The sequence below is a fragment of the Myotis yumanensis genome, unplaced genomic scaffold, assembly GCF_028538775.1.
Source record: "Myotis yumanensis isolate MYYU_CA2020_CCGP unplaced genomic scaffold, mMyoYum1.0.hap1 SCAF_5, whole genome shotgun sequence".
NCBI lineage: Eukaryota > Metazoa > Chordata > Mammalia > Chiroptera > Vespertilionidae > Myotis > Myotis yumanensis.
The window spans coordinates 85557898-85629986 of record NW_027223756.1 but is presented as its reverse complement, the minus strand read 5'-3'; the positions used below and the strand labels follow the sequence as shown (position 1 = coordinate 85629986).

At 40.4% G+C, this 72089-nt stretch overlaps 3 protein-coding genes and 3 pseudogenes across 3 annotated transcripts; 2 read left to right on the top strand and 4 right to left on the bottom strand.

The window, feature by feature from the left end:
* Positions 1-1962: 1962 nt before the first annotated feature.
* LOC139011471 (olfactory receptor 1571-like) lies at positions 1963-7774 on the bottom strand (annotated as a pseudogene).
* Positions 7775-18107: 10333 nt separating this feature from the next.
* LOC139009850 (olfactory receptor 7A5-like) lies at positions 18108-19031 on the top strand. The gene has a single exon (XM_070413966.1). The coding sequence runs from the start codon at positions 18108-18110 to the stop codon at positions 19029-19031; it is 924 nt and encodes a 307-aa protein (XP_070270067.1).
* A 1537-nt stretch (positions 19032-20568) lies between these two features.
* On the top strand, positions 20569-21289 carry LOC139011470 (DCN1-like protein 1 pseudogene; annotated as a pseudogene).
* Positions 21290-29561: 8272 nt separating this feature from the next.
* LOC139009849 (olfactory receptor 7A5-like) lies at positions 29562-30485 on the bottom strand. Its single transcript, XM_070413965.1, has one exon. It carries the CDS (start codon positions 30483-30485, stop codon positions 29562-29564), a length of 924 nt encoding a protein of 307 aa, XP_070270066.1.
* Positions 30486-42684: 12199 nt separating this feature from the next.
* On the bottom strand, positions 42685-43507 carry LOC139009848 (olfactory receptor 7A10-like; annotated as a pseudogene).
* Positions 43508-58945: 15438 nt separating this feature from the next.
* On the bottom strand, positions 58946-59869 carry LOC139009847 (olfactory receptor 7A10-like). The gene has a single exon (XM_070413963.1). It carries the CDS (start codon positions 59867-59869, stop codon positions 58946-58948), a length of 924 nt encoding a protein of 307 aa, XP_070270064.1.
* Positions 59870-72089: the final 12220 nt, after the last annotated feature.

The following is a 72089-nucleotide window of genomic DNA, read 5'->3' as shown; positions in this document are numbered from 1 at the left end:
TATTTAGGGGAAAAAAAGTTTACAATGACAACTCTGTATGTAAAAACTCGGGGTATGATGAAAGTTGTACTCAGATGAAAAATACCCTTAAAATTTCAGTTAATAAAAATAAAGCACAGAGAAGCATGGATCAGACAGTCAAACCTCAAAGGGAAGGCAGGGGAGGGTGGGGGTAAGGGGGAGAGATCAACCAAAGGACTTGTGTGCTTGCATATAAGCATAACCAATGGCATAGTCACTAGGAGGGTGAGGACATGAGCGGGGAGGTGTGGGGGGGGGCAATGGGAGGGATAAGGTGACATATGTAATACCTTAATCAATAAAGAAAAATAAATAAATAAATAAATAAAATAAAGCATGAGAATAATAGAATGAAACAAGCTTCAGGGAAGCAGATTAAGTTTATAACAAAGACAAAGACAGGAATTTATGGCTAGAAAAACAGAATTTATAAATCCAAACCATATTGATTTCTAATAAAACTAATCAAGAAAAAGTTAGGAAACGCAAACAAAATTAGATATTTTAAGGTAGAATAACAATTTTTTTCCCTAAATATATTTTTTATTGATTTTAGAGTGAGAAAGGAAGGGAGAGGGAGAGATGGAAACTTCAATCGGCTGCCTCCTACATGCCCCCCATTTGAGATAGAGCCTGAAACCCAGGCATGTGCCCTGACCAGGAATTAAACCTCTCAGTGCTTGGGACAACACCCAACCAACCAGGATGCTTAACATTTTTTTAATTTATTTATTTTTAGAAGACACCATTCATTGTTACTGTGTTAGTTTATTTAAGACAACTATATATAAAAGCTCATTGGAGGTTGATTTCCCTGTAAGCAGGAGAGGTGGAAAGAACATGTATGTGTGTAGGAAAACTGGCAACCCTGTGTCATACAACTAAACAAGAATGCAATTTCTTGAGTCATTCTTTGATCATAAAGGATAAATATTATCCTGAGCACTATGGAGATGTACTGATAATGATCATTTACCACCCCTTCCATTTTTATGAAAAATTTAGAGGGAGGGAATCTATATTCTTTATGTTAATAAAAGAGTCACATTATAGAAAGCACTGAAAGTTTTCAACCCAATAAAATATAGAGAAACACCAACCAGTCTTCAATCCTATGTATAAACCCCTTTCCAAATGGGTATCATTTCTCCATACCCCAATGAATAGATGCATAGTATGAAGAATAAACATTTTACATAGTAATACAATGTGTGATTTAAAAATTTGCTCCATCATATTGAAATTCATCTATGATTTTAAGGTGGCATTAGGTCAACCTATTTATTAAAATTTGTCTTTCAATGAAGAGTCCTCTTGGAGACATAGATTTGATAATCATTTTGTAAGTGGCTAAGGTAGGTCTATGAACACTGAGCTGAAAGAGAACAGGATTCCAATGAGGAGAATAAAACCCAGTGACCAGCTATTAAACACACTGATATGTCAGAATCTACATTATCAGGAACAGCAGTTGAGACAGTGATATACAAAGAAATGTCAGTCATAAAAGTGAACAGCAGAGTTCTCAGATTTTCGAATCGTACAAAATGGTAGAAATTGCCTTGGTCATTAGGTGCAGCTTTTCCACAAGAGTAGTACAATTTAGGATGATTATTTAGTAAAAAAAAATTATTTGGTATGATATATGTCATTTGAGGAAAAATATTCTAAATATACCCATGTGGTCTCATTAGGTAAATAATATTTTCCAAATATTCTGATGCACGATCAAAATAGATTTAGGAAAGTAGAAAAACAACAAAGAGAAAAGCTGTTGAATATCTGAGAGAGCAGAGAACTTAATTGAGTTATATATATGTTGAATAGAGAAGATGAGGTTAAAGAAATAGAAATTTCAGGAAATAAATGGCAAGAGCAAGTTCTACTTCTATAGTCTGAAGATCATCATGATGTATGACTCTGAGCCTTTGACCTCTGCCATCATGGGCACATCTTCAGTCTTAGGACAACTGGCCTGTTTGTAGTTCCCTTCACAAAGAATGTCTTCAGAGCCTGTTTGACGTCTTTATTCCTGTGACTGTACATGAAGGGGTTCAGCATGGGTGTGACCACAGAGTACATGACCCAGGCTGTGGCACTTGAATGTGCATTGTGGGTAGCAGCAGAGCTAAGGTACATAGCTAAATTCATATCATAAAATAAGGAGACAATTGAGAGGTGAGACACACAATATACTATGTCTTGACAATATACTATGTCAGGGGAAGACACACAATATACTTCCCCTGAACTGTTGACATTCCATGTGTGCAGGACACTATTTTAGAATATGAGTAAAGGATCCTAGAGAAAGGACCAGCACCAAGGAGAGCTACAAAATACATCACCATGTTAGTTAAAATTGTGTCAGAACAGGCAAGTTTGATCATCTGAGTTCACAGAAAAAGGAGGGATTTCCACGTCTATGCAGAAGGACCGTAGTAATGCCATTAAGCATTGTAGGAAGGATTGCAGGACATTCATGATCCAGCATATCAGAACCAGCAGTTCACAGAGCCGAGGGTTCATGGTGACCATGCAGTGCAGGTGGTGGCAGATGGTCATAAAACGGTCATAGGCCTTCCAAGTGAGGAAGAAAACATCCAACCCAGCAAAAAGTATGACAAAATACATCTGAGTAATGCAGGCTTCACAGGTGATGACTTTGCTCTGTGTCTGGATGTTCCACAGCAGGTGTTGGAGGTGAACCAGATGTCTAGCAAGGACAGGTTGGAGAGGAAGAAGTATGTGGGTGCTGGAGGCTAGGAACAGTAGTTAGCATAGTAAATGCAGGAGGTCCATCAAAAAGTTGATGGACACCTTTAACAGGGCTGAAGATCTGCATATGATTGCCTGCTGCCAAACAGCTGAGGGAAGTTCCCTCCAACCTGATGGTGCTTTATTGTTTACCAGGCCTTACCTTTGATATGTATATCTGCTTTGCTAGAGGGCAAAATGTGTGAATAAAAAGCCCTGGGTGCTGAGATTCCAGGAGCTTAGTTACTGGAACTAAGTTTCCTTCTGGCCCTCCAAAATGCCTTTTAAATTTGTATTTCTTGTCTAGTTTCTTTAATCCATTTATGCACAGCCCCTTTGCCAGATTTCTTGAACCCTAGTAAATGCTGAGAATGACCCCTAGTAGATGCTGAGAATGAGGTGGGAGTCTGAGCTGATGGCCAGGATGATGAGTAGGTTTCCCAACACAGTGATCACGTACATGGAGAGGAAAAGCCAAAATCTGAGGGGCTGCAGTTCTGGTTTCTCTAAAAATCCCAGAAGAAGAAATTCTGAAATTTGTGTAACATTTACAGGTTCCATGTGGTGAAAGTAACTACCAGGAAAGATGAAAATACCATGACTAATTTTCACACAGAGTTGCATTCCTCACATATTTAAAATGCTATAATTCATATTTTACAACCAAGAAATTAATTTTAGTATTGTGTGTATGGCTATGGTCCCTTTTAGGGGCTATCCAGTGCTACCCCTGATATGGAATATTTGTCCCAATCACCTATGTAGCTGAGGGGTTCATGTATTCTACAGTTTTTAATGAGAATTTTGTCATGTTTCGCAGGAATGTAAATTGAGTGCTGACCATGTTTAGGCACTGTCCGGGTTGTGAAAATAGGGTGCTGAAAAACAAAAGTCTCTACAATGCAATGAGGGAGAAAGAATGCAGAAGCAAATGATAAAATAATAAATTATTTCATATGGTGGCTGGTGGTATGAAGGAAAGGACAGCACATCTAAAGGAGAAAGTAGGTAGAGAGTACCATTTTTCATGGGTGTGTAGGTAGATCTGTAAGCAAGGTGACATTAGAACAGAGACCTCAAAAGTGAGCAAAAAAAATCTGAGATGTCATAAATTAAATAACACTGAGCCAATGAGTGGGATAAAAAGATAATAGTAGTCAACCAAGTCAAAGCTGTGGGCCCATTTACAAAACACTGCTCACATTCCTGATTCAACTTCGGTAGTGACACTCAGTGCCCCTGCAGCCTTCATGTGCATGAGCTTCCAGGACTGTTGCCTATAATGAATCTAAACTAGTAAATATTTCTTTCTTGTGCTCCTATCCTAGAAGTGCCCCAGTTTGTTTTCTCCCAGGACAGTGGACATGTCTTTCTTTGCCGCCTCTCTCTGCAGCTGCTGGTTTAGACTTCATGCCCCAGGACCTGGTCCTTTCCAGGCTGGCATTTGGATCAATAAACCCTATTTTCATTTTTAAAGAAAAGCTTTGCGCCCTCAAAATTTTTTCTTTAACAAAAGAGAGGAAGGGAGACACAAGACTATGTGGGAAAGTGTGTTCTGGGCAGAGGGACTGGCCAGTGCAAAGGCCCCGAGGACAGTTCTTGTTTCTAATATTCAAGTCAGAAATAATGAAGCCAGCTTGCAAGGTGGGTGAGCATGAGGGAGAGTGAGGAGAAGTGGTGGGAGACACGTTGAGGAGTGAGGTGGCCTCTCTGCTACTGCTGACACCTCAGGCACAGGGACTTCCTCATCCACACTGCTTCTTACACTCTATTATTCTTGCTGCAAAGGTGTCCTGTGAATGGAAACAGATCCCCTCCTTAGTAACATCTCTTTTTGTTTTTAAAATATATTTTTGTTGATTTCAGAGAGGAAGGGAGAGGGAGAGAGAGATAGAAACATCAATGATGAGAAGCATTGATCCTCTGCCTCTTCCACATCCCCTACTACTGTTGAAGCCCGCAGGCTGACCTTTTAACCACTGAGCCAAACCAGCTAGGGCCTTAGTACCTTCTCTTGATTGAGTTTTGGCCCCACTGTGTTAGAGCCACCTTTGAATGTATGAATGCAGCTATCCCTGCTTTGAGCACCTCTCACATCCACAAACCTCACACACATACCACCACCACCACCGCCGCCACCACCACCAGAACCACCACAACACCATGGCCCAGTTATTCCAATGTCTCTCTCACCCCAGTCACACTGATTATGCCAGGAATGGATTCAACACAAGTTCGCCAGATCTATGATTTTCCACCTGTCAAATATAGAAATGTTTCCAGAAATTCCTCATAAAATGGACTTTTCTAAAAATTAACTTCCTATAAAATGATAAGCTAAGGTCATGTGGCATAAAAATATCTAAATGTAACTCTTATAATGAATATATATATTTTAATATGGTTTTATTGATTTTCTTATAGAGAGACAAACAAAAACTCATGAGAGAGAAACATGGATGGGCTGTCTTCTTCACAATCCCTACTGGGGATCCAGCTTTCAACCCAGCATGTGCCCTATGGGGAATCAAACCAGCAACTTGTAGGTACATGGGACGATGCTCAACCAACTGAGGCACACTGGCCAGAAAAATTAATAAATATTTTATGAGGGTATAAATAACAGCTTTTAAGTGGTGATATAAGTATAAAATCCCTCATTATTTTGACAAATGTGTCAGGAACCCGAAGAGTGTGGAGCCCTGGATTTCATCTCAAAGGAACCCAGTTCTGCCATATTGAAGAGGAGAATAGCAATTTTCCAGAGACATCGGGTCAGTGTCCCACCCCCAACCAGACTTTGAAGAAAAAATGAAGTCAGGGATGGGATAGGGTAGTAGGTCTTTCGACCTCTAGAAAGCAGGCGAGACCAAGACAAGGAGTCATAATAACTGAGTACACTTGACTTACAACCTGGTCACCTGGGATCAGAGAATCATTAGGAAAATTTTCCTTTCTGCTTATTCCAGAGGCCCAGAGGGAAATCACGTGCTTAGAAGTTGGAATAACACAAGGGAAATGTGCCTGATGAGCAGGTACAGAGAGAGCTGTAAATATCTCCCCTGTGCAGTCCTCAGCTTGTCCAATGCTGGGGGACAGCACATGGCTGTTGCTTTTGATTCCTAAACTGGCTCAGGAACTGATGCTTCACTCCTTCCTGCTGTCTCCTGTGGGGCAGAGCTTCAGTCTCATCATCAACCATCCAGGGAGCAATTCAGACTTCCACACGGAGACCTTTCTCTCAGAGACTAATCCAGGTGAGTCTGGGAGCCGAGCAGGTACATCAGGAAAAGGTCAGCAAGAATGGAACCTGACAACTTTTACCTAAGTCACCTGGGGGCCCAAACAGCCTAGACCAGAGATAAGAGCTCACTGTGTTGGCATTTTGAATTAAGGAATAAATTTGTAATTAATATAGGTAATACATTAAGAAACATGTGTTTGCTTCTATCTGTATTATAAGGACCATAGTTAACATTAAAGTGATAAGAATGGGAGTCCAGTTGCATGACACTGTAGAATGAGTGAGATGCATAAAATGATTGCAGTAAAATGAAAAGGTACCTGAAGAGATTTGTTTTTCAGGAAGAAGGTAATAGAAAATTAGTTCAGAAGAACAGTGCAGTGGGGTGAGAGTGTTTGTATAAAATTTCAAAGATAGTTTGAATTTATACATGTTTTGTATTTATTGAAAAGATCCTGACTAGTCAGAGAGTTGGTCCTTGCAACAGTAACTTGTGATACATTCATTGCAGTATCTTCTCTAATGCGGGGTATTCACATGAAAAAAAGTATTTAATAAGTCTGGAAAAGACTACTAAATAGTTTTACTTCGAATTAAATATTTATTATTGGCAGGGCTGCATATATTTTTGGATTTGTTACCCATTGACTGTCTCTGTTGGAACAATTGACAGGAATTCCTACCCCACACTCAGCCTTTCCCCCAGTGGTCTCTACATGTAATGAGAAATTCTGGCATGCATTCTGGGAATATAAATTGAAGATTATCCAACTTCTAGGCAAAGATATAGGGTGCTGAGAAAAAAAGTCACTATAGTTATATAGATGGAGAAATAAAGGTCACCCATTGTACCTTAACTCTTAATGCCACAGAGGAAGCACAGTTTGTATTTATGCAGTGAGGCCTTCACTGTACCAGCTGAGGGGGGAATGTCTCCATTCTAGTTAAAAATATTTTTCTATTTCATGTGTGTTTTTAACATAAAATTTCCTTACCCAAGGGAAGCTAATGAGTAAAGAGGCTTAAACTTGGTTCCTCAGACAAATTTTATTGAATAAATGTCTATATTGGAATCCTATAGCTGCCATGATGTATTCCCACACTAGTTGCTTGGAACAAACATATGCTCTTACAGTCTGGATGTCAGAAGCTTGAAATTTGTCTTACTAATATCCAGATGTGTGCAGGGTTGGGGTCCTTCTAGAGGCTGAGGGGAGGATCTGCTTCTCTCTGACGCTTGTTAGTGTGGCTGGCTGCCTGCATTCCTTGGCTCATGTTTCTTTTTCCATCTTCAAGCCAGCTGGGTAGCATTTTCCAAGTCTCTCTGAGTCCAACTCTTTTGTCTCTCTCTTCAACATTAACAGATTCATTGTGGTTACCTTAGTCCCAAATCAGCCTATTAACATGCCTGTTCCATCTGCTGTTCTAATCCTCCTCTTGCTATTAAATATATCATATTTGTGTGCTTAGAAGTGGGAGTAACAAGAGGGAAATGTGCCTGAGGAGCAGGTACAGGGATTTATAAATAACTCCTCATCTCCAGTCTCTCAGTGTGTGTAAACTTAGACTGGGAGGAGCACAGTTATGTTTATTTGTCATTGTTCTTTGTTTGTTTGGAGGCCAATTCTGGTTGGTGACTTATACTTCACATCTTCCTGCTATCTTGCTTGTGAACATAACTTTAGTCCTTACCATCAACCATTCAGGGAGGAATTCAGATGTCCCCATAATGACCTTCCGGTAAGAGATCATATCTTGGTGAGTCCAAAACCCAGCTGACCCTGCATGAGAGAGAGGGTCACAGAAAATGGAAGCCAAAAACAATTACCTGTTGTCACCTGAGAGCCCATTCTACTTAGTCCAGAGGCAAGAGATTGTTGGGTCTGTTTGCTTAATGAATCAATGTATTTATTTCAATGGCTACATAGAGTTCATAGTGTGACAGCTACTCACACTTATGATGGTCTTTTACACTCTTTATCCTTAAACTAGAGACTCGGTCCAAGAAATTCGTGCACTGGAGGGGGGGGGGGCCCTCAGTTCGGCCTGCACCCTCTCACAATCCTGGAGCCCTTTGGGGATGTCTGACTGATTGCTTAGGCCAGGGGGGGAGAGGGCCTATGCAGGCAGTCAGACATCCTAGCACTGCTGTGAAGGCAGGAGAAGGTCCCTCTACTGCTGCTTTGCTGGCCAGCTGTGAGCCCACATTCTGGCTGAGCGGCGCTCCCCCTATGGGAGCGCACTGACCACCGGGGGACAGCTCCTGCATTGAGCATCTGCCCCTGGTGGTTAGTGTTTGTCATAGCGACCAGTCGTTCCACCATTGGGTCGATTTGCATATCAGCCTTTTATTGTATAGGATTGCTGTCCTATCAATGCTATAAAATGTTTAAGTTATTAAATTCAAAATGTGGTTCTGATCAGGGGTGATCTTGTCCTCCATGAGACATTGAGTAATGTTCAGAGAAATTTGTGACAGTCACCCTGGAGAGGGGTGAGTGGAGGCAGGGACGCTAAACAACCTTCAATTCACAGGACAGACCACACCACAGAGAGCAGTCTGTCCCAGATGCCAACAGGGCGGAAGCTGAGAAACTCTGAGTTAATTAGCATCACTATTTGTACAGTATCATGTCATTTATGAATAATGGCAGTTTTACTCCCTACTTTCCAATCTGGTTGCCTTTTATGTTTCCTTCATGTCTGACCGCTGAGGCTAGGACTTCCAGGTCTATGTTGAATAAGAGTTGTAAAAGCGGACATCCCTGTCTTCTCCCTGTTCTTAGGGAAAATGTTTTCAGTTTTTGCCCATTGAGTATGATGTTGGCAGTAGGTTTGTCATATATAGCCTTTATTACGTTGAGGTATGATCCCTTTATTCCCACTTTGTGAGAAATTTTACCAAAAATGAGTTTTGGATTTTGTCAAATGCTTTTTCTGCATCTATTGATATGATCCTGTGAATTTTGTCTTTCGATTTGTTTGTGAATATTGTACCAGCCTTGCAACCCTGGAATAAATCCAAAGTGGTCATGATGTAGGATCTTTTCAATACATTGCTGAGTTGGATTTATTAATATTTTGTTGAGTATTTTAGCATCTATTCTCATAGGGATATTGGCCTGTAATTCTCTCTTTTTGTGTGTGTGGTGTCTTCATCTGGTATTTTTATTATGATAATGCTGGCTTCATAAAAAGAGCTTGGGAGACTTCCCTCCTCTTGAAGTTTTTGTAATAGTTGGAGGGTGATAGCTGTTACTTCTTTGAATGTTTATTAAAACCCCCAGGTGAAGCCATCTGGCCCAGGGCTTTTGCTTCCTGAGAGGTTTTCTTTATTACTCTTTCAATTTAATCCGTTGTTATTGGCCTATTCAGGTTTTGGATTCTTCCTGATTCAGTTTTGGAAAATTATATGTTTCTAGGAATTTGTCCATTTTGATCGCATTGTCCAGCCTGTTGGCATGTAGTTGTTCATAGTATTTTCTTACAACCTTTTTTCTGTGGTGTCAGTTGTTATTTCACTGCTTTTGTTTCTTATTTTATTTATTTGGGTCCTCGCTCTTTGTTTCTTGATGAGTTGGGCTCAAGGTGCATCAATCTTGTTTATCTTTTCAAAGAACCAGCTGTTGGATTCATTTATCTTATTTATTGTTTTTTTAGTCTCTATGTCATTTATTTCCACTCTGATCTTTATTATTTCCTTCCTTCTATTTACTCTGAGTTTTTCTTCTTGTTCTGTATTTTTTAAGTTGTAGGGTTAGATAGCTTATTAGAAATTTTTCTTGTTTCTTGAAGTAGGCCTGTAAAGCTACAGACTTCTCTCTTAGGATTGCAATTCTTTTGTCCCATAGATTCTGGGTTGCTGTGTGTTCTTTTCTATTTGTTTCCAGGGTTTTTTTCTTTATCTCATTGGTAGTCCATTCACTGTTTAATGCAATTGTATTAAGCCTCCAGGTGTTTGAAGGTTTTGGGGTGTTTTTATTGTAGTTGATCTCTAGTTTCATGCCATTGTGATCGGAGAAGCTTGGTATGACTTCAATCCTCTTAAACTTCTAGGGACTTATTTTGGGTCCTAACATGTGGTGTATCTTTGAGAATGACCTATGTGCACTTGAGAAGAATGTATATTTTTCAGCTTTCAGGTGGAATGTTCTGTAAATGTGAATTAAATCCACCTGTTCTATTGTGTTATTTAAAGTCGCTGTTTTCCTGTTGATTTTTTTCTAGAAAATCTATTCAGTGATGTCAGTGGAGTGTTCAAGTCTCAACTATGACTGTATTGTTGCCGATCTCTTCCTTTAAGTCCTTTGGTAGTTTTTTTCCCAATATTTGTTTTTTCCTACATTGGGTGCATATGTATTTACCAGGGTGATATCCTCTTGTTGTGTCAATCCCTTTAGTATTATATAGTGACCTCCATTGTCTCTTGTTCTGGCCTTCATTTTAAAGTCTATTTTGTAAAATATGAATTTGGTTCCCCAGGCCTTATCTTCATATCCATTTGCATGGAAAATTTGTTTTTCTTCCCTTCATTCTCATCCTGTGTGAATCATTTTTTTCTGAGCTGGGGCTCTTGTAGACAGTACATTTTGCATCATGTTTTCTTATCCATTCAGCTACTCTATGTCTTTAGATTAGAGCACTTAATCCATTTACATTTATGGTTATTATTATTTTTTAAATATATTTTTACTGGTTTCAAAGAGGAAGGGAGAGAGAGGAAGAGAGATAGAGAGAAACATCAATGATCATCAATGATGAGAGAAAATCATTGACCGGCTACCTTCTGCATGTCCCCTACTGGGGATCAAGCCCACAACCAAGAAATGTGTCCTTGACCAGAATTGAACCTGGGATCCTTCAGTTCCCAGGCCAACTTTCTATCCACTGAACCAAACCAGCTAGGGCCATTTATGGTTATTATTGATAGGTACTTATTTATTCCCATTTTAAATCTTTATACCCATGTTTCTCTATTTCCTCTCATCATTACAGTAGTCCTTTTAACATTTCTTGCAATGCTGGTTTGGTGGTGTTAAACTCCTTTAGGCTGTGTGTGTGTGTGTGTGTGTGTGTGTGTGTGTGTGTGTGTCTGAGAAGCTCTTTATTTTGCCACTATTTTGAATGATAGCCTTGCTGGATAGAGTAGTCTTGGTTTCAGAACCTTGCTTTTTATTATCTTGAAATTCATGCCATTCACTTCTTGCCAGTGTTTCTGTTGAGAAATCAGCTGACAGCCTTATGGAAACTCCTTTGTAGGAAACTAACTGTTTATCTCCTGCTGCCTTTAAGATTATTACTCTGTCCTGAACCTTTTCTATTTTAATTAATATGTGTCTTTGTGTAGGTCTCTTGAATTCATCTTGATTGGGACTCTGTGCTTCCTGAACTTGAATGATGTTTTCCTTGACCAGGTTAGGGAAATTTTCTATCATTATTTCTTCAAACTTGTTTTCTATCCTTTTTTCACTTTCTTTTCCTTCTCTACCTCTTTGATGTGTATATTGTTACATATGAAGTTATCCCAAAGTTCCCTAAAAACTATCCTCATTATTTTAAATTCTTTTTTCTTTTTGCTTCTCTGCTTCATCAAGCTTAATTTCTATTCGTTCCAGTGTATTCTTGATGTCACATATGGTGTTCTTCATTTCTATTTTTCAATCTTTATTTTTGAGAGTATTATAGATGTCCTTCTTTTTTCTCCCCATTGTTCCACTCCACTCAGTTCTCACCCAGCCCCAGACCTTCACCACCCTATTGTCTGTGTCCATAGGTAATGCATATGTGCATGTAAGTTCTTTTGTTGATATCTTCCCACTCTTCCCACCTTGCCCTTTCCTTCTGAGATTTGTCAGTCTGTTCCATTTTTTTCCATGCCTCTGATTCTATGTTGTTCATCAGTTTATTATATTCATTAGATTCCTTGTTTGTTTATTTTTATTTTTAGATTAAGTTGTTGATAGATATGTATTTATTGCCATTTTATTGTTCATATTTCTTGTTCTTGTTCTTGTTCTTCTTGTTCTTGTTCTCCTTCTCCTTCTCCTTCTCCTTCTCCTCCTTCTCCTTCTCCTTCCCCTTCTTCTTCTTCTTCTTCTTCTTCTTCTGCTTCTTCTTCTTCTTCTTCTTCTTCTTCTTCTTCTTCTTCTTCTTTCTTCTTTCTTCTTCTGCTTCTTCTTCTTCTTCTTCTTCTTCTTCTTCTTCTTCTTCTTCTTCTTCTTCTTCTTCTTCTTCTTCTTCTTCTTCTTCTTCTTCTTCTTCTTCTTCTTCTTTTTCTTAAAGAATACTCTTCAACATTTCAGGTAATACTGGTTTGGTGGTGATGAATTCCTTTAGCTTTTTCTTTTTTTGTCTGAAAAGTTCTTTATCTGACCTTCAATTCTAAATGATAGTGTTTCTGGGTAGAATAATCTTGGTTGTAGGTTCTTCTTATTCATCACTTTGAATATTTCCTGCTACTCCTTTCTGGCTTGCAAAGTTTCTGGTAAAAAAAAATCAGCTTACAGTCGTATGTGCACTCTCTTATAGGTAAGTAACTGCTTTTCTTTGGCTGCTTTTAAGATTCTCTCTTTGTCTTTAACCCTTGGCATTTTAATTATGATGTGTCTTGGTGTGGGCCTCTTTGGGTTCCTCTTATTGGGACTCTCTGTGCTTTCTGGACTTGTAAATGTATTTCTTCCACCAGGTAGTACTCTTCATTTCTGAATAGTTCTTATGTGGTTTTTTCCATGTTGATGTAGTTTCCACTAAGCTCCTTGTAGTTCTCATTATATTCCCTGTAGTTCTCTATAAGTTCCTTGAGCATCCTTATAGCTATTACTTAGAACATGATATCTGATAAATTGCTTGCCTCTATTTCATTTAGCTTTTTTTTCTGGAGTTTCCTACTTTTCTTTCATTTGGGGATTGTATCTTTTCTCCCCAAGCTGTTTCTTTGTGTTTGTTTCAATGTATAAGATAGAAATACTTGATTACCAATCTTTGTGGGGTGGTCTTTCAAAGGAAGTGTCCTGGAGGTACCAGTGGTGCAGCCTCCTTTGTCTCCTGAGCTGGATGCTCTAGAAATGTCCCTTGTGTGTTTTGCAGTTGGCTCTTCTGTTGTAACTGGATCTTGATTGTTGTTGTACCACTTGTGGGTGGGATTTACCCTCAGGCTGGCTGAATGTGAGGCTCAACCCTGATCACATTGTGTGAGCTTTTTTACAGATGCTGATCAAACAAAACAAGTGCTGGGGTCCAACCCCAGTGGGTCGAGGGGTCCCCAAAGGTGTGGAGGGAGTCAGCGAAGAAGGAATGACACAGGGTCAGCGTTCAGTTGATCAGCATAGCTAGGTTCTCCCTCCAGGATCTCCAGCCAAGTTCTGGTCAGGATCCCCAGCCAAGTTCTGGTTAGGATCTCCAAGGAAGTTCTTGCTCTAGGTTCTCTTGCCAAGTTCTGTAGTCAGGTTCTGTTCAGGTTCTCCAGCCAGTTTCTGTGTCCATGTTCTCTTGCTAGGTTCTCCAGCCAGGTTCTAGCCCGGATCTCCAGTCAGGTTCTGTCGCCAGGTTCTAGTCAGGTTCTCTAGCCATGTTTTCTTGCTAGGTTCTGTCTCTAGGTTCTGTCTCTAGGTTCTGTGTCTAGGTTCTGTCTCTAGGTTCTTCAGCCAGGTTCTCTCGCTAGGTTCTGTTTCTAGGTTCTGTGTCTGGTTCTCTCGCTAGGTTCTGTTTCTAGGTTCTGTCTTTAGGTTCTGTATAGGATCTCCAGCCAAGTCCTGTCTCTAGGTTCTGTTGCCAAGTTCTGTAGTCAGGTTCTGTCCAGGATCTTTTGCCATGTTCTCTCGCTAGGTTCTCTCTCTAGGTTCTGTGTGTTGTTGTCTTGTTACATCTGTATTTATACCAGTTGATTCCAATCCTATCCATCTCTATTCCAAATGTTAGGGCGTTTCTTATCTCCATTCCAGGGAGTAAAGATTATGTAGCTTAAGTGTGATTGTTTGTAGTTAAAGTGATTAACTACCCGCCTGGCACTTAGTTAAGGGGTTTTATCCCCTCCCTAACTTCAGGGAAAAATCCCTACCTGGGGAAACAACCTTTCTTGGAGAGGTGACCTTGGTTAAAACACATAGCACCAAGAAGGTGAGCAAACATATTAAGAACAGTATGCCACATATGCCAGGTCCCTTGAAACAGCAAGGATGGACTGGCTCCTGGCAAACAAGAAAGCAAACAAAAACATACAAAGGAATCCAACAGCAATGAAAAAAAAAAAAAACAGAAAAGAAAAAATGAAAGAGGAAAGAGACCAAGAATAATAAAAGAAGAAAAATAAAGGAAAAAATGCAGAAGAAAAATTAATATAAAAGGAAAGAAAGGAATAAAAAAGAAGAGTAAAGAATATAAAGAACAGTAAAAAAGAGAAGAAGAAAGAACAAGTAAGAAAAGCAAAAAATAAGTGAAATAAAGAAAAAATAGAATACAAAAGGAAAGAGAAAAATAAGTGATGTGAAAAAAAATTTTAAAAAATCTTATCTAATAATAGACAGACATGTAAATTAACCGGCCCTCTGCTACCCTCACCAGCCAATCAGGAGAGTATGCAAATTAACCCAACAAAGATGGCGGTTAATTTGCATACACAGGCGTGGAGTGAAGACTGAAGGCTCTGGCTGGAGCCTTCAGTCTTCGCTGCTCCAGCTGGAACCTTCAGTCTTCACTGCTCCTCCGACTGGAGCAGCGAAGACTGAAGGCTCCGGGTGCCAGAGGAAAACCGGTGCCGGCAGCCAGGGAAGGCCTATTGCATGAATCTCTTTGTGCAATGGGCCTCTAGTAAAGCAATAAAGAGAAAATAATGAAATAAAAAAACAAAGTGAAGTTCATTTAGGCAGAGTTTAGTGAGCTCCTGGGATCTTCCTTTGTATCCTTCTCTTGTGTTGCCTGAGGATAACTGTTTTGTATGTTGATTCTGGGCCTCCTGGTAGGGACTTTGGTGTTAGCCAATGTTGGAAGCTGCCTACATTTGGTTCTAGGCAACCTATTTGAAGCTTGAAGTGATCCCCCCTTTGTGGTTGCTTCCACTGAGCTTGACTGTGCACAGGAAGGACAAGCTACTCCCCAAGGTCAGCTGAATGGCTGCATGGGCCCCAAAGGTGGGTCAGCAAACATCCCAAGGCACTTTAGGGTCTTCCTTGTCCCGCCTACATATGCCCACTTGCTATCAGATTTAGTCACTGAAAAAACTGTTTCTGAAAGGGCTGTTGGCAGAATTGGGAAGATAGGACCTCTGTCTCTCCCATGAGGGGGAGGTGCCATTCAGACTTCAGGGAAGATGGTGGGTGTGTTCCCCTGTCCTGGAGCCACATACCTAAGACTCACAAAATACTCTAGAACTTAATTCATTTCACAAGACTGATGGAGAAGAGATTTGTTTGAAAACTGAACCATTTTTTTCTCCATTAGAAATAATGTAAATTGAATTACTTTCTTGCAGACCCCCAAGTGGTTCCCTGTTTTAACCTTTCTTATATACAGTACATGTCTACAGTACTGTATAACCTATAAACAAACACTTCTCAATTTATTGAACCACCCCTTACTAGCCTTAAATGAATCACTTTTATCACTCATTCCAGGTGTGCAGTATTCACTTTTTCATATATCATTGCCTCCAAAATGCTATCACAGGCTAACTGCTTTTCTTTATCCAAATCAATAGTTTTTCTACCTCTTCAATTGCCTATGATCTTTGTTTTGTGAGCACTTTTATGTTCTTAACAACATTAGCACATCTGATGGCCTCTTTAGGTTTTAAAATTGCACTAATCATCCATTTCACCACCAACAAAAGCAAAACAAAACAATAACAACAAAAACAGCACCACTAACAAAACTACATGAAAATATTCACAGCACAGTAAAGTTGACTCTCATTCTCTCCTTTGTTTGTGTCTTGCAAGACGATTTTGATCATGCACAAAATTTATTTGACACTCAAGACATGGTTTTTCTGAACAACTTGGTCAAGAACTGAATTGTTCGAGTTGGGAGACATTTGAGAACTGAGGTTAGACTGTATTTCCCTAACCTTTTTGGGTGAATCCACTTATAGGCAGGCCAGTGGGGTCTGCTGGAAGTCAGTAATTTCTATCAGCTCTTCCATGAGGAGGAGGTGCCAGGCAGATTCTCAGGAAAGTTTGGAGAATGACCTTGCCCCAGAGCTAGTCACTGATGCTTCCTGAGTCTGACCAGACCTGTAAGTTAGGCCTCTGCAGCTGAGAGGAGGGGCTTGCACCTCTCAGGAAAATGACTGTTGCAGAATTTGGGAGGATGACTGAGCACAGGTATCCTGGGAGCTACTCTCCATGTCTCTCCCCAATGCTCCTAATCTTCTGAGGTGACTCTAATCTGCACCACCGCCACCAACCCCCCCTCCACTGAAGCCAGGGTGAGTGGCTGTGAATGAAAATACTGTGCTCTGCCCCTTTAAAAAGAAAGTGGCTTCCTCTGTGGAAAACAGTATGGAGTTTTCTCAAAAAATTAAAAATGGAACTTCCATTTGATCCAGTGATCCCACTTCTAGGAATATATCCTAAGAAATTGGAAACACCAGTCAGAAAGAATATATGCACCCCTATGTTCCTAGCAGCCAATTTGCAATAGCTAAGATTTGGAAACAACCCAAGTGCCTATCAGCACATGAGTGGATAAAAAAGCCATGCTACATTAACACAATGGAATAATTAAAGAATTGTTACCATTTGCAGTAGCATGGACAGTATTATGCTAAGAGAAACAAGCCAGTCAGGAAGATAAGCATCACATGATCTCATTCATATGTGGAATGTAATGAACCAAATAAAATGATGATCAAAAATAGACCCAGAGTCATAGAAGCATGAACAGACTGTTGAACCTCAAAGGAAAGGTGGTGGAGAGTGGTGGGTGGGAAGAGATTAACCTAAGAATTTATATGAATATATGCATAACCCATGGGCACAGACAATAGGGTGGTAAAGGCCAGGGGTGGGGAACAGGAGCTGGCTAGAAGAAGTCAGTGGGGGGTCAAGGGAGCATATGTAATACTTTCAACAATAAATAATATATATGTATATATATATATAAAGTGGCTTTACTTCTAGGAGACTCCATCGTCCCCTGCTGGTAGAAGCCCTGCTGCTTTTCACTGAGAGATGTTATGTGGACAGGTTTCCTGCCTCTGGCCCTGGAATCTGGAGAGCCCAGCCTGGTGTACAGGCCTCACTACTCTCAGGGGGAAACCCCCACACTGAGATATCCCTCCTCAACTTGGCCTGCCCTGTGAGAGTGGTTCCAGCCCCTCCCCAAACCACAACCTCCCTATCACTCTCAAGGTGGTTTCTGCCCTTCCTTCTTTAAAAGTCTCCTCCTCAGCTAGTCTTCAGCTGGTAATTCAGGGTGAATATTCCCTAATTTAGTTTTATTGTCAGTTTGGTTCTGGGAGAAGCTGCAAGAATAATCTTCCCACATGCTGCTATCTTCAAACTCGGAGCCTTCATTTTCTAAAACAACCATCTTCCTCAGGGCCTTTGTACTGGCTGTTCCCACTTAGTCTCTCCCTCAATCTTCATTGAGGATTGTGTTAAAGTGTCGGCCGTTTTCAAGTCTTGGCTAAACTCTTTGAAAAAGAACACCCTCTATCCACTCTCTCCATTTAATGTGATTTACTTTTCTTTATAGCAACTTCAACATTGGATTTGTTATATTATTATTTTTATTTGATCATATTATTGCTCTATCATTAGTTTGTAGACTTCTGTTTTTAAACATCCTATACCCTGAACAGTGCCTAGAACATGTTCTATAGTCAATATATATTTTTCAAATGCATGAAAGATATCCTCAGTAAAACAGCAGTATACATTATGTTTGAAGAACGTTGATGTTAGAAAAGGAATTTCTAATGAGAAATGCCAATAGAGAAATATTAATGGAGACCAGGTAACACAACAAAAATGCAAGTTATTATCCTGATACTAAAATATAAACGTGACATTTATTCTCAGTTAATAATGCTTGCTAACATGAAAATTAGTAATTATTATTATTTTTTTTTTGTAGTCACCTCTGACACATGGAACCAAGCAATGGTACACAATTTTCAAAATTTCTTCTTCTGGGACTTTCACAGACACTGGAACTGAAGCCCCTTATATTTGGGCTTTTCCTCTCCATGTATCTGGTCACTGTGTCAGGAAACCTACTCATAATCCTGGTCGTCAGCTCAGACTCCCACCTTCACACACCCATGTACTTCTTCCTCTCCAACCTGTCCTTGGTAGACATCTGTTTCACCTCCACCACCGTCCCAAAGATGCTGTGGAACATCCAGACACAGAGCGAAGTCATCACCTATGAAGGCTGCATCACACAGATGTATTTTTATATCCTCTTTGCAGTGGTGGACAGCTTTATCCTGACCGTGATGGCCTATGACCGGTTTGTGGCCATCTGCCACCCCCTACACTACATGGTCATCATGAATCCCCGGCTCTGTGGACTGCTGGTTCTGGTGTCCTGGATCATGAGTGTCCTGAATTCCTTGTTAGAAAGCTTAATGGTGTTGGGTCTGCGCTTCTGCTCAGACTTGGAAATCCCCCACTTTTTCTGTGAACTCAATCAAGTGCTCCAACTTGCCTGTTCTGACACCTTTCTTAACAACATTGTAATGTATTTTTCAGCTGGGTTGCTAGCTGGTGGTCCCTTTGCTGGGATCCTTTACTCTTACTCTAAGATTCTTTCCTCCATACGAAGAATCTCATCATCTCAGGGGAAGTATAAAGCATTTTCTACCTGTGCCTCTCACCTCTCAGTTGTCTTCTTATTTTATGGTACAGTCCTAGGTGTTTACCTCAGCTCTGCTGCTACCCAAAATGTGCACTCAAGTGCAACAGCCTCGGTGATGTACACTGTGGTCACACCCATGCTGAACCCCTTCATCTACAGTCTGAGGAACAATGACATAAAGAGGGCCCTGCAAAGATTCTTTGGCAGGTAAGCTTTTCCAGGGCCAACTATATTGGGCTGATGAATTGCCCAGGAATGCAGGTTTCAAGTCTCAGAGTCAGAAGTCTGACACAAATTAATCTAATTTTTGGACCATAAGGAATTGGAAATATTCATTTATCTTATGGGTTAACATGAATTACTTTAGTATAATTTATTCTCTTATGACATATATCATTCCAAATAATTTTTCTATTGCTTTCCTAAAGAATTGTCATGAATTAAACTACTCCTATGGACAAAACTATACTTGGCTACTAAGGTCATTTACATAATTTTATTGTAGAGGAAAATCTGAGACCATAGTTTTCATGTTCATCGTTATTTTCTATAGCACCACCTTTACTTCTCTTCTTGATAATGTAAACTTCATCATGCTAGTATGCTTTATAGCTGGTCTCCTGGTTTTATATTCTTTAGGCTGTTATTCAGCTGTGTGTCCACATGCCTACCTTAGCCACTGGCAAAAATTGACTATTCAATACATGTTTCCAAGAAGAGTCTACATGGATACATACATTTTAATAAATAGAGTGATCTAATATGTTTAGAGTCACAGATGACCTTAAATAGAATGAAGCAAAAAGTAGTCATATAATTTATTACTATTAAAAAATATTTGTCATGCTGCACATTTACTCATTAAAGTTTGGAATATGGCCCTGGCTCAGTTGCTCAGTTGGTTGAAACATGGTCATGTGCACCAAAAAGTGTTGTGTGTTTGATTCCAGGTCAGAGCATATACCTAGGTCATGGGTTCCATTACTGGTAGGGTGCATACGGGAAGCAGTCAATCCATGTTTCTCTCTCACATCAATGCTTATGTATCTATCTATCTATCTACTATCTATCTATCTATCTATCTATCTATCTATCTATCTATCATCTCTCTATCTCTCTATCTCTACCCCTGTATCTCTATCTTCCTTCCTCTCTAAAAAAATTCAATAATAAAACATTATAAAAAATGAAAATAAAGTGTGAATATAATGTCCATGTGTAAGGGTCCTTATACATTTGGGGGAAGAATTACATGGAGTGTTTTATGTGTTTTTTTCTGAATTATTTTCCTATTTCTGTTTGAAAGTTTTCAATGTGCTTCATACAAACGTGACTCCTCTTAGTGCTCTAAATTCAATACGCCTTTTTCTAAATTTTTTTCAAATCCACCAAAGGGACAGTGAGCGTACAATTTCAATATCATTATATATATCTTTTACACTCGAAATATCTTCAATCTTTATAATCAAAGGATGAATCACACATGCCTGAGAGGACCACACCCCCAGGAGAAAAGTCATGAGGGGCTCCTGACACCTGCCTCCAACCCTCTGCCTCTCCCAGGCCCAGGGCTGCTTCCTTGGCTGCACCAAGGGCTGCCCCGCACTGTGCATGAACTGGAGCCCAGGAGCCCGGGAGAGGAGCCCTCTATCCCCCATTCACTCTGGAGCTGGAGGAGGAGGGAAAGGCCTGGAGGACACATCATTATCAAGTTTAAGTTGTTGCAGAAGGATACCCATGCTTACTTTATGATCTTCACACAACCTAGTGAAAAACCAGCAGTAAGTTGCCTGTCTCAAAATGACTGGAAGTTAGATGTTGCAAAAGACCAATTTTTTCCAAAATCCTGAACGGTATACATGAGACAGTGTAAAAGGATCATTGGACAGGAAGAAGTTAAAACATCTATACACTAGATACAAAGATCATCTAAGTAAAATTGGAATAGATGGCGTACAACAGTTGTATCATGATCATTGCGTGGAAGTTCAGAGCAGCAACACAGTGCAAGTTCTCCAAACAAAAGTTCATGCAGGGCATGACCGAATTAGGAAGTGACAGCATAGTGGCCCAGATACCCAAGATGGAAGAGGAATTGAAAGGACCAGCATAAATTAAGGATTTTCCCAGTTTACCTTTTTTTTATGAGTTCACTTTTAATTTTTCAAAGAATCCAGGACAAAAAGGATTAGATCTAGAAATGGCCAATGCCTCCTAGAATTTAATGCTAAATGGAAGCTTTAAATTCTTAGACTTATGGAAAAAGTTTTTGTTGGGACATCATAAACAATCAATAGCAAAAGATACCTGGAATTTTCTTTGGACTTTAGTGCAATGATTGCAGATGACATGTCTCATTATGATGAAAAGGGAGCACAGCCTGTTCTCATTGATGATTTTGTGGTATTGGCACACCCTCAAATTGCCAGGACAAAAAGTACAACAGTGTACATTAAAGGAACCTTCTAGAATGGTCTGTATAATAAATACAATTAAAAATTGCAAGTCAATTTCTGCTGGCTGGACTGAACTGAATTCAGATCACTCTTTATAATTAGACTGAAGGTCCAAACAAAACTTTAAAGATCATCTAGTACCATATCGTATTTCACTCTTCTAATGTTGGTTTGGGCTTGTCTTCTAGTCTGGCCTCCTCTAACCATTTAAAACTCCAACATTGGGGATTTCATCTTACATCTGTGGACCATCCTATTTTATTCTCCCAGAAGCTTTATGGTGATTATTTTGCGGTTTCCATTCTTGCACAAAGCACAATGTTGTCTTCATTAGAAAGCAGTTTGGCTTAAGAAGTAAACATCAACATTACAATTTCTAAAAACCTATGAATTAGCCCTAGCTGGTTTGGCTCAGTGGATGGAGCGTCAGTCTGCGGGCTCAAGGGTCCCAGGTTCGATTCCGGTCAAGGGCATATGCCCAGGTTGTGGGCTTGCTCCCCAGTAAGGGGTGTGCAGGAGACAGCCAATCAATGATTCCCTCTCATCATTGATGTTTATATCTCTCTCTTTCTCTCCCTTCTTCTCTGAAATCAATAATAAATAAAAAAAACTATGAAATATATGCTGTGGGCTATTTGCAAAGACTACGCTGATGGCACTTCCAATGGAGTCATATATTTAAGTGTACCAGATTTGGAATGGTATTTTGGTGTGGGATAATTTTTATTTCCTGGCAAATCATACACAATGTTGAGGTGAGTAGAGAATCTGAAAAACAAACAAACAAACAAACAAACAGAAAAACAACCTGTGAAAATAACCAAAGTGAAAAAAAAAAAAATTTCCACCCGGGTGTGGAAATTCTGCCCAGTCATGTGAATAAGAATCATGGAATATCCTGCACAAACATGCATGTCCTTCCACCCTGTCCTGACTACCTGGAAGGAACCTCAGTGGAGGCACTTTCATACAGTTATCTGAAATACAGTTGAATATATTTGAATAACAGAATGATTGTGAATGCTGTCCTCAAATTTCAGTACAAATGCCAAAAGTAAGAAGTACCAGATTATGATAATTTACCTCAGTTCTGTTCTCTTTGATTACAGTATCAATTCACTATTGCTATGAAACAAGCCATCCTAAAAGCAAATAGTTTAATATAATTCCTTTATTTTCCAGTAGATTTGTGTAGTGGAGAGGTGTTCTGATCTCTGCCAGTCTCCTCATGTGTCTGCAGTCAGCTATGGGTCAGCTGGGGTGTCTCTGCTGACCTTGGCTGGGCTTTCTAATGTATGAGGGGCTCAGCTATGGTGACTGACCTAGGGAAGGCTTGGCTGGAATAAATGAGCTCTGTCTGTATGTCTCTCCTTCTGTGGAAGGCCTCCTGGATTTGTTCACATGGCTCAGCCAGGGTTCCGAGTGAAGGCAGTGGAAATGCACCAAGGCCTGGTAAAGCGCACTGTCACTTCCACAATATTTTTTGACCAAAACAACTAAAAAAAATCCTAAATCCAGCCCAGATTGAAAGGTGGAAAAAAAGACTACACCTCTGGATGGGAGAAGCTCACAATCACATGGACAAAGATGTGGAAACAGAAAAGAATGGGGCCACATCTGCAAACAGACTATCACTTGGGTAAATTTTAATTCAGTAAAGTTTTTTTTTCCACATCTACCCTCAATGGCTGAATGATCTTAGAGAAGGAAATGGGAGTAAAAGTATGTTTAATGAGCATATATGGAAGTTCTACTCATGAGGGTCAGACCCCTCCAAATGTAAACATCTCCCCTCTGCAGCTTGCCTCCCGCTTATCATTTCTAGGCTAAAAAAGTAAAATTTTTCCTTCCAGTTATCTCCTGTCCAGGGACTTAACTCCTTGGTTAACATGGCTAGAGAGCTGTTGCTTTCCTGATACTATCTTTTCTGACATCCTCATGTAGACATTGCTTCTCTTTTTATTGACCTGCCCTTAACATATTCAAAATGATTTCCAATCTGATACTTGTATTTGTTGGGGATGGGTTTTTCATGGAAGGAGGTGGCCTTTGAAATGCACATACAACAGAGAAATAAGTATTTGAAAGCATTGAGTTGCTGCCATTATGCTGAATGAAAGAAGCCAGTCGCAAAAGGATAAATTCTGCATGATTTCACTTATATGATATATCTGAAGTAGTGAAATTCATAGAAACAGGAAATACAATGGCAGTTGTCAGGCATGGAAGGAGGAGGTTGGGGAGTTAGTGTTTAGTGGGTGAAGACTATCAGTTTTGCAAGAACATAAAAATGTTTTAGGTGTTGGTTGCACAAGAGTGTGAATGTACTTAACACTACTGAACTGCATACTTAAGATGATTACAATGATAAATTTTATTTCTTTTTTACTACTTTAATTTTTTTTAATGGAAGGAAATTTTGATACATGGTACAACATGGATGACCCCTAAGGACATTATGCTGAGTGAAATAAAGCAGTCGTAAAAAGACAAATACTGTATGACTCCACTTTTATGAGGTCCCGAGAGAAGTCACAGTCAGAGAGACCAGAAGTAGAATGGTGGGTGCCTTGGGATGGGGAGAGTGGGGGGAAGGGAGAGAAAGAATGAATGTTTAATAGGAACCAAGTTCCAGTTTGTGAAGATAAGACAGCCTGGAGATGAATGGTGGTAATGGTTGCATATAAATGTACTTAATGCCCCTGAACTGTCCATTTAAGTAATGGTTAAGATGATAACATTTATGTTACGTGTATTTCACAACATTAAGAAAAATAAAATCCAGCCCTAGCTTGTTTGGCTCAGCAGATAGAGCGTTGGCCTGAGGACTAAAGGGTCCTGCGTTCAATTCCAGTCAAGGTCACAGGGCAGGGTTGCAGGCTTGGTCCCCATTAGGGGGCATGTAGGACACAGCCTATCACTGATTCTTTCTCATCATTGATGTTTCTATCTTTCTCTCTCCCCTTTTCCTTTCTCTCTGAAATCAATAAAAATATATTAAAAACAAAAAGAGAAAAAAAGCTGCAGGAGGCTTAGATTGGCCATACACTGTTTTCTATTCCTTTGTGTGCAGACAGTAGCCATGTGAGAAGGAAAATCTCTGATGCTTTAAATCATGGAGATTTGAAGTTTGCTTATTACTAGAGCAGAACTGAGCCCACCCTGACTCAGATGTGGCAGCTGACAGCTGAGTCCTCTCCCATGTGGGCTAATTCCCTCATCCATGATCCCCAGGGCTGGGACAATGGTAAGAATTGAAGGAAAATTTAAGGGACACCAAAGAACTCAATAGTAAATGTGGCTATTATTTGAATACAGTGTTTTAAAAAATCAAAATTAATGCAAAACATGCATGATGATTGAAATAGCAAAATGTTAAATTAAGACGGGGTCTGTCACAGCTATGTGCTGAGACATTGTAGAACAGAGGCCAAGGGAACAATCAAACTTTGCTACTCATTCGTCTCCCTGTAGTCCCTGCTCTGGTGAACACCCAAGATGCTCTGCCTGGGGCTTTCTATGGCTCATGTGGCCCCAGGTCAGAATTGATAGGGAGTTAGCATCCCTGGGAATGACCCTCCATCACTTTTGGTGGATCAATAACGCAGCTCCCTCACTCCTCAAGGGTGTGTTCTACACTCTCTGAAAGGTCCTTGGAAGGACTGAGCCCCAGTGCCCACTGCAGAAATTGTTCATTCAAACTCTCATGATTTTCTGCCTAAACCTCCCTATCTCATGTCCCTTCTTCTCTTCTCATCCTTTGTAAGATCCACTGCTAATGATGTACCCCTACGCAATCCTTATCTCAGACTCTGTAGTTCAGGGAAACCAGCCCAAAGCAGACATCTATTACAATTTTATTTCAACTGGGCAAACACTATAATTCCTGATTCACCTCTTAATCTCTGGCCAAATATGTTGTGTTAGTGATTTATTGTGTGCAACAACTTGCCCCAAACATAAGGGCGTAAAATAACAGCAAATAGTTATGATCTCACAGTTTTTGTGGGTCAGGAATGAGGTATGGCTCCTCTGGGTTCTTTGCTCCAGGGTCACTAATGGGTCTCAGTGTCAGTTGAGGGCTTGAGGAGGGAAGGGTCCATTTTTAAATTCACTCAGGTGTTGTTGACAGGATTAAGTTCCTCACTGGCTGTTCAGTAGGCAGCTCTCAGCTCCTCACCACATGGGTATCTCCACAGGGCAGCTCACAATGGGACAGCTGGTTTCACCAGAGCAAAGAGAGAAGGAGAGTGAGAATGAGAGTGAGAGTGAGAGTGAGATTGAGAGGGAGAGGGAGAAGGAAAGGGAGAGGGAGAAAGAGAGGGGGAAGAGGCTAGGAGGGGGAGGGGGAGAGGAAGGGGGATAAAGAGGGGAGGGGGAAGGGGAGAGAGTGGGGGGACAGAGAGAGAGCCATGGGAGCAAGATGAAAATCTCAATCTTCTGTAACCAAATCTTGAAAGTGACATCTCACCACATGTCTTACTCTACTGTTAGAAGTGAGTCATGAGGCCTTGCCTGCACTCAAGAAGAGGGTATTACACAAGAATACCAGGAGGCAGGGGTCATGGGGGCTGTCTTGAAGTCTGCCCTCTGATTTTCCTGTTTTTAGTATATGGTTCCACTAGCAGCTCAGTTGTTCAGGCCCCAAATGGGGGTGTCATCCTGTCCATAAGGCATTCCAATGGCCCTTCTGATATCACCTCCTTCTTTCATCCCCTCTTGGCCTTCACTTCTCTGAAGCTAAGTCCCATCTTAGAACCTTTACACTCTCTGTTCCCTCTGCCTGGAACTCACATCTGCATGGCTTCTCCTTCAGGGTCTTTCACAGGCTGCTGTACAGGTGTTGCTCAGGGCTGCAGTCTCATCTGAAGGCTGGATCAGATAAGCAACCACTTCTTTCCAGCACTAGGTTTAACATGAACTCTTTCAATATTCATTCCTGATCCACTATTTATTCCTGTGCCACAAAGAGTTAACTTAGAGGGCTTGCACCTTCCAAAGGAAGGCCTGTCTTCATGATGCTTTACCTTGAGCCTGGTAGGTCATCTCTTTAAGGCCCTGGAGTATCTGTCCTGAGAAGAGTGTCTGTGTAGCTCAGACCTTAGACCATGCCAGAGAGTCATGCTCAAAATGTGACTCGTGATAGAGGCCTTGGGGCACTGTGCACTATTAGTTGTCCTCTGAATAAGCTGAGGTCAGCCACATGAGTGGTCAACCAAGCCCATGTGAACAACTCCCAGTAAAAACCCAGACACTAAGGCTCAGATGGGTTTCCCTGGTTGGAAATACTCAGTGCAGGTTGTCACACATCTTTGCTGGGAGAGTTGAGAGCTGGGACTTCACTGGAAGGGGACAGCTGGAAGCTCATGCCTGGTATCCTTTTAGTCCCACCCAGGTGTCCTGTCCTTTGCTGATTTTAATCTGTATTCAAATTAAATCTCTATAATCTATTGTGACCTGGAGTACAACAGATTTGCTAGGTTATGAGTTTGAGTAAATCTTTCACCCCCAACCAAGGCTGGCATTCCCCCAGGCCTCCTGTGTTTGAAATCTTCATCACCCTTGTCACTGAATGGTATGTTCTTGCTCATTTGTTATTTCCTGTCTCCCTCATCTGGACAGAAAGGAAAGCTGGAAACTTGTGTACAACTTTCATGAGAGCAGAAGACCAGAGTGGTCAGGGGTCAGGTCCTAACTCTGCCACTGTCTGGCAGTGTGGCCCTGGGTGAGCAACCTCACCTGTCTGCGCTCCAGTCTCCCTTTCTGTAAAACAGGAACAGGAACACGAGATCCTCTTTCATAGACCATTGGGAGATGGATGGGCTGGTTTATTAAGTCCCAGAAAGACCTTTATGAGCACTAGATTCCAAGTATTGGTCTCTGTTTAGATTCATAACCTAGAAAAGCAGTAACTAGAGCAGGTGGCAGTGCTCAGTTGAGGACAAATGAGTTAAGATGACCCCTCTGAGACCTTTGACATGGAGAGACAGGAGGGAACCAGAGATGCCCAGATGGTGGGAAGGAGGACAGGAAAAGTGCCAGGAAGGGCTGGACATCTGCCCTGTGGCTCTGGTCCCACACAGGGCTATGTGGGCTATTTGGGACACCCTGGGTAGCCAGGCCATAGAGATACTGGGAAGCAGGTCTGGGGAGTGGCAGAGCTGGGTAGGAAGGAGGGGGTGAGGAAAAGCAAACACTACAATCAGGGCTCCTAGGAGGAAATGTGTGGGAGAACTTGGAGGTAGAAGGTCAGAGCAGCTGGAGCCATGACTGGGGGCGGGCACCACAGGGGCCCAAAAGAAGTCTGTTCTAGAAAGTGGCCATTCTTTTCTGGCCTAGGAGAATGTGTCCCCTCTGCTGGATGCCCTGGAGATGCTACTGGGCTTCTAAACACAGCCCTACCCACCTCCTTGGTAGGAATGTCCTCCCCACCCCTGCTTCTAGACTCTTCCACATAAGGCTTTCATAGGTGCTCATGCCATATATTTTCAGGACAAAAGAATCAGAAGCACATCGTCTGAGTCTCTAGGGAGCAGTAGTTCTGAAAACAAGATTGAAAGGAAGAGAACATAGCCAGAGGGGAAGTACCAGGATGAGGACTTGAGAGGCAAAGAGAGGAGGTGCCTGGCTCTGAGCAGGCTCTTCCCCTCATGATATCTACACCATCAGAGCTCTCAAATCAGGTTCATACCTTGGCTGGGGATGAGTCTACTGTGGACCCATGTGCAACCTGGGCACCTCCCTCTGCCTCTGTGGACCTCAGTGTTCTTCCTAATGGCCCAGGTGTCCAGGTCAAAATACTAGAGTCATCTGTGTATCTATCTATCTCTGCTGCTCTCTATTCCTCCAACCCCAGAATCAGCAAGCCCCAAGGGCTCTACTTTCAAGATTTATCCAGAATCCACCCACTTTTTACCTCCTCTATGGCCCCATCCTGGACCAGCCCCATTATCTTCTACTGGGGACCGTTCAGTCTCCTGTGCCCTGACCTTTCAGCTCCACTCCACTCCACTCGCTCTCACACACTGGCTGTTCCCCCAGCAGTGTCCAGAGGACAGCTCCACTCAAGAACCCTTAGAGACTCCCACCACACTCAAAACAAAAGTCAAAATCCTCCTTGTAACCCACACGTCTCTACAATGTTCTGCCCTGGCCCTCCCTGCCATTATCTCCTTCCACTGTCCTCTCACTATTTCCTCCAGCCCCACTGGCTTCCTACTATTCCTGTCATTGTTGCTTATATTGAGTGGTAGACACACACAAGCACTTGAAATTCTGTGTGTGTGTGTGTGTGCGCGCGCGCGTGTGCATTTGTTCTGTCATTCCTCGTTATTCACAGATTCCATATTTGAGAACTCACCTACTTGCAAACATTTATTTGTAACCCAAAATCAATACTGGTGAGAATTCAGTGGTCATTCTCAGACATGCACAGAGAAGAGAACAATCTGAATTGCTTACTGGTCACTTCTAATCTGAGGTCCAACAAGGCAAGACTCTGCTTTCCTGTTATAGCTCTGATACCATAATGTGTAGTCTTCATAGTCAATGTAGTGCCACATGTTTCGCAGTTTTTTTCTTGCAATTGGTGATTTCACTGTTGAAATTGGCCCCCACATATAGCACTGAAACCTGTCTAGTGTCTCTAAGTGCAAGAAAGCTGTGATATGACTCATGGAGAAAATATGTGTGAGATAAGCTTCATTCAGACATATATTGAATGATATGAAGATTGTTCACTCACTCTCTCTTTGATAGATTTGGAAAACTTTAGAAAAGGGGAGATATTTAATTGGGGCACTAGAAGGAGTCACATTTATAGGGAGCACATTAAAAGATTTTCAGCCAAAACAGGAAAATAGTTAAGAAATAGTGCATAAAACTCTCCAGGTAATTTTTCACCCCAATGAATAAGGACCCTTACACATAGACATCATATCCACTCTTTAATGATTAGATGTGCACCATGAAGACTATGGTTTCAGATTTTCCTCTACAATAAAATTATGTAAATACCCTTAGTACTCAAATGTAGATTTTTCCATAGGGGTAGTAGAATTCATGACTGTTCTCTCAGGGAAACAATAAAAATATTCCTTTGAATGATATATGTCACAAGAGAATAAATTATGCTAAAGAATTCATGATAACCCATGAAATGGGAATTTCCAATTACGTATGGTCCAAAGATTGGCTTTATTTGTGTCAGAACAACAGGCTCTGAGGCTTTGAACCCTTCATTTATGGTCACTTCTTCAGACTAGTATAGTTGGCCCTGGAAAAGCTTACCTGCCAAGGAATCTTTCCAGGGCCTTCTTTATGTCATTGTTCCTCAGACTGTAGATGAAGGGGTTCAGCATGGGTGTGGCCACAGTGTACATCACCGAGGCTGTTGCACTTGAGTGTGCATTTTGGGTAGCAGCAGAGCTGAGATACACTCCTAGGCTGGTACCATAAAATAAGGAGACAACTGAGAGGTGAGACGCACAGGTAGAAAATGCCTTATACTTCCCTTGAGCTGATGGGATTGCACATATACAGGAGACTATTTTAGAGTAAGAGTAAAGGATCCCTACAAGGGGGCCACCACCTAGTAGCACAATTAAAAAATATAACAAAATGTTGTTAAGAAAGGTGTCAGAACAGGCAAGTTGGAGAACCTGATTGAGTTCACAGAAAAAGTGGGGGATTTCCAAGTCTGAGCAGAAGGACAGACGCAGCACCATTAAACTATGTAGCAAGGAAATCAGGACACTCATGATCCAGGACACCAGAACCAGCAGTCCACAGAGCTGGGGGTTCATGATGACCATGTAGTGCAGGGGGTGGCAGATGGCCACAAACCGGTCATAGGCCATCACAGTCAGGATAAAGTTGTCCAACACTACAAAGAGTGTATAAAAATACATCTGGGTGACGCAGCCTTCATAGGTGATGATTTTGCTTTGTGTCTGGATGTTCCATAGCATCTTTGGAATGGTGGTGGAGGTAAAACAGATGTCTACCAAGGACAAGTTGGAGAGGAAGAAGTACATGGGCGTGTGGAGGTGGGAATCTGAGCTGACGGCCAGGATGATGAGCAGATTTCCCAACACAGTGATCAGGTACATGGAGAGGAAAAGCCCAAATATGAGGGGCTGTAGCTCCAGTGCCTGTGATAGTCCCAGAAGAAGAAACTCTGAAATTTGTGTACCATTGCCTGGTTCCATGTGTCAGAGGTGACTACTAGAAAATTGAAAAAAATGAATAACTAATTTTCACATTAGCAGGCATTAGTAACTGCAAATATATGACATATTTACATTCTAGAATCAGAAAATAATTTCCATATTTGGTGTATGTTCTGGTTCTCATTAATTCATCTCTGTTGTCATTTCTCATTAAAATCTCCTTTCTTACCATCAATCAATTCTTCAAACATAATGTATATTGCTGTTTTTTTTTTTTTAAATATATTTTATTGATTTTTTACAGAGAGGAAGGGAGAGAGACAGAGAGTTAGAAACATCGATGAGAGAGACATCGATCAGCTAGCTGCCTCCTGCACATCTCCCACCGGGGATGTGCCCGCAACCCAGGTACATGCCCTTGACCGGAATCGAACCTGAGACCTTTCAGTCCGCAGGCCGACGCTCTATCCACTGAGCCAAACCAGTTTCGGCTGTATATTGCTGTTTTATTGAGGATATGTTTCATTCACTTGAGGTAAATATAGGGTGTCACAAAAAATGTGTACCCACAGTTTGAATAATAATAAAGGCACTGTTTATTAAAAATGCATTTTATTTTCAATATTGAGCTATCAGCTTGTACAGTGTATAAACATTTTGGGGGGACACCGTGTATGTTGACTATAGACCATGCTTCAGGCACTGTTCACAATATGGGATGCTAAAAAGTAAAAGTCTAAAAAAAAAAGTAAAAGTCTCTACAAACTAATGATGGAGAAAGAATTTAATCCAATAAAAATGATAATATCACATATGCAATGCTGAAGATGCTATAAAGAAAAGTAAATCATATTCAATGGAGAGAGTGCATAGAGGGTGTTCTTTTTATAGAATTTAGGCAAGACTTGCCAACAGGTGACAGTTAAACAGACACCTCAATGAAGAACAGGCACCAGACTAAGGGGGAAGTTCTTGCCAGGCAACAGGAACAGCCAGTGCAAAGGCCCTGAGAAGATGGTTGTTGTAGAAAATCAGGGCTCAAAAAGACCCAGTGTATCCAGGGAATGAGCAAGAAAGAGCAGGGAGAGATGGTGTCAGAGAATATTAAGAAACAAGGTAGCCTGCATGTTGCTATTGGAACTTCAAGTCATAGAGGGTGCCTTGTGCACACTATGTAAATCTTGCACTTCATTAATCTGGTTGCAAAAGCATCCAGTGAATTACAAAGGATCTCCTCCTTATTATCTTTTCTTGATTTTAGAGTCACATTGAAATAAATGAGTTCAAGCACCTCTGCTATGACGACTGCTCTCAATTTACAAGACAAACACACACACACACACACAACAATGCACCAGGGCCCCTTCATCTGTGTTATTTCCATGTCCTTCTCCCTCACTCCCACACTATGGAGGCTATGAGAAGATGCAAGTCAAACTGTCCATATCAAGTATTTTTTAAAAGAACTTAGAAATAGTACCTAGATATTCCTATTGTATGCCTTCCATGGCCAAATACACTTTGGGTTTCATATGGCTATGCACATTTTCTGTCCTGTATTTAAAGAAACATAAACAATAAGTTAAATAAACATAGCAGGAGAGAGAGCAATAAAATGCACATGAGGAACAAAAGGTCCCTGAGAGATGAGGGAGCAAAATCTTCTTTGGATTCTAGTAGCTTTTCGACCCTAATTACACCCCCTTGAGGCCAAGCAAAAATAACAAAGGAGAAAAAATAAATTTCTCCAAAAGTCAGAGGTAGTTACAAATATATAAACCTTACAGATTGACTATCCCAAATGAAAAATTTCCAAAAAATAAGCCAATAGCTCACAAAAGGAAATATACAAAAACAACACAGGTTGAATATTTATAACATCAAGAAGTAGAAGACAAGTTTTTCTTGTGCTCCTTCTATATTTATTTCACCAGTTGGTTTTTATATGGTTGATGGCAGATGAGAGAAGCCCCTTTCTCACTTTTCCTATGTGGCATCATTGTTTTTCTTGGACATTCAGTTTTGAACTCATTTTTGACAAATAATGGGAGCAGGCTAATTCTGTCTCATCCAACAGGCAAAGTCCTCCCAGGACAAGATCAATAAATCCTGCACACGCCATGAGGAGCCACCCTTCTACACTGAGTGACTTTCTTCACATGATTTATGCCTGAGCACATTGTCATACAAACATTCATTTCATCATATTCTGACTTCACCATCACAGTGCCAGATCCACACAAGCAGGGCTTCACCTGTTTTGTTCACCTTTGTATTTTCACTAATGTGTGTGAATATATGTGCACTTATATAGGCAAACCTTTAAGTAAATGTGAAGTTATGAAATGAAGTCGTGACAGGGAGAATGAAACCTGGTTAAACAGAGTGATTTTAAACCAATTGATATCAATTAAAGAAAATTGAATGGAGCATCAAAAATTAATGGAAGCAAGATGGAAAAACAACAATAATTTAGTGATACCAACATGGATTAATAATTAAATTTGCAATGGCATAGATATAGAAAATAATCTATAATGTTTCTAGAAATTGTGGCAAATGGCAGGTGCTCAGTTATTATTTGTTGAGTGAACAAGGAATGAGGACTCTGTATATAAGTACGTTGAACCCATGTAAGGTTGCACTTCAATATATTTGGAAAGATTGAATTGCTGATTGAAAGTTGGAAAAAAAAATCATCTTGTAAGAAAATGAAGTTGAGCCCCTCAGTCATGTTACAAAAATGCCGGAAGCCGGTCCATCCTTGCTGCTTGACACAGTTGCTGCAGGAAAGAAACATCTGCACAGCATATGTTTCAATGGACCTGGCATATATAGCATACTGTTCTTAATATGTTTGCTCCCTTTAGCGCCATGTGTTTTAACCAAGGTCACCTCTCCGAGAAAGGTTGTTTCCCCAGGTGGGGATCTTTCCCTGAGGTTAGGGAGGGGATACAACCCCTTAATTAAGTGCCAGGCGGGTAGTTAAGCTACATAATCTTTACTCCCTGGAATGGAGATAAGAAACGCCCTAACCTTTGTAATAGAAATTGACAGGATTAAAATCGGCTGGTATAAATACGGATGTAACAAGACAATAAACATCAGATCCTCATCAGATCCTCATCAGTTCCTCATCAGTTCCTAACCAGAACTCCGACCAGAACTTTGGCTGGAGATCCTGGCTATAGGTCCTGACCAGGCTGCTGATCAACTGAAGCTGTCTCCATGTCATTCCTTCTTCGCCGACTCCGTCCACACCTTTGGGGACCCCTGGACCCGCTGGGATTGGACCCCAGCACAAAAAACCAGATGTATTATTTACTCACTATAAGAGTAACCAATCTCTCTTAGGTTAACAGATAGAAAACTGCATATCAATGTTTATGGGTGGGCCAAACCATTGTAGTTATATCAAGAGACTCAGAAATAATAAGACAGACATATTTAATTTTTTAAAAATGTAAAACTTTTCTTTGGCCAAAACACCCCCAAAATATCAATTGACAAATATTAATTTTTACTTATTTTACTTCTGTTTTAAATTTTTCACTGAATTTATTACATTGACTTTGGTTAATAAAATTATATAGGTTTCAGGTGTACAATTCTATAATACATCTATGTATATTGCATTGTGTATTCAGCACCCCACGTCAAGTCTCCTTCTATCACCATTTATGCCCCTTTCACCCTCCTCAACCTCCCCCACCATAATATTTTATAAAAAAAATCATTTGAAAGGCTTATAATGAAAGAATAATCAGCATATTAAAGTAAATATTCAAATTAACAAAACCATCAAACATATGAATGTTTGATCAAATTCAGGAAAAGTCCAGAAGACAAGAAAAAAAATTTCATACCTGTTAGTTTGGGAAAAAACTAAAATGTCACATTGACTGGGGTTGGAACTTTCAAGCAGGTAGCAAAGGGGTACTCGTTTTTCTTTTCTGGCAGAACTGTAAAGTGTTACAACATTGGGAAAGCAATCTGAAGACAGCTATTACAAGTACATATATTCTTTCAGTCATGGTTTTTCAGTCTCTGCACTATTGACATTCTGGGCCAGATCATTGCCTGTGGTGTGGTCTCTCCTGTGCATTGTAGCATGTTTAGAGCATCCCTGGTCTGTACCTACACTTTCCATGTGACAGTGAAAAATGTCTCTGGATACTGCTGAACGTCCCCTGGGGGAACAATACTGCTGCTGGTGGAGAACCAGAGTTCTAATGTAACAATCTCAGAATATTTTTGTATAATTGTTACTAGAGGCCCAGTGCATGAAATTCATGCATGGGGGAAGGGGGTCCCTGCAGCCCAGCCTGTACCCTCTCCAATCCGGGACACCTCAGGGATGTCCAACTGCCAGTTTAGGCCCAATCCAGTTGATCAGGCCTAAACCAGCAGTCAGACATTCCTCTCACAATCCTGGACTCCTGGCTCCTAATTGCTCACCTGTCTGCCTGCCTGGTTGCCCCTAACTGCCTCTGCATGCCAGCCTGATTGCCCCTAACTGCCCACCGCTGCTGGCCTGGTCACCCCTCATGGTCCCCCCAGCCGACCTGATCGCCCCACGCAGGCTGCTGTTCAGTTGTTTGGTCATCCCTCACTAACCCCCCTGCTGGCCTGGTCGCCCCCAACTGCCCCCCCCCCCCCCCACTGGCCTCATCGCACGTAATTGTCCCTTTGCCAGCCTGGTCCCCCCAAACTTCACGCCCCCGCCAGGCTGGTCACCCCCAACTCCCCCCCTCTCCCCGCCGGCAGACTGGTAGCCACACACAGCCTGCTGTTAAGTTGTTTGGTCTTCCCTCATTAACACCCCTGCTGGCCTGGTCACCATACACAGCCTGCTGTTCAGTCATTTGGTCATCCCTCACTAGCCCCCTGTCAGCCTTGTAGTCCCACGCAGTCTGTGTTTTGTCGTCTGTCTGGTTGTTTCGGTTGTAATGGCCCCTGGATTTTTATATATTAGGATAATAGCAATGAATTGAGAACGTATATGGAATAGCATAGCCACATCATAAAATATTATGTACACGTGGTAAAAATGAATTGGTATTACACTAGTTGAGTGGAGGGAAGACCATAAGATATTGTTAATAATAAGGAAGAGTGGACACAGAAAAAAGAGTGTACAACACATAAAGAGAATTTCTGATGGGAACAGATGCTATTTATGAATTTACATAAAAGCATATGAGTATGTATATGTGAATAACATAGGAAGAGAAGTTTTTTAAAAACTAAGATTTTATAGAAAACAGATTTATCATCAGGAATGAAATTAGGTTATGCATAGTGGCTATGAAACAATTGCATAAAAACAGTAAGTAAAAATCATATTTATATAAAGATAGAAAACAATAATAACTTATCATCAACATGGACCACTAATTCCAGATTAAATTTCCCCAAACTTGGAAATATAAGAATATTATAGAATGGCTTTTAAATTTGGGGGAAAACAGTGTCTAAGTTATAATTTCTTCTTATATAAAGTTATTAGATTCAAATATGCTAATAGAAAGTAAAGCTAATTTTTAGTTTAAAACAAAGGAGAATGCCTTTTAGAGGACAGTAGAAGATGATGCAAATTTTGGAAATAGAGATTATGGCAAAAGGCCAAGAGGAAAAATAAGGGACAAGTTGGCTATATGGATGTAGGGTGATTTATTAGCACTAAGTACACAGAAGAACATTCACTTTCATTTTTGTTGGGAGCAAGAATTTACAAGTGAAAAGTATACAAGTAACAGCTGAATTTTTTTTTTTTTCAGTAAGAAAAGTGAAAAATAAGAGGAAACTGAGAGAATACAATATGACTGAGTGGTAGATTTGAGCCCACACTATTAATAAACACTCACAATTCCCCACATATACACACATGAAGGTACTCAATGACAACAAATTTGGTAGAAAAGACTAGAATTGCTTATTTAGAAGAATACAATAAAAAACTCAAATGAAAACACTCTGGCCCCACTGCACAAATGCCAGGACTTGTACAGATAATTTACAATAGACAAAACAAATGAATAATTACCCCACAAATGTATTCAGGTCACAGGTAATGAAGTAATTTAGCATACCTCTTATTACTTATCAAATAAATTCTACTTCATGTGAATTGAACAACCAGACTGAAAGAAGACAGTGTGAAATGTATGTCTCATGAACTACTGTTGCAAGTTAATATTTACAAGAAATATACTGAATCTGGATTTTTCTCTTCAATATGGAAACGTAGTGGAATAGACCCCATGATGAAAATAAAGAATCGTCCTCACTTTACTAGACATCACTCCATAGCTAGCACTCTATTTTCCTACTCCCTTTAGTTACAAAACTCATTGCATAGGTTCCACTTTTACTTAAAATACTTGATGTCTACCATTGCCGCCTCTAATTGGGCTTCCATCTGTTAATTGTCAACAATTCACCATGTGTTGCTGAGTTTAATGTTCACTTCTCCCTACAGCATCATAAACTATTCATTAATTAGTTAATCAGACAAACAACCATAGGTTGATGGCTATCAAGACACCTCAGGTAAACTTTCTTAGTTTGGATGCTCTCTGACCCTTTCTGGTAGTACCTGCCAGATCTTTGGACTCACCTGATTGGGAAATCTTAGGGGACGGCCTTTGTGTGAAATTCCAACCTCCTGGATGGTTGATGGTGGAGACTAAAGCTCTCTGCCCAGACAAGACAGCAGGAAGGAGGCAAGCACAGGTCCCCTTAGGATTGGAAAAGCAACAAGCAGGTCCCATCCAGCCCAAGGTCACACACACTGAGAGACTGAAGATTAAGAGATATTTACAGCTCCCTATATCTGCTAATTAGGTACATTGCTGTCTTGTTATTTCAACCTCTAATCACATGATTTCCCTGTGGGTTGAGACAGAACAGAATGTTTTCCTAGAGATTCTGAGTTCCCAAAAGACAAGTTTAAAAGTCAAGGGAATCCTAGTTTTTCACTAATTCTTCCTTACAAAATCGGTTGGTTTTCAGGAGAATAACATCTCAGCATCTTATCCCAACCCGGTTTTAAAATTTTTCCAAATTTAAGACTGAGAATCTAGCCTGGATTAGAAAACCTGAAATCTCAATATACTGACTTGTTTTTGGAACACAGGCCCTGATAGCTACATAAAATTCTATTTTTATTTTCAACAAGGGGGGAACCTAAGTTCCTTTGATATAAACTTTGTGTGTTACACACTGGACTTCATGACACATTAGCCAAAAACAATTTGGCATTTTGAACTTATATCACAAATTAAGAGCCGTCATTTAGTCCCTCACTATGAAATATTTGTTAATCATCAGAAACATATATTTTTTTGCACTCTAATGTAAGTTAGGAATAGGAAAGTAAATAGACTCTTCCCTGTAGCCTCCAGAAGAAACCTAGCCCTGCTAACATCTTGATATAAGCCCACTAAGACCCATTTCCTGTTTCTGACCTAAGGAAATGTAAGAGCATAAACATGTTTGTTTTAAATCACTGGTGCTATTCTTACACTAGCATTAAAAATTGAATACAGACATTTATCCAATGAAATTTTTGTTCCAGAAAATGAAATTAAAGTGTCAATTCATTCATTGCCCCTGGGTAAAGGCATTTTGAGTTGTAATCACTCTTAGGTACAAGAAATTTATAATTAGTTTGGAGATGTCCAGGCTCATTAGCTGGTAGAGGATTTCTTATTAAATAAATATAAATGTGCTTCAGATTTTAATTCTTTTGCTGCATTAACACATGAAAGGTAATTCATCATTTAAGTTCATGTCTACCATATACTTTAAACCTTCATGTCTAAATTTCTATATCTTTTCAATTCTATGCTCTTCAACTTTTTCATAAGTTTACTTTATACATAAAATATCCTATATAATAAAAGCCTAATATGCAAATAGACCTAACGGCAGAACGACCGGTTGCTATGATGCATGGTGACCACCAAGGGGCAGACGCTCAATCCAGGAGCTGCCCCCTGGAGTTCAGGTCACTCCCACAGGGAGAGTGCTGCTCAGCCAGAAGCTGGGCTCGCAGCTGGTGAGCACAGCAGTGGTGGCAGGAGCCTCTCCCACCACCGCTGCAGGCAGGCAGTAAGGAGTGAGGGATCCCAGACTGCAAGAGCCACAACTGCAAGAGGAATGTCTGACTGCCAACTTAGGCCTGATCCCCCAGCCCAAGGGGGCAGGCGTATATCCCCCAAGGGGTCCCAGACTGAAAGAGGGCACAGTCCGGGCTGAGGGATCCCCCCTCTGCTGTACATGCTTTTCATGCACCAGGCCTCTAGTATATTCAATAATTACATTACGAAACCCTTAAAGTTTATTGTGCACTTTCTTAACTTATACACAATTGAAACACAAGGTATATACTGTAATTTTTGTATGGCTTGTATTCTTCAAATTGTACATTTTAATCATGTTCAGTTTATAGTATGTAATTCTACTTCAATAAATTATTTAGAAGGTAAAAAGTCTAGGATCTAGAGCTGAGATAGCTGATTCACACTGAGAAATGGCAGGAGGTATCTCTTCTACCTGAAAAAAAAGCAAATTCTCATGGAAAAAGGAATAGTAAAAATAAACTAAAGCAATTCACATTTGGTGCTCTTTTTTTTCCTTAAAAATATAATATAAAAACCTGGTATAGAAACAGGGTAAACTGATCAGATATTGCTTTAAGGGAGAAGAGCACCATGATCACACACAACATCATGAATAAGTCTTAGAAATACATGTGGAAACTCACAGCTGACTATAGACTCATAAAGAGATGGGCAGAATTCAGAACAACTCCTACGTCAAAACAAAAAGCTACTGGACAGTAAAAGAAACCATCAACAAAATGGAAAGGGAGAACATATTTGGCAATGATATATCTGATAAGGGGTTAATATCCAAAATATATGAGGAACATATGCACCTTAACAAAATGAATACAATCCAATTAAAAAATGGGCAAAGGGAGAGAGAATCCAAGGTGGCGGCTGACAGAATGGCAGTGAGGGAGAGAGCATGAGTGAGTGAGGGAGTGAAAGGGGTGTGTGTGGACGTATGTGGTGTGTGTGTGTGTGTGTGTGTGTGTGTGTGTGTGAGTGAGGGACACTTATATTCCACAGGACTTTGGAGGGCTGGCAGACGAGGCTCCCCTCACCGGGCAGCCTCTGCTACCGCTGCAATCTCCCCGGGCAGCCGGCTCTGCCACAGAGGCCACACCATCTTGAAGGGGAGAGAGGCTGTAACTGGGAACCCAGCCTCACCTCCTCCTGGGGAGCCCTTGGACGCCACCTGGGACTCTACAGCCACACCAGCCAGGGACCTGCTGCCTTGGCTCTGAACCCATGAACAATGAGATTCCAGCCTCTTGGGCCATGGGCTCCTAAAAAATTTGTCTCGGGGTGGGGAAGGGGGACACAAAATGGTGGCTGAATAGATGGATGTGTCTATCTATTCACGGAGCAAATAGAAGAAACAACTACATCAAATAACATCCAATCAGAATTGGCAAATTAAACACAGCTGGTGAGGTGATCTGCAGCTGGAAAGGACAGAGGACATCTGGAGAATGGTAGGATTGGGGATCTGGGCTGGAGAGAGAGACAGAAGGAAACTGCGCTGTACCAGGTCTGTGTCCCTTGGGGATACGCTTAACACTCAACTGTGGAAGGGGGTCTAAAGGGCTGCTGGAAACTGGGGAATCTAGATCTAAGTCCACAGCCATTGGGAGGCTGTGCCCAGAAAGGCAGCCTGAAGTTCGGCACTGGCCATACAGTGCCGGGGGCCGGGGGCCGGTGGGGGGGGGGGGGGGGGGGCGCGGGGGGGGAGATACACGCAGCAAAGTGGTTGCTCTGTCTTTATATTTTCCTTGCTTTTACTCTCTAAACCCAGTTCATAGGATCTATCAATTACAAATACTCACTGAGGCTGTGGTGCTGGTGCAGGTTCAGTTTTGTGGAGGCCAGGGAGCAAGACAGCGAGAGGTGATAAGGAATCCATCTCTGGGACAGTCCTGTCCCTCCAACCCTAAACTGACATTTTTCTCCTGAAGAGACAGCCCCTCCTAGCATTGCAGCCATGCCCAGCCTTGAGCTCTGCAGGGAAACAAGGAATGTGAATACCCCCAGGGAGCCCTCAAGGTCTGGGTAGAGGGGCCATTTGTTCCTGGAAACTAATACAGTAACACCCCCACCTAGAGCCTGTGTCAGAAATAGATGCTTCTGTAAATACACCTAAAAACAAGCAGACAAACCAAGTGGGCTGATTGGTCCCGCCTGCCTGAAACCAAGGCTGTGGAGACAGACACAGAGAAGTGGTGAATTGCTGGGAACTTCAACAAGGTGCTGGTTATCTAACAGGAAACTGAGAAGTGGCAGACAGAACAGTAGAGAGGGGTCTTAAACCAGCCTCCCTGGGACATTAAAACTCAGCTGAAGAGAATGACAGTTCACTACTTCACTTTTTTATTTTTTATCTTCTACTTAAGAAAGAAAGTGGAAAAACATTTTTTTCATTATTTATTTATTTATTTATTAACTTTTTTTTGATTAGTGTTTTTCACTCTATTTTTATTGTTTTATCATTATTTTACTTTATCTCATTTTTTTCCATTTTGCCAACCTTTTCTTCCTCCCTTCCTTTTTCATCTTACTTCTCTTCTCCTTTTCCTGCTTTAGTTTTTCTCTCCACTTTCTTTTAGCTCTTGTTAAAAATTGATCTTCTTTATCTGCTTTATTGGTGCATTACTATAATAGTAGTCTCTGTTGGCTTACTCATATGTCTAATTTTCTATTCCCTGTTCCAAGTCCATGCACCCTTATCTTTCCTCTTTCTTCTCTAGCCACTTTTTTTATACTTTTGTTTTTCCTCTCCTCTCTTGCTCGCTTCTTATCCTAATTGCTTAATTAGTACCACTCACCAATCTCAAGCCTATTTACTCTCTATTCTCCTTTTCCAAAAATAGATGAATATACAGCTAGATAGACAGATTAAAGAAAGAAAAAAAAATTTGTTTTTTATTATTTTAAATTTGTATTATTTACTTGAGTTTTTTTTTTTGTTTTTATTTTACTTTTTTTCTTATCCACTCATTCTCTTTCTCATTCCTTTCTATTGAACGGTGGACACTCCCCCATTCTATCACATGATCTCATTTATGGAATACTAGTGGCTCGGTGCACTAAATTTGTGCATGGGGGGAGGGGTGTTGTCCCTCAGGCGGCCTGCACCCTCTCCAATCCAAGACCTCTCGGGGGATGTCCAACTGCCGGTTTAAGCCCAATCCCACAGGGCCTAAACTGGCAAACGAACATCCCTCTTGCAATCCAGGACCACTGACTCCTAACCGCTCACCTGCCTGCCTGCCCGGTAGCCCCTAAACACTCTGCTTGTCGGCCTGCTGAACCCCTACTGGCTGCCCCCCACTGGCCTCTCTCCCCCAACTGCCCTCACCTGGCAGCCTCATGGCCCCCAACTGCCCTCCCCGGCTGGCCTCATGGCATCCAACAGCCCTCCCTGGCCAGTCTCCCAGAAGGTCTCCTGGTCTAATTAGCATATTACTCTTTTATTAGTACAGATGATGAACAACGTAAACTGATGAACAAAAACAGATCCAGAGACAGAGAAGCATCAATCAGACCGTCTAACCTCAGAGTGAAGACAGGGGAGGGTGGGAGTAAGGGGGAGAGATCAACCAAAAAATTTGTATGCATGCATGTAAGCCAAACCAATGGGCACAAACACCAGGGGGGTGAGTGTGTGAATGTGGGGGTGGGGGGTAATTAGAGGATAAGGACACATATGTAATACCTTAATCAATAAAGAAAAAAATATTTTAAAAAGGAAAGAAAAGAATAATGAACATATAAGTGAAAACTGTGGTCTCAGATTTTGCTCTAAAATAAAATTATGCAAATCACCTTAGTATCCAAGTATAATTTGGTCCACAGGGGTAGTATAATTCATGACTATTCTTTCAGGAAAATAATAGGAAAATGACTTGGAATGAAAAGAGTCATAAAATAGTGAATTATGCTAAAATAATTCATTTAACCTATGAGATAAATGAGAATTTCCAATTACATATGCTATTGGCTATGGTAGGCATGTTGTTCCAGTGCCTGTGATTGGCCTAATTTGTGTCAAAACATCTGGCCCTGAGGAATTGAATCCTGCATTCCTGGGCAATTGTTCAGCCTAGTACAGTTGGCCCTTGAAAAGCTTACCTGCCAAGGAAACTTTCCAAGGCCCTCTTTATGTCCTTGTTCCTCAGACTGTAGATGAAGGGGTTCAGCATGGATGTGGCCACAGTGTACATCACCGAGGCTGTTGCACTTGAGTGTGAGCTGTGGGTAGCAGTATAGCTGAGATACACTCTTAGGGCTGTACCGTAAAATAAGGAGACAACTAAGGTGAGAGGCACAGGTAGAAAATGCTTTATACTTCTCCTAAGCTGAAGGGATTCCACATATGGAGGAAAGTATCTTAGAGTAAGAGTAAAGAATCCCAGCGAGGGGTCCACCACCTAGCAGTCCAGCTGAAAAATACATTATCATGTGGTTAAGAAAGGTGGCAGAACAGGAAAGTTGGACCACCTGATTGAATTCACAGAAGAAGTGGGGGATTTCCAAGTCCGAGCAGAAGGACAGCCTCAATACCATTAAGCTATGTAGCAAGGAATTCAGGGCACTCATGATCCAGGACAGCAGAACCAGCAGTCCACAGAGCCAAGGGTTCATGATGACCATGTCGTGCAGGGGGTGGCAGATGGCCACATACCGGTCATAGGCCATCACGGTCAGGATAAAGTTGTCCACCCCAACAAAAAGCATGAAAAAATACATCTGGGTGATGCAGCCTTCATAGGTGATGACTTTGCTCTGTGTCTGGATGTTCATCAGCATCTTTGGGATGGTGGTGGAGGTGAAACAGATGTCCACCAAGGACAGGTTGGAGAGGAAGAAGTACATGGGTGTGTGGAGGTGGGAGTCTGAGCTGACAGCCAGGATGATGAGCAGGTTTCCAAACACAGTGGCCAGGTACATGGACAGGAAAAGCCCATATATGAGGGACTGTCGTTCCAGTGCCTGTGAAAGTCCCAGAAGAAGAAATTCTGAAAGTTGTGTACCATTGTAGGATTCCTTTTGTTGTAGGTGACTATCAGAAAATAGAAGAAATGAAAAACAAATTTTCACATTAGCAAGCATTTGTAACTGAATAAATGACGTATTTATGTTTTAGAATCAAGAAAATAATTTCCATTTTTGGTGTTTGACTTGGTCCCCCCATACATTTTAATGACACTCAGATTTTTCAAAATAAGCTGTAATTAAAAAAAACTATTCTATATTCAAACTGAAACAATTTTAATAGAACTTTCCTTTCCAGAAACAATAATAAACAAAACAAGACACTTGTATAATGTGGTCCTGAACAAGTCACAGTAAAAAATAAATGTATACTTAACTTCCACCTCCTCAAAACAGAGGCTACTTTCTCTTCCTCAGCTTTGAAAACAAGGTGAAGAACAGTCCGTAAGCAACTTTGGGCAGGGGGTTGCCAAAACAAAGCTCAAGCAGTTGAACTTGGACACCTCTTAAAAGAATGTGGGAGAACCTGACCAAAGGATCCAAATCTGTACGTAATAACTGATACAAAGGTGAAGTGGGTCCTCCCAAGTAGCAGTGCTGCCGGGGCCTGGCCCAGCCCCAGCCCATGCTCACCTGGTCGATGTTCCCGAGAAAACCCTGATGCTCCTGCTCTGGGGGAGACTTTTTCTGTTTAGAGGTTCAGTGTCTAGGGAGCTCTGTGTGTGAATGAGGTGAGCACAGACTCCACATGGGTATTTTAAGGCTTGGAGTCAAAGTATCTTTCCAATACAGCTAGGCAGATTCCACGTGTCAAATGGCCCGTCTCCAGTTTATTTTAATTCCTCACCACGCATTTACAGACCTAGGACCACAGACCTTTGCTATGTCATCATAATCACATCTGATGTCCGTCCTAATGTATGATTCATATTCTGTGCCTGAAAACAGTCCCTGTATTTAACAACACCTACACCTAAAACAACCCACTGTTACAACTTACATGGTCACAAAACATTAATGATCTTCTGTAGATCAAGCAAATGTTTTTAACCATAATTGTCGTGCATCAAATTCACAGCCAGAATCCCCAAGATCAAAAAAAATTTGCACAATACAAATAATAACTTAAAATACACATACATACATATACATACACTCTCACACACACTTCTTACAGAACTGTGCTTGGGGAAACTCCATTTGTTGAGTGCCACTGAGGGCATATTTTGCTAAACTGCTGCTCCAGGTATTTTGCTTCGAAAATCTATCAAAGTAGGGCACAGCTGTTTATTGGATGAGCAGAAAAGAAAGATATGCTTGTGGCAACCAGAAAGTTTTAAGGTCTTTCTGCTGGGGTCCAGCCCCAGCGTGTCCAGGGGTTCCCCAAGGTGTGGACGGAGTCGGCGGAGAAGGAATGACACGGAGGCAATGTTCAGGTGATCATCATGGCCAGGTTCCTCTTAGCCAGGTACCTCTCTTTATTGTCATCTAACATCTGTATATATACTATTTGGTTCCAATCCTATCCATTCTATACAAAAGGCCAGGGGGCTTCCCATCTCCATTCAAAGGTTACTCTATTGTTCCACTAAGCTACAAGGAAGTAACTGAAGGAGGTCACTCCAAGCAAAGATCAAAACGACCAACCACCCCTCTGACTCTCAGTTAAAGGGTTTACTGATAAAAATCCTCACCTGGGGGGAACAACCTTTCTCAGGAAGCATTAAGAGGGGAGCAAACATATTAAGAACAGTATGCCATATACGCCAGGTCCTTTGAAACATCCCTGCAGTGACTGCCTCAAGCAGCCAGGGTGGATTGGCTTCCAGCAAATTCCCCCATTTTTATTTTTTAAATGACAGAGCCTTGTTAGAAAAAAAGAGGGAGAAGAAAGGAAAGAAGGCAGCATCCTGACACAGCCCTCTCCTTCAGCTGCCCTTTCCCTGTGGTCCAAGGTAGAAATGGGAAACAAGTCCTGTTGCAGTCAGAGGGCAACTGCTATCAGCCAGGTCTCTTATCTGGGTACTGATCTCAGCTGGACCAAGTCTCTTTCTGTTCCCAATCTGAGCTGGGCCAAGTCTCTATCTGTTATCTGGGTCCCGGTCTGGGCTGGACATGGGAAGCGAGAAGCAGCCATGGGGGCAGGAGACCTTCCTCAGAAGGGGCGAGTGTTCAAGCCCCTGCACCATTGGGGGGGGTGAGGATCTGTGCCCCACCTCTGTTGAACCCCAAGTTCTCTCCTACTGGCCCCCGGCTGTGCCTGTCTTAGGTTGCCCCACCCTGTGGGGTCTTACCCGTCGTTGACTACCAGCCATCTCTGGGCTAAGTAGGGTGATGTGAGGTTCAGTTCTTTCTCCTTGGTAGCCTATGCCCCTGTGGCCTCCATGCCCAGCAACTGCCTTGGGATCCCCTCGCCTGCTGGCAGGGGCCCCGGCATTGATCACATATCTTGGGGAACCCAGGTTTCTTCTCCAGAAAGGGCCCAGCTCACTCCACTGGGCAAGAGACAGATCCATGGTACCAGCCACTGTGACCTCACCATTAACAGAGAACTCAGGCAACAGCTATGGGCCCGGGACAGGCTTTCTCAGACCAGGATGTCAGGCTCTTGGCACAAGACAACTTCACGTATGGGGCATATAGCAAACACCCCCTAGTCACGGTAGAAAAGGGAGGTGCCCTTCCTGGAACAGAAGGGTAGGGAGATTCTAGAAAAGGCTGTGTTCAGGAGAGAAGGAGAAAGGCCAAAGACCAGCAAACAAGTAGTCAGATTAAAAAAAAGAAAAAAGGAAAGGAGATGTGGGGCAAAGCTGGGACATAAGGACAGACAAAAAGGAGGCACATGTGATCCTCCCAATGGACAGGTGGTTCCAGCTCAGGGCTGCACCTCTGAAAACTTAAGCACCAAGAACAAAAGGCTACCATAATGAAAGTAAAACTTAAGCATTGAGAACAAAACTCTGGCTATTAAAACAATAACAAGACAATGCCAATGCAAAACCCAAAACAATTTAAACTTAAACATAACATTTTTAAAACTAGTAAGAATAACAAAACAATGGCAATGCAAAACAGCAATAAGTGAGTTTCTGCTAAATTAAAGTTTCTTTTTGCTGATTTACTCAGAGTCCTCGGACTTGGCTGAGTAGCTTCCACTTCTTGCTTTTCTACCATCTGCTGGGCCTCAGTTGTTAACTTCTTCAGCTGACCCCATGTTGGCACCTCAGTCCCTTGCATAGCCTTCCTTTTCTTCTTTTTTTCTGCTTTTCTTTGGAACAATGGGACAAGGAGCTTCTCTGGGTCCATTGTGGTGATACACGTAATGCTCTGGTACCCAAATTGGCTGCACTGCTACTTCTGGAAAGATACAAAATACAACCTCTTCCCCACATCATTACTAGATCTGGTAAAACTCTTGTCTGGATTGTGTATCCTTCTACCAGGCTGAGTCAGCAGAGGCTATTGTACAGGAGGCTCGATGCCTTTTGGCTGCTGTACAACCCTCTGCATTGTATTTCAAAAAGTCTAACATATAACATTATTCTCCCACCCCCCCTTTTTTTGTTTTTTATAGAAAAGGTTTATATTGATGGAATTGTCAGTTTTTCTTTTTGTGTCAAGAACTAACTTTGATGTGTTAAAACTAAGTAAAATGCATTTACTCAATCAGTAACATTTTTAAGAATAAACTTCAAAAATGCAAGACATAATCAACCAACAGATTTAATTCTGTCCTTTAGATTTTTCATGAGGCAAATTTAGATTAATATTTTAGCATTTTGTTATTTCAGAATATTTAATTCAATTTAGCAAACTCCCAAAGCCCTGGGCTGCCACTGACTGGAAACAGGTAAAAATACAAATTAGTTACATTCTTTCTCCCAAGGATGGGAAACTGGGAAGCAAGCCTCTCTTTAGAAGTTGCCACAGGCCGAAAATTTTTGCCTACCTGCTTGTTCTGTAGGGGGGAGGGAGGCTAGCCCTTCCTCCATTACAAACTGCCTTGGGGAGCCAGCCTTAATTAAAGGGCGTAGCCGTCTTTTACCTGGGCTACTTAGATTTTTATCATTAATATAGTTTAATAATTTTTAAGATTTAAATTCAAATGATTATTTTAAGGCGTATTCTTTAGCAAATTTTTGTAACAGAGACAATTTTACTGAATTTCCTTTTCAGCCTTGAAGTTAACTTCGGAATGCGGTTCATTAACACTTTAAAGACTACTCTTTATTATGGAAAAATACCAATCTAGTTGCTAGAACCAGCCTGCATTTCTTTTTCCCTTTGGTCAAATTCGCCATTTAGGAAACAATCAGTCTTGGGTTTTGTTTTGTACAATTGCAAAGAGACTCTAGTCTAGCTCAAAACTCTACCTAAATGTCCAAAATCGGACGGTGCGCGCATTAGTTTTAAGCCAGCTTTTCTCTTTATATGTGCACAGAAATCCCAGACGCATTTTCTAAATTTTGTAAAACTTTTCAATTATAAGAAGGACTTTAAATTAGAATACTTGGGGAGGGAGCGTCTATATTGGATCGCCATGTGTTCCCATCTTCCCTTCCCCCACATTCTGCTTTGGGGGAACTTTCAGCAAATGACTCAGATGGCATATTTTCCCCAAAGTCATGCTTAATAGAAAAAGACATTTTAAATTTTTTCCTATTTCGCTTTCTAAAGTCATGGCTAGCACCCAAGGTAATCTTAGCCAAAGTTTGGTTGTCATAAGATGTTCTCCGGTAATTTTTAAATAAAACATTAAGTAATCTCATTGTGGGAGAGCTTATAGCTCTGCCCACTCTTGCCACCTTTGAATCTCTCCACACCAGAGGCGGATTCAGCAGCGGGATTTCATTTCTTATTACAGATTTTAGATTCCAAACACAAATTAAGATATCAATTTGAACAAGAAACCACATTGAGGTGACCATGGCACTCTTTTTTTTTTTTTTTTTTTTTTTCAGCCTGATTTAAAAGAGTACCTTTTAATATTCCAATTTCTTTATAATTTGGCCTTTTTGCACAGGTGATTCTATTAATGGCAAATTAAACATTTCAGGATTAGGACATGGAGGTGGAGGGAGCCACGAAGGCCATTCCTCCCATTTTTTCTTTTCTTTCTGCTCCTCTTAAGGCACCTTTCCTTCCTCAGAAAAGCATGGACACACTTCTTGTATAAAACATTCCGTCTGACTGGGCGTAACCTTAACTCCTCTGCTTGCAAGCATGTGTTAAAAGATCAATACAGAGTCTTTTTTCTTTAGACTAAGTATGGCACATCTTCTCAATCTAAGTTCTGTACTATCCACCCACTTACCCTACTTATCCTCTATAGGGGGGTCTGCAGCACCCTACGGTGGAGTCCTATCCGTCCCGAGTGTGGGGGGGCTTACCTAGGGGAATCCTGTCCGGGCGTCAATATGCTGGGGTCCAGCCCCAGCGTGTCCAGGGGTTCCCCAAGGTGTGGATGGAGTCGGCGGAGAAGGAATGACACGGAGGCAATGTTCAGGTGATCATCATGGCCAGGTTCCTCTTAGCCAGGTACCTCTCTTTATTGTCATCTAACATCTGTATATATACTATTTGGTTCCAATCCTATCCATTCTATACAAAAGGCCAGGGGGCTTCCCATCTCCATTCAAAGGTTACTCTATTGTTCCACTAAGCTACAAGGAAGTAACTGAAGGAGGTCACTCCAAGCAAAGATCAAAACGACCAACCACCCCTCTGACTCTCAGTTAAAGGGTTTACTGATAAAAATCCTCACCTGGGGGGAACAACCTTTCTCAGGAAGCATTAAGAGGGGAGCAAACATATTAAGAACAGTATGCCATATACGCCAGGTCCTTTGAAACATCCCTGCAGTGACTGCCTCAAGCAGCCAGGGTGGATTGGCTTCCAGCATCTTTCAAGTTGTATAAAATGGACCTACAGAAACCTTTAAGTGTTCTCAGGATGCAAAGTTGGAGCTGAAATATGATATCAAACCAGTTGCAAAAAGTGCACAGCAGCCATCTCTTGAGGTAAATATCATATATAATTTTTCATGTGAATTGAATACCAGAGTGAAAGAAGATCCTGTGAAATGTATGTCCCATGAACTACTGTTGTAAAGTTATATTTCAAGAAATATATTGGACCTGGATCTTTCTCATCAATGGAAACATAGTAGAATAGACACCATGATAAAAATAAAGAACTGCCCTCACTTGACTGAACATCCCTCTATGTACCCACTACTCTATTTTCCTACTCCCTCTAGTTGCAAAACTCACTGTACACATTCTACTTTTACTTGAATTACTTTATGCCTCAGATTACCACCTCTAATTGGTCTTTCATCAGTTAAATATCAGCAATTAGTTCAATGTTCACTTCGCCTTTTAGCATCATAAATCAGTCATTAATTAGTTTATCAGGCAAACAGACAACCATAGGCTGCTGCCTGTCAAGAGACCTCAGGTACATGTGCTTGGCTTTGACGCTCTCTGACCCTTCCCTGTAATACCTACTGGACCTCTGGACTCACCTGCTTGGGAACTCTGAGGAGAAGGTCTCCATAGGCAAGTCCAACCTCCTGGATGGGTGATGATGGAGACTGCAGTTCTCTGCCCAGACAAGCCAGCAGGAAGGAGGCAAGCACAGTTCTCCTAGACAAACTTAAGATTCCAAAAGCAACAACCAAGTCCCATCCAGCCCAAGGTCACACACGCTGAGAGACTGGAGATGAGGAGATATTTACAACTCCCTATGTCTGTTCATTAGGTACATTTCTGTCTTGTTACTCTAGCTTCTAATCACCTGATTTCCCTGTGGGTCTGGACAGAAGGAAATGTTTTCCTGGAGATTCTGTGTTACCAAAAGACCAGCTTAGGATTCAAGTGAGTCCAGGTTTTACTAGTTCATCCTTATAACATTTGTTGAGTTTCAGAGGACTAACATCCCAGCACCTTATCCCAAGCCTGATTTAAAATTTTTCCAAACTTAAGACTGAGGATGTATTATGGATTAGAAAATTTGAACATCCAAATATTTTTTTTTTTAAATCTTTATTGTTCAGATTATTACATTTGTTCCTCTTTTTTCCCCCCCATAACTCCCCTCCTTCCAGCTCCCACCCCACCCTCCACCCTCACTCCCCACCCACTGAGTTCATCCATAGGTGCATGATTTTTGTCCAGTCACTTCCCGCATCTCCCACACCCCTTTTCCCCCAAGAATAGTCAGTCCATTCCCTTTCTATGTCCCTGATTCATTATAGTCACCAGTTCATTCTGTACATCAGGTTATTTATTCACTTGATTCTTAGATTCATTTGTTGATAGATGCATATTTGTTGTTCATAATTTGTATCTTTACCTTTTTCTTCTTCTTCCTCCTCTTAAAGGATACCTTTCAGCATTTCATATAATAATGGTTTGGCGGTGATGAACTCCTTTAGTTTTTCCTTATCTGTGAAGCTCTTTATCTGACCTTCAATTCTGAATGATAGCTTTGCTGGATAAAGTAATCTTGGTTGTAGGTTCTTGGTATTCAGCACTTTGAATATTTCTTGCCATTCCCTTCTGGCCTGCAAAGTTTCTGTTGAGAAATCAGCTGACAGTTGTATGGGTATTCCCTTGTAGGTAATTGAGCCTCTTTCTCTTGCTGCTTTTAAGATTTTCTCTTTGTCTTTTGCTCTTGGCATTTTAATGATGATGTGTCTTGGTGTGGTCCTCTTTGGATTCCTTTTGTTTGGGGTTCTCTGCGCTTCTTGGACCTGTAAGTCCATTTCTTTCTCCAGGTGGGGGAAGTTTTCTGCCATTATTTCTTGAAATAGGTTTTCAATATCTTGCTGTCTCTCATCTTCTGGCACTCCAATGACTCTGATATTAGTCCGCTTAAAGCTGTCCCAGAGGCTCCTTACACTATCTTCACACTTTCGGATTCTTTTTTCATTTTGCTTTTCCAATTGGGTGTTTTTTGTCGAATCTTTGGTTTGATTCTTGTGCTCCTCTGGTCTGCTATTGGGTATAATATTCTTTATTTCAGTCCGTGTATGCTTACTTTCTAATTTCTTTATCGTAGCATCGAGGGTCTCATTAGTTTTCATGAGGCTCTGCACAAATTTATGGCAAGCCCTCAAAATTGCGATTCTTAGCTCCATATCCTCCATTTCTGTCATGTTTTTTTGTCTCCGCATCTTTTATGCTTTCTTGGTGCACCCCCTTGTTGTCTCTGTGCGCAGTCTTGTTCTAGCCAAGCCTTAATTGTTGTAGTTAACACTAGAGGGATTTGATCACCAGGCCGACTGGCGGTGGAAATCAGCTGTGGGAAAACTTCAGTCCTCAGGGGAGGCGCTAGTCCAGCCCTTGCCTGAGGCGATTGGCAAATGGCTGTGCGTAGGGCCTGGGCGGGGCGGGCTCAACAGGGCGGGGGGAGGGAGCAGCTATGGCCGCTCTCAGTCTGTCCCCAGGGGCTCTGCCTCTCTGTCCCAACAACTGCAGCAAACCTCGGAGGGGCCGTAGCCAGACAGTCCCGCTTCTCCCGTTTGAGTCTGGGTCCCTAGAGACTCACCCGGATCTGTAGCCCAGAGTCTGAGACTCACTCCTGATTGAAAACGACAATCGCACCCTCAGCCGCCAGCCCGCTTTGCGCGCACACCCTCACCACCGCACCGCCGTACCTTTAAATTTTCCACACTGCGCCTCCGCTGAGCGTCGGAATGCTGTTGTTTTTGCTTCTAGTTGAAGAGACTCTCCTCAGCCAGCCTTCCCGTGGTTCTGGTTGATGTCCGCTCCGACTTTTAGTTGTATTTTTGAAGTGGTTGTCCACGGCGGCAGTCTCCGGTGTTTACCTATGCCGCCATCTTCGATCTCCGAACATCCAAATATTGACTTGTGATAGGGACATAGCCCCTAATATGTACAGAAAATTGCTATTTTTCTTTTCAACAAGGGGGAGAAATAAATTTCTTTGATATAAACTTTGAGTGTTACACAATAGGCTTCATGACACATTAGCCAAAAGAATTAGGCATGTCTACTTATATCACAAGTTAAGAGCTGGCATTTAGTCCCTCACTGTGAAATATTTGTTAGTTATAAGAAACATATTTAGATTATTTTACACTCTCATCTAAGCTTGGAGTAGGAAAGTAAATAGACTTTTCCCTGTAGCTTCCAGAAGAATCCTAGCCCTGCAAACATCTTGCTATTAGCCCTCTGAGACTCATTTCCTGTTTCTGACCTCAGGAATTATAAGAGCATGAATGTGTTTGTTTTAAATCTCTCAGATGGTAATTTTACATTAGCATTAAAAAGTGCATACACATTTATTCAATGAAATTTTCTTCAGGAAACTGAGATCAAGTGTCTCAATTCATTCATTTAGCCTGCTCTGGGTAAAGGCATTTTGAGTTGTAATCCCCCCTTAAGTAAAAACAAACAAACAATTATAATAAGTTTGGAGATAGTCCTCCACTTTAGAGGGTAGAGAATTTCTTATTGCATAAATGTAAGTGTGCTCCAGATTTTGATGCCTTTGAGACATTAACATAGGAAAAATAATTCATCATTTAAGTTCATGTCTACCATTTAATTTAAATATTCATCTCTAAATTTCTACATCTTTGAAGTTTATGTTAATTCAAAAATTCATTATTTTCATTTCTATCCTCTTCAAACATCTCTTAAGTTTTCTTTCAACATAAAATATGTGATTATAAATGAATCTGTGTTTGTGTACATATAAGTGGGTGGGTTTGTTTGAAATAAAAATGTATATGAATATATATATATATATATATATATATATGTATATATATATATATTACCTTGGAACATTTTCTTTGGGCTCAATTAAATATGGCCATATATCTCATTTATTGCTTGCAACATTCACCACAGGGATAGTAAACACAACTTCAGAAATTTCACTAGCTAAGAGTTTCTGGCAGGCCAACACCTTGCCAGGGAGAGCAGGATAAATCCCTGAGAATAAGGTCTGAGGTATACAGATGCTCTGATCAGGCAAGACACTGAAGAGCCTTAAAATGACCTCCCCAGAAGAAGGTAAGTACATCATGCAGACCGGCCTTCCTTTGAAAGGTACAGGATAGGAGAACCCCATGCCATCTAAGTTAACTCTTTATTGCACAGGACTAAAAAGTGGACCAGGAATGCATAAAGAGTCCATGCTAAAGCTAAAGCTGGAAGGAAGTGGGTGTTTCCCTGATCCAGACTTCAGATGAGACTGTAGCCCCAGCCAACACCTGGACAGCAGTCTGTGAAAGACTCTGAAGGAGCAGCCATGCAGATGTCCAGGGTGAGAGAGTTCCAGGCAGAGGGAACAGAAGATGCAAAGGTTCTGAGGTGGGACTGAGCTTCTAAGGAGAAAAGGAAGGCCAAGACAGGATGAAGGAAGAAGGTGAGATCAGAAAGGCCATTTGGAGCAAAGTTAGAATGGCTTAGGGACAGGATGACACCACATGTGGGGCCTGAACACCTGAGCTGGTGGTGTCACCATACATACGAAGGGGAAAGTCAGTGAACAGACCTCCAGACAGCCCCCATGATTTCTGCCTCCTGGTACCCATGGGTAATGCCCTCTTCTTGAGTGCTGACAAGGCCTCATGACTCACTTCTAACAGTAGAGTAAGACAAAGGCGGTGAGATGTCACTTTTAAGATTGGTTACAGAAGATTGAGATTTCCATCTCGCTCCTAAGACTCTCAATTTCTCCCCCTCTCTCTTTTTTTCTCTCCCCTCCCTTTTCCTCTCTTCTCCTTCTTCTCCCTCTCTATCTCCCTCTGTCTCTTGTTCTGGTGAAACCAAGAGCCACATTGTGAGCTGCCCTGTGGAGAGAACCATGTGGTGAGGAGCTGAAAGCTGCCTACTGAACAGCCAGTGAGGAACTGAGTCCTACCAACAACACCTGAGTGGACTTGGGAATGGACCCTTCCCTCATCAAGCCCTCAGCTGACACTGTGGCCCAATAGAGACTCTGAAGCAAAGAACCCAGAGAAGCCATACCTCATTCCTGACCCACATAAACTCTGACATCATAAGTATTTGCTATTATTTTAAGCCCTCACATTTGGGGCAATTTGCTGCACAGCAATAAATCACTAACACTACAGGTGTGGCCAGAGATTAGGAGGTGAAACTGGAGGTACAGAGTTTGCTAGTTTGAAATAAAACTGTAATAGACATCTGCCTTGGGCTGGCTTTTCCTGACTGCAAAGCTTCAGACAGGGATTGAGTGCAAGCATTTTATTATAAAGGGATCTTAGGAAGCCTGAGTAGAGATAAAGAGTCACGAAATGGGGAGGTATAGAAAGCAAATACTGAGAGTTTGAATGAGCACATTTCTATGGTGGGCACCTGGGGCTCAGTCCCTCCAGGGACCTCTGAGAGAGTGTGTAGGACACACTGTTGAGGAGTGAGGAAGCTGGGGTACTGATATCCAAAAGAGATGGAGGGTCATTCCCAGGGATGCTAACTCCCTATGAATTCTGCCCTGGGGCCACAGGGGCCATAGAAAGCCCCCAGGCAGAGCATCTCGGGTGTTCACCAGAGCAGGGACTACACTGAGACAAATGAGGAGCAAAGATTGATTGTTCCCTGGGCCTCTGTTCTACAGTGTCTCAATACTTGCTGTGACAGACCCCATCTTAATTTAACATTTTGCTAGTTTTTTATCATCATGAATGTTTTGCATTAATTTTCATTTTGTCAAAATACTGCATTCAAATAATAGTCATCTCGACTATTGAGTTCTTTGATGCCCCCTTAAATTCTGCTCATGTGGCAAGTGCCTTACTTCTCATCATAGTCCCAATTCTGGGTTTCACAGATGAGGGCATCAGCACACATCAGAGAGAACTCAAGTGTCAGCTGCCACATCTGAGTCCGGATGGGCTTAGTTCTGCTCTAGTAACAAGCAAACCCCAAATATCAGGGCTTTAAAGCATCAGGGATTTTCCTTCCTACCTGGCTACTGTCTGGGCAAATGTACTTAGTACCATTAAGTACATTCACATGCAACCATCACCACATTTACCCAGAACTTACTCATCTGCACAACGTGGAACGTGGTCCCCATCCTCCTTCCTCACCCCACAACACCCACAATTCTACTTTCTGTCTCTATGAGTTTGAGTCCTCTAAGGACCTCATAAAAGTGGATTCATATGGTATTTTTCCTTTTATGACTGGTTAATTTCACTCAGCATAATGTATTTAAGGGTCATCCATGTTGTAGCAGGTGTGAGAACTTCCTTTTATTAAAAAATTTAAGTAGTAAAAACACATAATAATATTTTCCATTTCAAGCATTTTCAGTGTGCAGTTCAGTAGTGTTAAGTACATTCACATTGTTATGCAAATATCCCCAAGCCTTTTTTCATATTCCAAAATTGAAACTCTATACCCACTAAACACTAACTCCTGAATCCCTCTCCTCCCACACCTGGCAACAACCATTCCATTTTCTATTTCTATGAATTTGACAACATTTTTTTATTTGTAAATATATTTTAATTGATTTCAGAGAAGAAAGGAGAAGAAGAGAGAAAAACATCAATGATGAGAGAGAATCATAGATTGGTTGCCTCCAGGACATACTCCACTGCAGAGTGAGCCCACAGTCCAGGTATTTGCCTTGACCAGAAATTGAACCATGATCTCCTGGTTCATAGGTTGATGCTCAACCATTGAGACACACTGGCTGTGCTGAATTGGAATACTTTAGATATGTCATATAAGTGAAACCATGCAGTAGTTGTCTTTTTGTGACTGGCATCTCTCACTGAGCATAATGTCAGCAACTCTCTCCTCTTTCAAATACCTATTTCTCTGTTGCATGTGCAATTCAAATGTCATCTCCTTCCATCAGACCTTGACACCCCACAAATATAAGTATCATATTGGAAATCATTATCAATATGTTAAGAGCAGCTCAATGAAAAGAAAAGCAATCTATAGGAGGGTGCCATAAATGATGGTTATCAAAAAAAGAATAGCTCTCTAGCTCTGTTAATCAATGTGTTAAGTCCCTGGACTCAAAATATCTTGAAGGAAAAAGTTTTAATTCTTTTCAGCCTAGAAATGGTAAGTGGGAGACAAGTGGCAAAGTGGGGATGTTTATATTTGGAAGGGCTTAACCCTCTAGGATTGTATTTCCACATCTACTCATTAAATATGTATTTACTCTCACTTTCTTCTCTAAGACCACTCAGCTGTTGAGGGCAGATGTAAAAATAAAACTTTACTGAATTAAAATTTACACAAATGATAGACTCTATGCAGAGATGGCCCCAATTCTTTATCTGCTTTTATGTCTTTGGCAATGTGACTGTGAGTTCCAGAGGAGTAGTCTTTTTCTCCACCTTTGAATCTGGGCTGGACTTAGGATTTTTTAGTTTTTTTGGCCAATAGAATATGGTGGAAGTGACAGTGCGCTTTACCAGACCTTGGTGCATTTCTACTGCTCTCACTCAGAACCCTGGCTGAGCCATGTGAACAAACCCAGGGTGGGCCTTCCAGAGAAGAAGAGGACATGGGGACAGAGCTCATTTACTCCAGCCAAGCCCCCCTCCCAGATCAGTCACCATAGCTGAGCCCCTAATACATTAGAAAGGTCAGCAGAGACACCCCAGCTGACCCATAGCTGACTGCAGACTCATGATGAGACCAGCAGAGATCAGAACACCTCCTCACTATAAAAACCAATTGGAAAATAACGGAATTATATTAAACTATTTGCTTTTAGGATGGCTTGTTATATAGCAATAGTGAATTGATACTATAATCAAAGCATGAAGAATTGAGGGAAATTATAATAATCTGCTACTTCTTACTTTTGGCATTTGTGCTGATACTAGAGGACAGCACTCACAATCATACTGTAATTCCAATGCATTTTAGATAAAAGTGACTCCATTGAGGCTCCCTTCCAGGCAGTCAAGACAGGATGGAAGGACATGCTTGTTTGTGCAAGAAAATCTGCACATAACTGGGCAGGATTCATCCTTTGATCATAAAGATTGAAGATATTGCCCTCACCAGTTTGCCTCAGTATATAGAGCATCGTCCTGGGGAATGAAAGGTCCCACGTTCCATTCCAGTCAAGTAATGCCCATGTTTTGGGCTCTCCCCAGTAGGTGAGTGCAGGAGGCAGCCAATTAATGATTCTCTCTCATTACAGATGTTTCTATCTCTCTCACCCTCTCCCTTCCCCTCTGAAATCAGTAAAAATATACTTAAAAAAAAAAAGATTGAGGATATTCCCAAGCATAAAGATACTTATTGTGTGATAGTGAGATTGTTCGGTCACTTTCCCTTTGGTGGATTTGAAAAAAATATAGAAAAGGGGAGATAGTGAATTTAGAACACTAGAAAGAGTGACATTAGTAAGGGAGCACATTTAAAGCTTTCAAGGAGCCCTGGCCTGTGTGGCTCAGTTGGTTGAGCATCATCAATGCACAGAAAGGTTGCTGGTTCTATTCCCCGAGAGGGCACATTTTCAGGTTGTGGATTTTATCCCTGAGTTTAATGTGTGTGGGAGACAACTGATCAATATTTTTCTCTCATATGGATGTTTCTCTCTTCTTCTTCTTCGTCTCTCTCTCCTGCTCACTTTTTAAAAATTATATAAACGGAAAGTTTTATAGCAAAAACAGTGGGATAGTTCAGAAAGAAATCATAAAATATTCCACGTAATCTTTCACCCCAATAAATAAGGAGCCTTACACATGGACAGCATATTCCATACTTTATTAAGTACACAAATGCCATGAAAATCAGTTTTGTATAGTAAAATATTGTACTGCTATTATCGCTTCATCACATTTAGTGTCATCACTGTCTCTAACCACATTAGAGTGTATTTCATTTAGACTCTTCTAGGAAACATGTGTTTTATAGTCAATTGTTGCCAGTGGCTATGGTAGGCATGTGGACATACAGCTGAATAATATAATGAAAAGAAACAACCAGGAGACCAGCTACAAAACATACCAGCATGTTAAAGTCTCCATTATCAAGAAGAGCAGTAAAGGTAGTGCTATAGAAAAAAATGATGAACAAATAAGTGAAAACTGTGGTCTCAGATTTTGCTCTAAAATAAAATTATGCAAATGATGTTAGTATCCAAGTACAATTTTGTCCATAAGGGTAGTATAATTCATGGCAATTATTTTAGTAAAACAATATAAAAATTACTTGGAATGAAATATGTCATAAGATAATAAATGATGCTAAAGTAATCCATGTTAATCTATGAGAAAACTGAGAATTTCCAATTACGTTTAGTCCAAAGATTGGCTTTATTTGTGTCAGAACTTCTGGCCCTGATGATTTGCACCTTGAATTCCTTGGCAATTCTTCAGCCTAGTACAGTTGGCCCTTGAAGAACTTACCTTCCAAGGAATCTTTGCAGGGCCCCTTTTATGTCCTTGTTCCTCAGACTGTAGATGAAGGGGTTCAGCATGGGTGTGACCACGGTGTACATCACTGAGGCTGTTGCACTTGAGTGTGAGCTCTGGGAAGCAGCAGAACTAAGGTAAACACCTAGGACTGTACCATAAAATAAGGAGACAACTGAGAGGTGAGAGGCACAAGTAGAAAATGCTTTATACTTCCCATGAGCTGAAGGGATCCCATATATGGAGGAAATGATCTTGGAGTAAGAGTAAAGGATCCCAGCAAGGGAACCACCACATAGCAGTCCAGCTGAAAAATACATTATAATGTTGTTAAGCAAGGTGTCAGAACAGGCAAGTTGGACCACCTGATTGAATTCACAGAAGAAGTGGGGGATTTCCAAGTCTGAGCAGAAGCGCAGACCCAACACCGTTAGGCTTTCTAACAAGGAATTAAGGACACTCATGATCCAGGACAGCACAACCAGCAGTCCACAGAGCCGGGGGTTCATGATGACCATGTAGTGCAGGGGGTGGCAGATGGCCACATACCTGTCATAGGCCATCACAGTTAGAAGGAAGATGTCCGAACCTCCAAAGAGTAGGAAAAAATACATCTGTGTGATGCAGCCTTCATAGGTGATGACTTTGCTCTGTGTCTGGATGTTCACCAGCATCTTTGGGACGGTGGTGGAGGTGAAACAGATGTCTACCAAGGACAGGTTGGAGAGGAAGAAGTACATGGGCGTGTGGAGGTGGGAGTCTGAGCTGACGGCCAGAATGATGAGCAGGTTTCCAAACACAGTGATCAGGTACATGGAGAGGAAAAGCCCAAATATGAGGGACTGTCGTTCCAGTGCCTGTGAAAGTCCCAGAAGAAGAAATTCTGAAATTTGTGTATCATTGCCTGGTTCCATGTGTCAGAAGTGACTATCAGAAAATAGAAGAAATGAAAAACTAAATGTCACATTAGTAAGCATTTGTACCTGAGAATAAATGACACATTTATGTTTTAGAATCAGGAAAATAATTTCCATTTTTGGTGTGTGATTTGTTCCTTATTATGGTATCTCCATTGTCATTAGAATTTCCTTTTCCATCAACCTGTGCTTCAAACATAATGTATACTGCTGTTTTTCTGAGGATATCTTTCATGCATTTGTGGAATATATATTGATTGTAGAGTACAGACCATGTTCCGGGCACTGTTCAGAGTATGGGATGCTGAAAAATAAAGTCTCTATAAACTAATGATGAAGAAAGAATATTATCAAATTAAAAAATAATAAAATATATCCAATAGTGCAGCTTCTAAAACAAAAAGTAAATCACATTAAATGGAGAAAGTGGATACAGGGTGCTGTCTTTTTTAGTGTTTAGCCACAACAGGCCAACAGACGACACTTAACAGATACCTCAATAAAAACTAAGTGGGAGACAGAGGGGGAAGTGTTTGCCAGGCAGAAGGTGCAGCCAGTGCAAAGGCCCTAAGGAAGAAGAAAATCAGGGCTCAAAAGGAGCCTGATTATCAAGGGGAATGAGCACGGCAGAGCAGGATCAGAGATGGTGTCAGAGGATATTAAGAAACAAGGTGGCCTGAATATTGCTCTTGTAACTTCAAGTCATGGAGAGTGTCTTGTGGACACTATGAAAATCTTGCACTTATTAACCTGGTTGCAAAAGCATCCTGTGAATTGAAAAAGGATGTTATCCTTAGTATCTCCTCCTGATAATAGAGTCACCTTGGAATATATCAGTCCAGGCACCCCTGCTCTGAGGACTGCTCTCACTTTACAAGGCACGCGCGCGCGCGCGCACACACACACACACACACACACACACACTGCAGAACACCATGGACTCTTCATCTGTGTTATTTCCATGTCCTTCTCCCTCCCACACTATGTGGACTATGAGCAGATACAAGTCAAGGTATCCAGATCAAGTAACATTTTCAAAAAGAATTTAGAAATTGTTTTTAGATATTCTTATAGTAAGCCTTCTATGAATGAATAAGCTTGGAGTTTCATATTGTTATGCATATTTTCTGTCCTGTAGTTAAAAAAAATATAAACAGTAGTCTACATGAACATAGAGGGAGATAGAGCAATAAAATGGATATTAAGAAGAGAGATCAAATTATCTCAGGTAATCCCTGAGAGACAGTGAGTAAGAAAAATCATCTTTGGATTCTGGAACATTTCCAACCCTAATTATACACCATTTAAAGCCAAGCAAAACTAATAAAGAAGAAAAATTAATTTGACTAGAATACAAAGGCAGGACACAGATAATAGGGGAGTGAGGGCATGTCCTGGGGGCGGGGCTGAATGACCAGGGAGAGGTCAATGGGAGACCTATGTAATACTTTAAACAATAAAGAATTAAATTTAAAAATGAATAAAATAAAATACAATATATTTATAGATATATGATATAACTACCCCAAATGAAAACTGACCTAAAAATTTAACCAATAACTCACACAAGAAAATGTATAAAAGTAACACTGGTTGGATATTTTTGACCAATAAGTTTTTACATGGTTGATGATAGATGAGAGAAGCCTTACTCATTTTTCTTATGTGGCATCTCTGTTTTTCTTGGACTTTGGGTTTTATATCATGTTTTTAAAAATCAATGGGCATAGCTAATTCGGGTTGTGGTCTTCATTCAACATGCAAAGCCTCCCAGGACATATCAATAAGTCCTGCACATGCTATGATGATCCATCCTGCTACACTGAGTAACTTTCTTCATATGATCTTAGCCTGAGCACATTGTCATGCAAACATGTTTTCATTGTACTCTGACTTCACCATCACACTGCCAGATCCAGACAAGCAGGGCTTCACCTGTTTTGTTCACCTTTGTATTTTCACAAATGTGTGTGAATATATGCGCACTTATATAGGAACACCTTTAAGTAAATGCGAAGTTATAAAATGAAAGGCATGACAGAGAGAATGAAACCTGGTTAAACAGTGTGAATTGGAAGCATCTGTATTAAAGAAAATTGAGTGGAGCATCAAAAACTAACCAAAACAAGATGTAATAAATAGCATTAATTTAGGGTTACCAACATGAATTAGTAGTCAAATTGGCAGTGGCATAGACATAGAAGATAATCTATAATTATAGAAATTGTGACAAACAGCAGATTCTCCATGGTTATTTGTTGAGTGAATCGGGAATTAGGTCCAGTTTATAAGTACATTGAACACATGGTAAGGTTGCATTTCAGTACATTTGGAAACATTAAATTGTTGAATAAAAACTGGAAAAATATCAACCTGGAAATAAATGAAGTTGTTCTACCTCAGTCACATCATAAAAAAATCAGAGGGATTGCTTACTCACTGTTAAGTATAACCAATTCAGGTGAAATGATAGAAAACTGCATATTAATACGTGTGTATGGGCAAAATCATTGTAATTAAGTCAGCAGACGTAGAAGTAATGAGACAGACATATTTAATTAAATCGAATGTAAAACATTTTCATGGCCTAATATCCCCCAAAGTCAATTGAGAAATAATTTTATATTTATATTAATTTTAATTTTAAATTCAATCAAATTTATTGGGATACCATTGGTTAACAAAATTACATAGTATTCAAGTGTACATTACTGTAATATGTCATATGTATATGTGTTCATCATCCCTAGTCAAGTCTCCTCCCATCACTGTTTATCTCCTTGTTTACCTCCTCTACTTCCCCCACCATAATAATGTTTAGAAATCATTTAAAAGGCTGATAATGAAAGAATAATAGGCAGATAAAATAACATTCAAATTAACAAGACCATCAAATATATGAATCTTTGATCAAACTCAGAAAAAGTTCAGAAAACAATAAAAAAATTCACATGTCTCAGCCTGGGAAAGCCTTAAAAAGGTGTCAAATTGACCAGGATTGGAACTTTTAAATACGTAGCAAAGGGGAAGTCTATTTTCTTTTTTGGCAGAACTATAATGTGCTTCAACATTGGCAAACCAACCTGAAGACAGCTATAAATATTATAAGTATATATATTCTTTCAGTCATGCTTTCTCAGTCTCTGCACTATTGACATTCTAGGTCAGATCATTGTCTGTGGTGTGGTCTCTCCTGAACATCCCTGGACTCTACCTACACTTCCCATGTGACAGACAGAAATGTCTCTGAACATTGCTGAATGTCCCTTGGGGGAACAACACTGCCTCTCTTTGAGAACCAGAATTTTAATGTAACAACCTCAGAATATTTTTGTATAATTGTTATAGTAGCAATGCATTGAGAAAGTATATGGAAGGCTTTCAAGTGTGAATAACAATCATATCATAAAATATTATGTGCACATGGTAATCATGACTTGGCATCACATTAGTTGATTGGAGGAAAGGTTATAAGGTATTGTTGAGTAATAAGAAAGAGTGGGCACATAGAAAAAAAAGAGCGTACAACACATAAAGAGAATTTCTAATGGGCACAGGATGCTATGTATGCATCTGTACAAATGCATATGAGTGTATATGTATGAATAACCCGAAAGAAAAGTTTTTTAAGGTTAAGAATTTATGGAATACAGATTATCAAAGGAATAAAATTAAGTATAGTAATTACAAAAGAACTATATTAAACAAAATTAAGTGAGAATCAAATTAATCTTTATAAAGACAGTTAATAATAATAACTTAATAACATCAGCATGGGCCACCAATTCCAACTTAAATTTCCAATAACTTTGAAATAAAAGAATATTATAGAATGGCTTTTTAAAAAATATATATTTTATTGATTTTTTTACAGAGAGGAAGGGAGAGGGATAGTTAGAAAAATCGATGAGAGAGAAACATCTATCAGCTACCTCCTACACATCCCCTACTGGGGATGTGCCCACAACCAAGGTACATGCCCTTGACTGGAATCAAACCTGGGATCCTTCAGTCTGCAGGCTGATGCTCTAACCACTGAGAAAAACCGGCCAGGGCTAGAATGGCTTTTTAAAAATATATTTTTATTGATTTCAGAGAGGAAAGAAGAGGAGAGAGGGAGAGAGAGAGAGAGAGAGAAACATAAATGATGAGAGATAGTCATTGACTGGCTGCCCTCCAAAGACCTACCAATGGGGACCAATCCTGCATCCCAGGCAGTAACCAGGAATCAAACCATGACCTCCTGTTTCATAGGTCGATGCTCAACCACAGAGCAATGCTATCTGGGCTAGAATGGATTTTAAATTTGGAAGAACGCAGTATATAAGTTATAGTTTCTTCTTATTTGAAGATATTGGATTCTATTATGCTAATGAAGGTAAAGTTAATCTTTAGTATATACAAAAGAGAGTGCCTTCCAGAGGATCATAGAAGATGCTGCCTGTTTTGTAAATAGAGCTAACAACAAAAGGCCAAAAAGAACAAAAAGGAGAAGATGGAGATGTGAAACAAGTTGGCAATGTGTGTAGGGTTGTTTATTAGCACTACATACACAGAAGAACATTCACTTTCCTTTTTGCTGAAAGAAAGGATTCACAAGTGAAAAGTATAAAAGTAAGAGCTGAATCTTTTCATTAAGAAAAGTAAGAATGGGGGGGCGTCATTCGGGGGAAAAGGAGACATATGTAAAACTTTAGACAATAAAAAAAGAAAAGTAAAAATTAAAATGCAAAGGAGAGAATACAATATGACTGATGACAGATTTGAGCCCAAGCTACTAATAAACACTCACAATTGCCCATATATACACACATGAAGGTACTCAATGACAAACAACAAAGTGGGTGAAAGAAACCTCCAATTCCTTATTTAGAAGAATGCAATCAAAAACAGGAATAAAGACATGCTAACCCCACTACACTAACATCAGGATATTACAGACGACTTACTAGAGAGAAAACAAATGAATAACCCACAAATATATTCAGATCACAAGTGATGAAGTAATTGAAAAGTTTAACTATTTAGCATACCTCTTGATACTTATCAAATATATTCTTTTTCATGTGAATTGAATACCAGAGTGAAAGAAGATCCTGTGGAATGTATGTCTTATGAACTACAGTTGTAAGGTAATATTTCAAGAAACATATTGGACCTGGATCTTTCTCATCAATGGAAACATAGTTGAATAGACACCATGATAAAAATAAAGAACTGCCCTCACTTGACTGGACATCCGTCCATAACTACTGCTCTATTTTCCTACTCCCTTTAGTTGCAAAACTCATTGTACACATTCTACTTTTACTTGAATTACTTTATGCTTCAGATTACCACCTCTAATTGGTCTTTCATCAGTTAAATATCAGCAATTAGTTCAATGTTCACTTCGCCTTTTAGCATCATAAATCAGTCATTAATTAGTTAATCAGGCAAACAGACAACCATAGGCTGGTGCCTGTCAAGAGACCTCAGGTAAATGTCCTTGGCTTTGACTCTCTCTTACCCTTTCCTGTAGTACCTACTGGGCCTCTGGACTCACCTGATTGGGAACTCTGAGAAGGTCTTCATAGGAAAGTCCAACCTCCTGGATGGTTGATGATGGATACTGCAGCTCTCTGCCCAGACAAGACAGCAGGAAGGAGGCAAACACAGGTCTCCTAGACAAACTCAGGATTCCAAAAGCAACAGCCAGGTCCCATCCAGCCCTAGGTCACACATGCTGTAAGCCTAGAGATATTTGCAGCTCCTTATGTCTGCTCATTAGGTGCATTTCTGTCTTATTACTCCAACTTCTAATCACCTGATTTCCCTGTGGGTCTGGACAGAAGGGAATATTTTTTTGGAGATTCTGTGTTCCCAAAAGACCAGCTTAGAATTAAAGTGAGTCCAGTGTCTACTAGTTCTTCCTTATAACATTGGTTGGGTTTCAGAGGACTAACATCCCAGCACCTTATCCCAACCCTGATTTAAAATGTTTCCAAATTTAAGACTGAGGATGTGGTATGGAATAGAAAACTTGAATCTCCAAATATTGACTTGTGGTAGGGATACAGGCCCTGATATCTAAAGAAAATTGCTACTTTTCTTTTCAACAAGGGGGAGAACTAAGTTCCTTTGTTATAAATTTTGGGTGTTACTCACTGGGCTTCATGACACATTAGCCAAAAGAATTTGGCATTTCAACCTTATATCACAAGTTAAGATCTGTCATTTAGTCCCTCACTTTGAAATATTTGTTAATTATAAGTAACATATTTAGATTTTTACAGGGGTCGCCTAAGACCATCAGAAAACACATATATAATTACATATTGTTTTTGTGATTAATCACTATGCTTTAATTATGTTCAATTTGTAACAATGAAATTGGGGCTCACCACAACATGAGGAACTGTATTAAAGTGTTGTGGCATTAGGAAGGTTGAGAACCACTGCTCCAGGAGAAATGTAGCCCTGCAAACATCTTGATTTTAGCCCACTGAGACCCATTTCTTGTTTCTGACCTCAGGAACTGTAAGAGCATGACTGTGTTTGTTTTAAATCACTCAGGTGGTCATTTTACATTAGCATTAAAAAGTGCATACACCTTTATCCAATGAATTTTTCTTCAGGAAGCTGAGATCAAGTGTCTCAATTCATTCATTTAGCCCCTCCTGGGTAAAGGCATTTTGAGTTGTAATCCCCCCTTAAGTAAATCAAATTTCTAAATCAGTTTGGAGATATTTGACCACTTTAGTTGGTAATTTCTTATTGCATAAATGTGCTCCCAATTTTGGTGCCTTTGAGGCATTAACATAGGAAAAGTAATTCATCATTTAAGTTCATGTCTACCATTTACTTTAAATCTTCATGTCTATATTTTTACATTTTTCATTTTGTGTTAATTCAAAAATTCAATCTTTTCATTTCTATCTTCATTTTTTTATTATTTATTTAATTTTATTGGGGTGACATTAGTCATCAAGAACATATAGGTTTCATGTGTGGATTACTAAGTTACAAAATCTGATATAGGACCATGTGCCCACCACCCAAAGTCAAATCTTCTCCTGTCACTTCATATTAGGGCCCCTGTCTTCCCCTACACCCCTCCCTCTGGCAGCCACCACAGTGCTGTTTGTGTTCATAAGTTTCAGTTTTATATTCAACATATGAGTTAAATCATATAGTTCTTAGCTTTCTCTGTTTGACTTATTTCACTTCTCATAATGTTCTCCAGGCCCATCCATGTTGTTGTAAATGACGCTATTTCATCCTTTCTTATGGCCGTGTAGTACTCCATTGTGTATATATACCACATCTTCTTTATTCAGTCTTTTATTGTAGGGCACTTTGGCTGTTTCCAACTCTTCGCCACCATGAATAATGCTGCAATGAACAAAGGGGTGTATATATCTTTGCGTATAAATGATTTCGACTTTTTCGGGTGTATACCCAGGAGTGGGATTATTAGGTCACATGGTAGGAATCGCCAGACTGCTTTCCATAGTGGTTATACCAATCTATATTCCCACCGTCAGTGAATGAGGGATCCCTTCACACTTCAGAGCTATGATAATCAAAACTGCATAGTATTGGCAGAGAAGCAGATACACAGATCAATGGAACAGAATAGAGAGCGCAGCTATAAAACAACACATGTACAGACAGGTAATTTTTGACAAAGGAGCCAGAAATGCACTTTGGAGTAAAGATAGTCTTTTCAATAAATGGTGCTGGGAAAACTGGAAAGCCGCATGCAAATGAATGCAACTGGATTGCAGTTTGTCTCCTCTATCTTCTTTAAATTTCTCTTATGTTTCCTTTCAACATAAAATATGTGCTTATAAATGAATCTGTGTTTTGTTCATATAAGTGGGTGAGTTTCTTTGAAATAAAAATGTATATGGATAAGCACACATATACATACACATTTTTTCTTGAAACATTTTATTTGGGCTCAATGAAAAATGGCCATGTACCTCATTTATTGCTTGCAACATTCATCTGAAGTTATGTTTACTATTCCCAATGCAAATGTTGCAAGAAATAAGTGAGATATTTGGCCATATTTCATTGGAAATTTAGGCTCAGGTATATTAAATGTTTAACAATTTCTATAAGAAGCCACTAAAATTTATTGTGTACTTTCTTGACATGTACAAATGGAAATATGAGCCTTAGCCAGTTTGGCTCAGTGGATAGAGCATCAGACCAAGGACTGAAGGATCCTGGGTTCGATTCCAGTCTAAGGCACATATCTCGTTTGCAGGCTCGTTGCCCGGCCCTGGTCTGGGTGCAAGAAGGAGGCAATCAATCAATGTGTCTCTCTCATGTGGATGTTTCTTTCTCTGTCTCTCTCCTTCTGTTCCACTCTCTCTAAAAATCAAAGGAAAAATATTCTCATATAAAGATGTATATATGTACTAGAGGTCCAATGCATAAAGATTCATGCAAGAATGGGCCTTCCTTCTCCTGGCTGCCGGCACCACCTTCACTCTGGTTGGAGCCACCTTTCCCCCTTTGCTCTGGCCCTGAGCCACCTTTCCACCTTCCCATGCTGCCCAGAGGCCCAGAGCCGCTGGGGCAGTGCAGAATGCCTGCATCATCTCCATGGCAATGACACAAGCTTCCCAATCCACCTCCGGCCGCTCGGTGTCTGTGTTTGCAAATTAACCAACCAGCTTTTGTTGGATTAATTTGCATACTCACTCCTGATTGGCTGGTGGACACCATGAAGTTACTGTCAATTTGCATCTTTCTCTTTTATTAATGTAAATATATATATATATATATATATATATATATATATATATATATATAATGGAAACATGAGAAATGGACTGCAATTTTTGTAGACCTTTAGTCATCAAATTGTGAATTTTAATCATGTTCCATTCACATTATGTAATTATACTTCAAAAAAACCTAGAAGGAAAAATGCCAGGATCTAGAGCTCCGTAGCTGGAGTTATCTCTTCTACCTGGGAAAAAAGCTAAGTTTCATGGATATAGGAACAGTAGAAGTAAAATAAGGCATTTTACACTCAGTACACTTTCTTTTCTTTAAGATAGATGATAAAACTAAATATAGGAACAGGGTAAACTGATGATATACTACTTCAAGGGAGAAGATCACCATGGCCACACACATCATGAATGAGACCTAAAAAACACATGTAGAGACTCACAACTGAGAATAGACTCAGAAAGAGACCTGCAGAGTTCAGAAAAGCTCCCCACCACACAATCACGCTTGGTAATAATGGCATTATCCTATATAATAAAAACCTAATATACAAAGTGTCTGATCTTTCGACCTTCTACCAGTCCCTATGACATGCACTGACCACTGGGAGGCAGACACTCTGACCGGTAGGTTAGCTTGCTACTGGGGTCTGGCCAATTGGGTCTGGGTGAGATGGGCCTGACAGACCCTGGAGCCCTCTTATGGTCCCTCCCCGGCCCTGATCATGCACTGGTGGAGTCCCTCGGCCTAGCCTGCACCCTCTCACAATCTAGGATACCTTGGGGGATGTCAGAGAGCTGGTTTCAGCCCAATCGCTGCAGATCAGGCTGTGGGACCCCCACCAGTTCATGAATCTATGCACTGGGCCTCTAGTATTAAATAATTTGCTTGTAGGATGGCTTGTCATACAGCAATAGCTTACTGATACAAAAATCAAGGTAAATTAAGTGAGGACAGTAGTTATCTGCTGTTGATTATTGTCTGCACTAGTTCTTTTTTTCTGAATTATAAACTGTTCTAATTAACTGATAAATATTGAACTTTGTAGCCTATAAACAAATAATATATCTCCTTTTTAAGCACCCATGGAACATTGTCAAAAGTCAGTTATCTTCTTAGCCACACATTTCAAAACATCAGAAGAAAAAATTAAAATATATTCTCTAACTACAAGGCCATAAAACTCAACTAAAAAGAAGTTTTTGGGAAAATTTTTAAAGTAATCTCCTCAGTTGCAACTTGGTCAAAAGAGAATTATTCAAACTACTATTTAAATGATTACAATGATCCCAGACAATATGGCTCAGTAGTGGAGCATTAACCCATGAACCTGAAGGTTGTGCTTCAATTGGTTTGAGTCCAGGTCAGAGCACATGCCTGGGCCTCCAACTTGATCCCCAGTAGGGGACATGCAGGAGGCAGCCCATCAATGATTCTCTCTCATCATTGATGTTTCTATGTTCCTCTCCCCTTTCTCTTTGAAATCAATACAAATATATTTAGAAAAATAAAAGATTACAATGACAGCTCTATATGTCAAAAATCAGCGTGTGACCAATATTGTAATCGATTGAAACATATCTTTAAAGTTTTTCATTTAAAAAAATAAAGCATGAAATTAAATTGAATTCATTAAAAGAACAAAACAAATTTCAGGAGAGCAGATTAAGTTTATAACAAAGACAGGAATTAATGATTTAAAAACAGAATTTATAAATCCAAACTATACTGATATTTAATAAATATAATCAAGAAAAAAAGTTAGGAAACACAAAAAAATTAAAAATTTTAAGGGAGAATAACACTTTTTTTCTTAAAATGTGCGTTTTATTGATTTTAGAAAGAGAAAGGTAAGGAGAGGGAGAGATGGAAACTTTGATCAGCTGCCTCCTACACTGGGGATAGAGCCAGAAACCCAGGCATATGCCCTGATGGGGAATCAAACCTCTCAGTGCATGGGACAACACCCAGCCAATTGAGCCACAGCAGCTAGAGCACTTAACATTTTAATATTATTTACTTATATTCTTATTCTTATTTCTTAGAAGACAGCATTCATTGTTACTATGTTAGTTTATTTCAGATAAATGTATTGAAAAACTCTCATTGGGGGTTCATGTCCCTGTAAGCAGAAGAGGTGGAAAGAATAAATATGTTTGTGTAGGAAAACTGGTGACCCTGTTTTATACAACCAAACAAGAATGCAATTTCACTCCTGAGTCATTCTTTGATCTTAAAGGATGAATAGAATCCTGAGCATCATAAAAGATATATAATGGATGAAACTGATAATGATAATTCACCATTCCTTTCATCGTTATGAACAACTTAGAAGGAGGGAATCTATGTTATTATAGTAATCAAAGAGTCACAGTATAGGAAGCACTGAAAAATATCAAGGAGACACATTAAGATAATTCCATAAAACATAGGGGAATATTTAATCATATGCATAAACCCCCTTAAAAATGGGCACCATTCCTCCATACTCCAATGAATAGATGCATAAGATGAAAAATAAATATTTTACATATAAATACAATGTGTGATATAAAAACTTACCTCATCAGATTGAATTAACCTGTGATTTTAAGGTTGTATTAGGTCAAACTATTTATCAAAATTTATCTTTCAATGAAGAGTACTCTTGGAGTCTTGGATTTGATAATCATTTTGCAAGTGGCTAAGTTAGTAAAATGAACAGTGAGCTGAAAGAGAACAGGATCCTAATGAGGAGAATAAAACCCAGTGACCACTCAGTGGTTCTCAACCTTCTGGCCCTTTAAATACAGTTCCTCATGTTGTGGCCCAACCATAAAATTATTTTCATTGCTACTTCATAACTGTAATGTTGCTACTGTTATGAATCGTAATGTAAATATCTGATATGCAGGGTGGTCTTAGGCGACCCCTGTGAAAGGGTTGTTTGACTACCAAAGGGGTCACGACTCACAGGTTGAGAACCGCTGTCACTGGTAGGTCAGAGTCTACATTATCAGGAATAGCAGTTGAGATAGTGATATACAAAAGAATGTCAGTCATAAAAGTGAACAGCAGAGGTCTCAGAATTGCCTCTCTTACAAAACTGTATAAATTGCCTTGGTCATTACCGATAAATGTAGTTTTTCCATAGGAGTAGTGCAATTCAGTATGACTCTTTTAGTAAAAAAAAAAATATTTTACATTATATATGTCATTTGAGAAAAATTATTCTAAAAATATCCATATTGTCTCATTAGGTAAATATAATTTTCCAAATATATCTGATCCATGATGGAAATAAATTTGGGAAAGTAGAAAAACAACAAAGAGAAAAGCTGTTGAATATCCAAGAGAGCAGAGAACTTAATTGAGTTACAAATGTTGAATAGAGAAGATGCAGTCAAAGAAACAAAAAGTCCAGGAAATAAATGGAAAGAGCAAGTTCTACTTCCATAGTCTGAAGATCATCATGATGTCTGACTCTGAGCCTTTGACCTCTGCC

What these genes read in the sequence shown, in the direction of transcription:
- LOC139009850 (XM_070413966.1), top strand. Translation starts at nt 18,108, where the DNA reads ATGGAACCAAGCAATGGTACACAATTTTCAAAATTTCTTCTTCTGGGA.
- LOC139009849 (XM_070413965.1), bottom strand. Translation starts at nt 30,485, where the DNA reads ATGGAACCAGGCAATGGTACACAAATTTCAGAGTTTCTTCTTCTGGGA.
- LOC139009847 (XM_070413963.1), bottom strand. Translation starts at nt 59,869, where the DNA reads ATGGAACCAGGCAATGATACACAAATTTCAGAATTTCTTCTTCTGGGA.